The sequence below is a fragment of the Lithobates pipiens genome, unplaced genomic scaffold, assembly GCF_037356315.1.
Source record: "Lithobates pipiens isolate NorthernLeopardFrog02 unplaced genomic scaffold, aLitPip1_a1.2 Scaffold_30, whole genome shotgun sequence".
NCBI lineage: Eukaryota > Metazoa > Chordata > Amphibia > Anura > Ranidae > Lithobates > Lithobates pipiens.
Genome location: NW_027507791.1, coordinates 79,930,525 through 80,002,613, shown reverse-complemented (window position 1 = coordinate 80,002,613; position 72,089 = coordinate 79,930,525). Strand labels below are relative to the sequence as shown.

Here is a 72,089-nt window from a genome sequence, read left to right as displayed (position 1 = left end):
GCACCTGCAGAAGGCTCAGGAAGCCCAAAGAAGGGTGTATAACTGATCTGCGAAAGTCAGACAGTTTCAAGTAGGAGATCGGGTGGCTGTCCTAATACCCACAGTAGAGAGCAAGTTCTTGGCCAAGTGGCAAGGTCCGTTTGAGATAGTGGAAAAAGTGGGGGAGGTAAACTACAAGGTACACCAGCCAGGGAAAAGAAAACCATACCAGATCTATCACGTGAATTTGTTGAAACCCTGGAGAGACAGAGACCAGGTATCCGCGGTGGTAGCGGTAGTCAGGAGACCATGCAGGGATCGACCTGGTGCAGGTGGCTGCTACCTTAACTAGACCCCAAACCCAGCAAGCAAAAGAGTTCCTTCAAAGAAATAGGGACGTTTTCAGGGTTGCCGGGACTCGCCAATGTCATCGAGCATGACATTGTAACTGAACCCAATGTAAAAATTTGGTTAAAGCCTTACCGTATCCCAGAAGCTCATAGAGTGGCAGTGTCTGAAGAAGTCAAAAGAATGCTCGAGCTTGATGTCATTGAGGAGTCGCAGAGCGAATGGTCAAGTCCAATCGTGTTGGTACCCAAACCCAATGGCACTATTCGCTTCTGCAATGACTTCAGAAAACTTAATGAAATCTCCAAGTTTGATGCTTATCCCATGCCACGGGTAGATGAGCTAATTGAGAGGTTGGGTCCTGCCAGGTATATTACCACGCTGGACCTCACGAAAAGGTACTGGCAGATTCCCTTGATCAAGGAAGCTAGGGAGAAAATGGCCTTCTCTACCCCGGAAGGCCACTTCCAATACAAAAGAATGCCATTTGGTTTACACTCTGCCCCCCCCCCACGTTCCAAAGGGCCATGGACAAAATTTTGCGTCCACATCATCGGTACGCTTCGGTTTATTTGGATGACATAGTCATCTTCAGCCCTGATTGGGAGTCCCATCTTCCCCGAGTTCAGGCAGTCGTAGACTCCTTGAGAAGAGCAGGATTCACCATGAATCCAGAAAAATGTGCAGTTGCGGTGGAGGAAGCCAAGTACCTAGGGTACATTGTGGGTAGAGGGCTGGTAAAGCCCCAAATGAGTAAAGTAAAAGCTATTCAGGACTGGCCTCGTCCCCTAACCAAGAAGCAGGTCAGAGCGTTTTTGGGCATAGTTGGCTACTACCGGAGGTTTATCCCCAACTTTGCCACCATTGCTGCACCATTGACTGACCTGACCAAAGGCAGAAAGTCAGTGATGGTAAAGTGGAATGACGATGCCGAAAAAGCTTTTCAGAAGCTTAAGACGGCATTGTGCCAGGATCCGGTGCGCCGGACTTTACTAAGGATTTTGTAGTACAGACAGATGCTTCAAACGAAGTGTTAGAAGCAGTCCTGTCGCAAGTGATCAACGGGGAAGAGCACCCCGTAGTTTTTCTAAGTAGGAAGCAGATGGCAGCGGAGAAAAACTACGCGGTGGTGGAGCAGGAGTGTCTTGCCATTAAATGGGCTTTGGAATCTTTGCGGTATTTCCTCCTAGGCAGAAGGTTTCGCCTGGTATCTGACCATGCCCCACTTACCTGGATGAGGCAAAATAAGCACACTAATGCCAGGGTAACGAGGTGGTTCCTTTCTCTCCAGGAGTTCAATTTTGTGGTAGAGCACAGATCCGGGAGACTACATCAGAACGCTGATGCCCTCTCCTGGGTCCATTGTATGGGGTCAAGTGATGCACCTCTGCGTTGAGGCGGGGGGGGGGGATATGTACAGGATGCCAAGGTTGGGTCCTGAATGGGTGCTATGTAGCACCTATATTCGGGTTGTGGTCCCTTTAAGGGAATCCTGGTAGGCTTCAGGGGGTCACCCAAAAATGGCAGAGAAATTCCAGGGATAGTCTTTAGGAGAGGACTGACTCGCGGTCCTCTCTATATTGAGAGATAGTTGTGACTCGGAATTTTGGAGGCTCTGAAGTGACATTTGGGTGGGAAAGAGCCTCCCTCCCTGACCACAGGGATTCGGCACACAGGAGGAGGAGGGGGGGGGGGGTTAAAGGCCTCCAAGAAGACAGCTCATAAGACAGGAAGTAGTAGAGAGATGTGGTGAGGAGGAGTAGGAGATTAACACCTGTCTGAGGAGCTGTCTGTCTGTCTTGCTGTTTTGGAGGCTGCAAAAGATCTCTGTAAAGACTTTGGGGTGAAGACCCGACTACAGAACTGTAGGTGTTTTCTTTTCTTATTTTTGTGTGCTGAAGATAAGCGGACTTTAATTTACGTTTAATTTGTGTGCTGAAGAAAGCCTTATTTTTGATTTAATTATAGATAAAAGTTTGGTTTTACCTTTTACTGGTTTATGCACTTGGTCCCCAAACTTTACAACTGCTAAAAGATGAAGAAAGATTTTTAACACAATCTGCACTTTGGAAAGGCTGCAGAAAAGGGAAGACTCTGTGTATCACCTGGGGTTATTCACTTCACTGGGTATATGTGAGGGTTTACAACCCCTTTGAGGCCTTTACTGGCTAGCCACACAGTGGAGTACTTGGATCCATGCAATGGGAGCATTGTCCTGTATAAATATGGTCTACTTGAAAGATGCAGACTTTTTCCTGTACCACTGCTTGAAGAAATTGTCTTCTAAAAACTGGCAGTAAGTTTTGGAGTTGATTTTGAGTCCATCTTCAACCCAAAATGGTCAAACTAGCTCATCTTTAAAATACCAGCCCCTACCAGTACCCCACCTCCACCTTGCTGGTATCTGAGCGGAAGTGGAGCTCTGTGCCGATATTGAACCAGCTACAGGCCCATCTATCAGGTCCGTCAAGAGTCACTCTCATCTATCAGTTCATAAAACCTTTAGCGAATATGTCATCAGTTAATTCTTGACCCAGTCTTGACGTTTCAACTTACGTGTTTTGTTCAGTGGTGGTTGGGTTTCAGCCTACCTTACATCAGCTATGTCTCTGAGCACCTTGTACTTCTGGGCACTCCAGGTAAGTTGCAGTTATAGAATATGGCAGCACTGGAGAATAATGGGTTCCATGTAGCTTCAGGTTTAAGTCTTCTCAAATCTCTGGCAGTCAATGTGCATCTTGTTCCTTAACACGTTTCTTGCAACTCTGTTGACTATTTGCAACAAAACATTTGATGGTTCAGTGATCACACCCCAATAGCTTAGCAATTTCAAGAGTGTTGCATCCATCTGAAAGACTGTTTAAAACTTTTGACTTTTCAGAGTGTTAAACCTTTTTTGACCCATTTTGCTTCGAGGAAAAGAAGCTGCCTAATAATTATGCACACACACCACCTGATATGCTTAAATCCAATCAGCATTCAAGTTTATACAGCTTGGAGTTGAACAATATGCATAAAAGACTTAGTTAGACTTACCGGTGACGGTATTTCCAAGAGCCTTTCAGGACAACCCCGGAGAGAGCGTAGCTCCATCTTCTTCTCAGGAAACATGCCAGCTAATAAAAATTCCTCCCCTTCCACCATGGTTTCAGTTATTGTGAACTTCCGACAACTGGAAAACAAAGCACAGAAAACCACACAACCATGATAGATACTTAATACTACTACTAAGATTAACCTAGGGAGGGAAGTATCGGTTGTCCTGAAAGGCTCTTAGAAATACTGTCACTGGTAAGTCTAAGTCTAAGTCTTTCTCGAATCGCCTTTCAGGACAACCCCGGAGAGGATAACCGAGAAAACTTACCCTAGGGTGGGAGTACTGCCTGCAGTACCTTCCTGATGAAGGCTTGATCTGCAGCAGACAGTAAATCCAGACGGTAGTGCCGGAGAAACGTCAAATAAATGGACCAAGTGGCAGCCTTGCAAATCTGTTCAGGCGTCGCACCGGCCCTTTCAGCCCAGGAAACTGCCGTAGATCTGGTAGAATGAGCAGCAATACCCGAGGGAGGTATTTCTCCTTTTGCTTTATAGGCTTCTGCTATAGCCAGCTTAAGCCACCTACCCAGCGTACTTTTTGAAGTTTTCTCTCCCTTGCGTGGGCCTGAGAAGACCACAAAAAGGGCGTTTGACCTTCTAAACTCCTTGTCATCTTGAGAAATTGCAGCAAACATCTTCTCACCTCTAATGTGTGGAAAGCCCTGCATTAGCTGAAGTTGCAGAAAAGGTGGGCAACACTATTTCCTGCGACCTATGAAAGGCTGAAGATAATTTGGGTAGAAACGCGGGGTCTGTCTGAAGGACCACTCTGTCCGCAAATACCTTTAAGAAAGGTTCTGTAACCGCCAAAGCTTGTAGCTCACTAATTCTCCTCGCCGAGGTGATGGCCACCAGAAAAATAGTTTTGAGGACCACATTCTGTAGTGAAGCTTCTAGTGAGGGTTCAAACTGAGCTCCCGAGAGAATCTGCAAAATGGTAGGCAAATCCCAACTTGGAAAGTCTCTAAGGGCTACTTGCCTACTTTGAGCGAGAGCCCTAAAAAAAATCTAGAAATTAAAGTTTCTTTTGATGATGTCTTTTCAAAGAAAACTGATAAAGCCGCCACCTGAGTCTTCAGGGTGCTGGCTGCCAGACTCTTTTCCATTCCCTCATGGAGAAACTCCAGAACGGACACCACACTCTTGATTGGAGGTCTCTGGACGCACACCAGGAATTACATTTTTTACAGACCTTCATATAAATTGCCTGCGTGACTTCTTTCCTGCTAGACAGCAGGGTATTTACCACCTTGTCTGAAAGTCCCTTTGCTTTCAATAGGTCCTTCTCAGAAACCAGGCGCTTAACTGCAGAAACTCCACTTACGGATGGTTTACTGCCCCCTGAGATAGCAGATCCTTCCTGGACGGTAACTTCCATGGGGGTTCCGTGGCTAGATTTAGAAGCACCGCAAACCAAGGTCTTTTTGGCCAAAACTGAGTGATTCGAATCAGATCTGTCGTTTCCTCTGAATTTTCTTAAAACCAGCGGAATCAGAGAGAAGGGGGGAAAACGTAACACAGTTGGTAATGTCAAGGGTGAGCAAACGCATCCAAGCCTACCGCTTCGTCCCCTCGGTGAAAAGAATCGGCTTACTTTTGAATTTTGTTGACTGACAAATAGGTCTATTTGCGGAAGACCCCAAGACTTGGAAATCATCATAAAGACTTCCTGATTCAGACTCCACTCTGCTTCTATCAGCTTCCGTCTGCTTAGAATATCTGCCAACAGATTCTAAGAACCTTTCAGGTGAACTGCCGATAATGAAGCTATGTTCTGCTCTGCCCAGACCTTTGCTCCTGGTTCCCCCCTGCTTCATTATATAGGTTCCTGCAGTTGTGTTGTCTGACAACACCTGAACCTGATGACTCCTCAAAACCTGCTGAAAGGCCAACAGACCCAGAAAAACTGCCTTCAGCTCTCTCCAGTTGGAAGATCTTTGGGGCTCCGCCTTGGACCAGACCCGCTGAGAAGTCTAACTGTCCAGGTGGGCCCCCCGACCCCAGGCGCTTGCGTCTGTCGTTAGACGCTTTTACAGGGGAAAAGCCCAAGAAAGGCCCTTTGTTAGGTGTATTTGATCTATCCACCACCAGAGAGCCCTTTTTGTCTTTGTCTGCTTCTCTAGGGAATCTTGATAGGACCAATTGTGTAGAATGTTCATCTGAAGGGGTCTGGAGTGTAACCTGGCCCATTGGATGGCAGGGATTGCTGCCGTAAGCAGACCCAGCACTGCCATGGCCGACCTGACCGAAACTGGCTGGTTGCTCTGGATTTGTTTCACTGCGGACTGTATCTTTTCCCTCTTTTCCAGTGCAGAAAAACTTTCTGGAGTACTAAGTTTATGAAATAACCCAAAAACTTAATCTCCTGTGAGGGTACCAGATTTGACTTCTCCAAGTTCAGAAGCCACGCTAGAATTTTCAGGTGAGACTGGGATGCTTAGATATTCACTAAGACTTGCTCCTTGGAGTGCGCAAAAAAATAAAAGGTCGTCCAGATAAGGGACGACTGAAATCCCCTTCAACTACAGGGGTTCCAAGGCCTCCGCCATAATATTTGTAAAGATTCTGGGGGAGGATGAGAGTCTGAACAGCAGAGCCCTGAAGTGGAGGTGCCATACTGAACTCCTTAGATCCACTGCCAGGCGCAAAAAACTGCTGGGACGCCTTGTGTATGGGTACATGGAGATAAGCGTCCCTTAAATCCAGGGATGCCATGAAACAGCCCGCGGTTAGTAACTTTGTGATGGAAAAAATCGTATCCATCCTGAAATGTTTGTGCCGTATTGGCCTGTTCAGAATTTTTAGGTTCAAAATCAAAAAGGTACTTCCCTGAGGGTTTCCTCACTAGAAATATATGGGAGTAGAAGCCCCTGCCCTCCGGACTTTCTGGAACCTGGATCATGACTTCTTGTTGTATCAGTTCCTTTAATATGCACATCATCGCAGAAGCTTTCCCCCAGTCCCTTGGTAGGGCTGTTACGTAAAACCTGCTCGGGGGTGGCTCTGAAAACTCCAGCCTGTAACCCTGAGCAATAACGCTTTTCAAGAACAGACTTGGGGATATCGAGTCTCGAGGCTTTTTTTTGCGCATCGGATCCTTTAAGATTCCCATATCCTCAAATGCTAAATCCGTGCACCTAGAGACCTGAGAGAATGCCACATCAACTCGAGGCTTCTTGTTCCATACCTCAGAGTTCTTGTCCTCAAAAGGGGAATCTCCTCCTGAGGGACTTGGAGAAAAAAGGGGCTCTTTCTGGATCCTTCCACTCTTTTTTGACTGAATCCGAAAGGACCCTATGGAACGGAAAAACTGCGTTTTGTTTCGTCCATACCCTGGCACATCTTGTCGTGAATTGACAACTACCTTTTCCTCCTGAATTTCCAGGGTAGTGTAGATTGCTTTCAATATATCATCTACCTCCTCCAGTGATAGCTTGTACCGAGAGGTCCTGCTATCTTCTTCCTCCTCCTCCTCTGAATCCCTGAGGGAGACAAGAGTACTCCCCCCTTTATCGCCTGAGTCCTCGGTCTCTACTGGTTTAGATGAAGACGCCTTAGGACTAAGCGGTAGGTTCTGGGGTTCAACCTGCACTGATGGGCTTTGTATCAGGATGGACCTGATGGAACTTAACGAGTTTGTCAGTTCTTTAACGAGGAAAACATCCTTGTACTGCTGGGACATCTCCTCCTACACCAGCTCCTTAATACAAACTCTGCACATCGCCTTCTGCCACGAATCTCTAAGGGGGTTCTTGCAAGAAGGACATTTCTCTGGCTTGGTTTAGGCTTTCCTAGTGATTTTTCCTGAAACTACATAGCAGTTAGACGCTAGGCGAGTGTAAACTGTAACAAACCACCACCAAGCCAGTGCAGAGACCAAACCCAACCACAGGCACGAGACCCCTGAACCATGCTGCAGGGTCCGAGCAAAGTCACCTCTGACCCTGCAGCGACAGTCCCCCGACAGGGAGGTACCAACAAAAACCCCTACAGAAGCCCATAAGGTAAGAGTAAAAAAGGCACCACTGCACCCCACCTACCTGGGCTGGACCAGTGCTAGGGGCACCTGCCTCCACCGCGGTCTTGCCCTCGTCCATTCCGCTGAGTAGAACAGCTTTCTTTGAATGAATTCCACCATTCTTTTGAATTTCCCGGCCGGCGCATCATCAGCGCTGGCTGGAAGCGCCGGTCACCTGACCCTTGCGTTCCAGGCACTTGGAACCACAGTGCCACACCCCCTCAGAGCGCCATGCATCACTAGAAACGACACACTCGCTGGCCGGGACCTGGATCCGCAAACAGGGATATGCTGCTGACCTGCAGCGGCCCTCGCCAGCCAGAGGCCTCCCAGCACTAAACCACGGAACCCAGGCACAAGATGCTGGCCCTCTGAAGGACCTCACTCCCCCGAGACGGCGAGACCGGGAGCACCAGATCGCTCCCCCACCCCTGGGGGGGGGCTGCTGGCTGCCCACAAAACAACAATCACATGTAAGCCTGCTCCACCACCCCGGAGAGTGTGTAGCTTCCCTGGTTCCAGGCACATGCTTCAACCATGGAGGAAACACAATAACTGAAGCCATGGTGGAAGGGGAGGAGTTTTTATTAGCTGGCATGTGTTTCCTGAGAAGAAGGTGGAGCTAAACTCTCTCCAGAGTTGTCCTGAAAGGCGATTCGAGAAAATTATGATTTGGTCAAAATACTTGCCTAATAATTGTGCACACAGTGTCAATCTTCAGCTATGAAATATGAAGAAAGCATATCCCTCAATAGCGTGTACTTGTCTCAATTTACAGCAGATGGGTTCACACATCGCCTAGAGGCGATTCAGTTCGCATTGTGCGCTATACAAGTATTTCATTCATTCACACAAGTCTGGTGTGAATTGTATGTCCATTTACACTGGAAATAAAAAAGGCATTTGTTCAGCGGTTCAGGTGTGTTTTTGATGCGAATTTGCAAGGAGCAGGACCTGATTTTTGTCACATCTGCATTTTCAGTGCTGGCCAATACATAGTATTGTAAAGAGGAACTGCAGTCTACTCACAAAATTTGTAATAAAAACATCTTTGCCATTCTGAAGCTTACCTTCAACCACTTTGCATATTATTTTATATATACTGTAATTATGTACTTGCCAAAGATGCTGCAGAAATCTCTCTCCACGGAGTCTGGCTGCAGCCATTTTAACTGTGGGCACCTGAAGCTGCTACGTGTTCACTTCCTGGATTTACACAGAGGCACACCTCCAGCTCTGCAGCTTTCATTGGTCCTCTTATGAATCATCCCCTCTCCCCTCCTGGCAAACTCTCACAAGAGTGAGCTGTGCACAATGTCATAAGCCTAGGCCAGAGGTAGGCAACCACAATCAGGTAACAGTTTGAGGAATTACTGTTGAGCTTCTGGGAACTTTATTGAAATTATTCCTGAACCTTTGCGTCACTTACTACTGAACCCTCTGTGTCCCTTTAAGCCATAGCCAGTATTCAGTGCAATGAAAATCACACCCAACTTTTGCTGCGGCGCAGAAACCTTTTTTTTTTTTTTTTCCATCTGCCAGTGCATAACTTATGATCCTGCACACAGACCCACTGCTTTTCGAAAATGCCCCTGACCAGAGCTCATCATTCCAGATGCTTGTATGCGACAGACATCACATACAAGTACGTGGGCTGGATGCAAGAGGTGGATCAGCAGGATGAGTGTGCCAGGAGAGGTAGAGGTCTCTCATCTCTGCTTCCTTTCGTCACTCTGCTTATCACATGTAGCAAAGTCTTGAGCCTCTTTAGGCCTAATGGTTACCCCAAGAGTTAGGGAGACCTGACATCCTTTAGTGTAGAGTGGGTTACAAGGCATGGTGGGTGTAATGCAAGATGAACAGGTGGGCACCAGACACTTTTTTTTTTTTTTTTTAATGCAAAGAGTTTTATTGTCTCTTGAACAGAACTTTGGGAGAGAGGGTTAGGGCCAGGACACCCTTAGGTAGATGCAAAAATAATTTGTAGACTCCGAGATTTCTATATGTGGACATCACTTCTGTATAGGTAGGCCCGCTGTCTCCTATGACAACAATCTTGTAACAGTCACTAACGGTATTCAACTATTTGCAACACAAACAGTTCTCCTTACCCCACACACTCACTATGGATCTTCGTTTAAAGGAGCTCCCAGACTCTCTCTCACTAGACTTCAGGTCCACTAGCCACTGGGTTTCCCTGAGCGCTTCCACTTTAGCACTCAGCATCTTTCTCAAGCATCATCGCTGGCAAGAAGTCTGCTCTGATACTGGCCTCAGTTCACTCACAGTGGTCTCTGGTAGCAAGGTGGATGGACCTTATTGGCAACAGCTTCCCCTCTACCTCAGACCGCAACTGGTTCCCTGGCTGGCGGAACCATTACTTATGGTTGAACTACAAGCCCGCAGTCCCTATGGTGCTCTCCTGCTTCTGGATAGGCCCTCAGACAGATGTCCCCATGATAGGCTTATGGCTTAGTAGCCCGGGGAAACATAACACATGTCCACCCAGACAGCCGTCCAGTTGGCACAGAACCCGATCACTTGATTCCACCCAGCAGTGGGGCAGATGAGCGGGGGGGGTTCAATCAGTGTGGCAGATAAGGGAGTTCAGTGGAGGGGCAGAAAAGCAGTGGGTACATTAGTAAAGCAGATGAGAAAGCAAGTTACAGTGTTAGGGCAGATGAGAAGGTGATTCAGTAGCGAGACAAGAGCATGGGGATACGTGGCAGAGCAGATGTGCAGTGGTGGGGCAGATGAGAAAAGGGGTACATTGGAGTGGGGGGGGTTACAGTAGTGGGACAGAAGAGCAAGGGGGGGTACAGTGGTGCAGATGGTACAATGGCGGGAGGGATGAGAAGGGCGTTCAGCAGTGGGACAGAAAAGCAGGGGATACAGCGATAGGGCAGATGAGCGGGGGGGGGGGGGGGGGGGAGTTTGAGCAGGACAGAAGAAAAGCGGGCAGGGGGGGTGTAGAGCAGCGGGGCAGATGTGAAAGGTGGTGTATTGGTGGGACAGATGAGCAGGGGGTACTGAGGTGAACCAGATGTGCAGGGGGTACATTGGTAAAGCAGATTAGAAAGCGGGTTACAGTGGTGTGACAAACAAGTTCAGTGTTAGGACAGATGAGAAGGTGATTCAGTAGTGAGACAGAAGAGCATGGGAATACGGTAGTGGAGCACATGAGAAAAGGGGAACATTGATGGGGCAGATGAGCAAGGGGGGGTAGAGTGGTGGGAGGGATGATAAGTACGTTCAGCAGTGGGACAGAAAAGCAGGGGGTTAGTGCTGGGACAGATGAGCCGGGGGTTCAGTGGTGGGGGGTACATCGGTGGAACACATAAGCAGTGAGTTACAGTGATGGGGCAGAAGAGCAGGGGGGAACAGAGGAGCAGATAAGTTCAGTGTTAGGACAGATGAGAAAATGGTTTAGCAATGAGACAGAAGAGCATGAGGTTACAGCAGATGAGCAGGGGGCTACAGTGGTGGGGCAGATGTAAGGGGGTGGTATAGTGATCCGAGGTGTGAAGGTGTATTAATTGTGGCTGATCTGAAGCGTGGAGTTGCAAGAATTGGGGCTGATCCGAGACGTGAGTGCAGGATGTTAAATGTCTCACTACTCAGTTAGTTTACAGCATTTTTATAAAAAAATCCTTTTCACGATTCAGAATGTGAAGTTGACTTTTTTTGTTATGAAATCAGCACGCTCAATTTCTTTGAAAAAAATTTCAGCACACTGTGCTCAAAAGGTTGCCTACCCTTGGCCTAGGCTAATGACCAGACAAGAAGAGGGCTGTATAAAAAGGTATTTACCGGCCAAAAATATAAATAAATAATAATTTAAAAAAAAGAAGAGCTACGATCCAAAGTTAAAACAAGGGCAGAAGATTTAATAGATTGAAAGATGAAAATAAAATAATGAAAGTCTGCTTTAAGCCCTTTTACACAGAGCACGGCTTTGAAATCATGCAAGTTCATCTGAACACACATGATTTCAGAGCCACATTTTAGTCCAACTTCAGTTGCAACAACAACATCTCTGCTGGTTCATGCAGATGTCTATTGAAAAATCGCCCCCGAAGTCACCAAAAGTAGTGCCAGAACTACTTTTGGAAATCAGGATGGCGCCGCACCAACTGGGACGCTCCTATTGCCAGCAATAGGCTCCGATTTGATCAAATTGAGTCGATGTGAACAGGGGCCAAGCCCGATACGCCACATTCCTGTTCAAATCACATGCGATTCTGCAGCAATGCGGATTTGAGACACTTTTTTGTCAAAGCTTAATTAAACAAGCCAACATTAGAAGCTAATTGGCTACCATGCAGAGCTTCACCAGATTTTGCACCTTCCAGTTTTAGTAAATCTACCCCCATTGTGTTACCTTGGCCAAAGCAACATCTATATTGGGCCCCTTTACATACTGACTCACTACACCAGGAGCATAGAACAAAACTTAGCAGTTTGTTGGTTCCAAATAATGAGTTGGTGCTTACACAGGGATTAGGACTTTCTCCCCCCTCCTCAAATGACAGCACCAAGCCTGAGCAACATAACATCAACATCTTGTATTAATTGAACCCATAATTTGGGCATTTTGTCATAGTTAATAAAAAAGAGCATGTGCTGCTGTTATCTTGCTCAACAGGGTATCCTATCCGCCCGCTGATCCCCTGCAAAGAGGGATGGATGACAGGTCCATGCCTGCTCCGCTTATGCAAGTGGACCAATTGTTTTACACCCAATTGCCTTCCAGATGAAGAGGAACGAATCCCCAATTTTTTTTTAGTGAGGTTGGATCGGACCAAGAGGTACCAAATACTGATCAGGTATTGCCGAAAAACGGACCTCGTGTATGAAAGGAGCCTTTTGCAAAGTCATTTTTTGTAGGACATGCTTCAGTAGGATTAAAGCACAACTAAAGGCAAAACTTTTTTTGTTCATTTTGGATAGAGTTGTTAGGGAAATTAACTTCCATTTGTCCCATTATTATTGAAAGTGAAAGAATCCCAAATTTTGGGTTGTCCCCAAAAAATTAAGAGTGGAAAACTTCCAGTGGGGACACTAGTTCTGGTGATCCCCAAAGAATTCCCTCTCAATTCCTGCTTTAGCTATGAGACAGGAAGGGGGGGGGGGGGGGGGAAACGAACAGGGGTTATAATCCTCCCATTTTCTTTTCCAAATGGGGAGGAAAAAAAAAAAAAAAAAAAGTTAAACAGTTTGTCAACACACACACACACACACTTTAAATCTTGGGCACCCAAAATGTACTTTACAAATTTATATTTATTACAAAAACTATGTTATGCTTAAATATACATCAGAACTACTTAAAATTAAAAAAAATAAAAATAATAAAAACACTCAAAATGAACATACATTACAAGCAATATTTATACAAAACAAATGTATTAAGGACAAGTGCATGGATGAGCAGAGACCTGCAATATGTAAAGAACACCAGAACTGCAAGATCTACAGTGATAGAAGAATGTAATCGCTTCCAAACTACAGAACTTCAGCTGCAGGGCCCCAAGTCCTGGAATGCTTCTGCTCCCTTCAGCCAGCTGTTAGGAAAATCCCCATAGACATCTGTGAGGCCGACAACCTATTCTTCCTAAAGTTCCAAACTTTGCAGCTGAACATCTAAGATTGGGGCATGCAGGTAAATGTAATGCACATCAGTGACACTTGCCACTCCCTGATCCAGAGATCTTTAAGTCCTGAAGTTCTTTAAATATATAAAGAAAGTAGCACTGATGATATTTTGTTGTAATGTAACAAAGGAAGACATTAAAAAGGCACATTGATAACAGTTCCCAGCAAAATGAGTTTGTGGATCATAAAAACAGCAAGCCAGGATTTGTTGGCTTTATGTTACAAAACAAAAAAGGGGAAGGAAGAACAGTGCCATGTTCACGCTTTTCAACTGAGGAAAAAACAAGGCATTAGGCAAGTAAGCAAGCACAGTGTACAGTCCTCCATCCAAAACAGTGTCTCCATTAACTAGAAGATAGAGAAATGTCGGGGAGGAGAGCAGTATGCTCTGCTTTTCTCTTTGCTTTGCAACAGCCATTGTGTCGGGCTAAGTGGAAGATTCTAGGTTTCTGCCTAGAAAAACAACCATACATGCATACAATGGTCTTTAAAGTGGAGATCCGCCCACCGCTGCAAAAAATTAAAAGCCAGCAGCTGCACATACTGCAGCTACAGACCTTTAATAATTGGGACACTAACCTGTCCTGGAGTCCAGCGATGTCGGCACTGCAGCTGTTGCCTCCATTTGCAAGTAAAGGAAACAGCCAGTGTAGCCTTACGGCTCCATCCCCGGGAACCCTACTGCGCATGCGCAAGGCTCCACTCCTCTCCTACTAGCCTTGTGGCCAGAGAAGGGGGAGCCCGAGAGGTGATGCAAATATCCAATGGCTGAGGGGTGGGAGTACAAATGAGCAGATGTTCCACTTTTGGGTGGAACTCGCTTTAACCATTTTACCCATCTTTACATAATAAAAAATGCTTATAAAAAAAATAAAAAAAAAAAAAAATGTACCCCCCCCCCCCCCCCCAAATTATACAGAACTCAAAAGTGCAAAACTTACTATGAGCCACTGGAAGACTTTTGCTTTTCAGGCCTCATGCACACTGTAAAGTTGCATTTTGCATGGGCATTAGTGCAGGTTCTTGCATCTGACATTTTTTCATTGGCCAGAATTCTGGCCATTAGAATGCATTGATGCAAGAACGTGCGTTAAAGCGGAGCTCCAAACAAAAGGGGGAAGTTCCGCTTTAACCTCTTGCCAACCGGCTCACACTGATATATGTCTGCAAAGTGGCACGGGTGCACAAGATGACATACCCAGCGTTAGTCATCGACAGCTAGCTGGCATGTGCACCCACAGTCACCATGTCCGCCGGTGGCCCGTAATCGTGGCACGGAGAGACTGAACGGGGAGATGCCTATGTAAACAAGGCATTTCCCTGTTCTGCCTAGTGACATGACGGGGATCTACTGCTCCCAGTGAGCGGTCATGTTCTAGTGAGCCCACCTTCCCCCACAGTTAGAACACACTTAAGCCCTTGATCGCCCCCTAGTGTTTAAACCCTTCCTTGCCAGTGACATTTACACAGTAATCTGTGCATTTTTATAGCATTGATCGCTGTAGTATAAATGCTAATGGTCCCAAAATAGTGTCAAAAGTGTCTGGTCTGCCGCAATCACAATATTTAAAAAGCGCCATAATCCATCCCCTATTTTGTATACGTGATACCTTTTGCACAAACCAGACAAAATATTGTTTTTTGTTTATAGAACAAAAAAATAAATAAAAAATTTAAAAATGAAGAGGTGATTAAATACCACCAAAAGAAAGCTATATCTATGGAGGGTTCTGCAAATTGGATTTGGTGTAAGCCCGGCTGTTCATATTTTACTGAGGAGCCAAGACCCAGAGCTTCTGTGCTCTGCCACATCCACAGATCAGCAGATTTCTAGGGCTATAACTGAATGAGGAGGACTTTGAGAGGTACAGACAAGCTTAGACACTACCAGTAAGTGTCAAATCTTGGTCCCATTAGAACGCCCCTGCATTTATGCAAAGGAGAGGGGCAAATTAAATCTACTGCTGGTATGTGCAGACATCTCAGTGTTCGTCCTTACTTGCCAACACCTTTTTATGTTCAGTCACTTCAGTTGAAAGGCCATTAGTACTGCCCGTCAGGTAACTCATTAAAATTCTGTAATAATGGACATACCAGATATAAAACAATGCTAATGACTAAATCTGAACATTAGGAAGATGTCAGGACACAAATGAATGCAATGCTAAACATAATATATAATAAAATGTATTTTTCAAATGCAAGCCGTGTAATACCTAAAATTTGTATCTGCCACTCTGCTGTTTTCCCCTGAGTTGCTTCTCCCTTCAGTCCAGTCATAAACCGGGGTCCAGAAATACCTGGGCTCAGAGGTTTGATGTATAGAGAAAAAAAAAAAAAAAAAAAAAAAAAAGAAAAGAAGAGAAACTGTGGGGCAAATCCCTGGATTTAAGTTCTCAGCTAAACATGTAATTGTTTGTTTTCTTGTTTTAATGGGTTATTCTTATTGGTCTAATTATTTTTGGCTGGAGTTCTGTCCTTAAGCCAACAAATTGGCAATCTTACGAATACATCCCGAGATAACACTGGCAACAGTGCATTTCAATGGCACAGCAAATAACGGATACAAAAACACTGTACATGTAATTTCACAAACATATGAAATCTTTAGTTACTAAGCGTAAAAAAACACTCTAGAACGAATGTAAAAATATATATAGATTTCTTCTATATATAAAAAAAAAAGGGTAAATAAAGGGGCAACCAGTCAACATGAAAAATAAATAAAAGGGCATGGCTAGTCTGCTATTTGCACATTATAGCTGCATGGGAAAGTGCTGTCATTGTGCTTATTCCAAAGGCATAGATGACAGATATTAGTTCCAAAAATATGGGATGCACTGGGCCTCAAATATTTCAAATGTGGACAGTTCGCAGCAACTATTCAGCAAATTCTGATTATCCAAATTTGAGTCAGGCAATTCTTTTCCTTTATAAATGAGGCCCAGTACAGTTGAACAATGTTCCTATAGCTTTAAAATTGATCAGCAATCTCTACTGCCAAACTGTTAGCCTGGGTTCACACTGCCTCTACTTTGAATCCAACATCCCAGCGCAACTTCATCACAACTTGCATACAACTTTTTTCACAGAAGAAAAATGCAAGTCATATTGAAGTCGCAACAAACAGTGCAGGAACCGTTTTCTAAGTCGGAGCATCATGAGTTGCACCAATTAGAATGGTTCCATTGCTGTTAACAGGGTGCGACTTTAAACTGCAAGTCACAGCAGTGTGAACCAAACCCATCGATTTTACGGTAAAAAAAAAAAAAAAAAAAAAAGAAGAAGAAGAAGAAGAAGAAGAAGAACACAACAAGTTACATTCTCCCAACATGCTGAAAATGCTGTCACATTTGTATGTTCTCAGCCAAACTGTCAAATCAAATGATTGGTGTCATAACTGATCACATGTGCAGCATCATGTCAAACAGACGCCAAGATGGCAGCTTCCTTGGCTGAAAAGGATGAGGGTTTACTTACGCTTTAAATGCATTTTCTCCCCTTGACTAGAACCTGTCATGATAATTATTTTAGGCTTACAGTAATGATAATGTATACATCAACAAGGAAAATATCAAAACTTTTGGTGTTAATCATCCAGTGCAAAGAGTAACAGTCTACAGTAAACTCCACAAAAATTATCTTTCAATAGTTTCCTATAACTTACTGAAAGCCAATGTCTGCGTAGATGCTATGTTACAGCAAACTCTTTGCATTATTACATATTCCCATAATCACACCACAACAATTAAAAGCTCTTCCACAGTCAAAGAATGCTGGAGGTGTTGGGGGGGGGGGGGGGGGCGCCCTGCAGTTGGGAGTCTAGAAGGTTGATGTAATCATGCAATGCAAATAGGATCTGCACAATGGAGTAACTCCATCAACCACATACAAATCGGTGAAAAAGGTGAAGCCTCAGTGGTTGCTGCGAGTTACTGTGCCCTTACTGAATAAGCTCATTGAGTACTTTGGACAGGATTATAAAAAAAGTGGAATATGATCGTTTTTAAGTAAATGTATCTGAATAATACACTTGTACTATAAAATTGTACAGTTTCTGTATAAAAATAAATACTGCAGATTAGTATAGTACTAAATTACTTTACATCAAAACGATATGCATGATGCATTTTCCCTTTCTAAGAATGGAAGTAATACTTGTTACAAAGTATGGCTTGGTTTGAACAAATGCATAAAATCGGAAAAAAATAAGATAAAATAAATCTAATTATTGCTTTTCAACAAGTTGTAAATCCTTTACTGAGGCATTGTATCGGATTCACTTGATGCACCGTATGCATGCATATATCCTGAGTGTGATAAATTTACCATATATAACACAAAAAAAAAAAAAAAAAGGGGGGGGGGGGGGGGGGGGTCATGCCAACTGTGTGTGATGATATGGACCAAGTTGCACAACATATTGCCAATTACCATATGTTAAAAAATAAATTCATACCATGGTAGATGTTTTTCTATAAAAGTTTGCTCAGTTTCAAACAGATGACACATTTTTACCATTATAAAATATTTTAGGAGCCCCATCAAATAAACAAAATATTGATGTCATGTAACATGCTAATTGGGGACTAGGTTAGGTTGGATAAGTTTATAGCTAAAAAGAGGACAAACTCAGGATTCCACCAAAATCTCCACAATATGGTCTATCTCATTCATCTCTGCTTTGCAGTGACTGTGTGGAGCTGCCTGAGGGGACAAGCCATCTAACATGTCACAATGACCCAATTTAGAATTTCCCATCATTCCTGTTAGGACAGTATCAAGATCGTAGTATGAAGTGTCAACTTCTGAAAATAATTCCTCCATGGCGCTTGGGTTTCTGTTCTCCAAAGATTCAAAAATATGGTCTATAGACTTCTGCAAGTGTGCCTTATTTTCCTGGGGGCTCTCAACCTCCCAGAATGTAGGGGAGTTCTGCAAAACCTTTACTGAAGGCACAGTTGATAGTTCAGAGATCTCCTCAGTCTCTTGGACCTCAAATTCTTCACTGTATGTGATGTAGCCATCTTCAATGTGTTTTGATTCATCTTGTTCTTTGGAAGACCGGCAGAGAACATCTGTGGAAACTAGGCGCTCTAAAGGAGCTGGTTGATCTGGTTCGTGGTCATGAAACACTGGCCAGCTGCCATCTTGCGTCATTTCCTCTTGTATTTGCCGCACTGTGTTGGCAATGAGCACCGAACGACACAGATTTGGTTCAACCAGCATGTGGCAAAGCTGGAGTTTCACAAGAGACATATCTAAGAGTGACTGGCGCTCAAGGGTGTAAGATGGAACGGTTTTCAATTCAACCAAAGACCCGTCAATTTCTTCTGGGTCAAGGCACTTTCTCTTGATTCCTCGAGTAAACATTGTAATCTGTAAAAAGGTGTAAAGGACAAAAAAGTATAAACACAGCGCAAATATTTAAATTAAGTACCGTGTAACAGAATAAAAAATAAAAATAAAATAAAAAGTAAAAAATAAATAAGGGATGGGGGGGGGGGGGGGTGGGGGGTGGTTGCAGAACTAGGAAAATAAATAAAGGGGAGGAGTTGCAGGACTAGAAAAATAATAAAAAAATAAATAAAAATAAAAATAAAACCCACACACAGGCTGTTAAATGTGATCACAACCACTTAATTTTTAATATATCAAACGTATACCTCTTGAGAAGGCAATTACAATTTTTTCTCCGGGTGTGTAATGCACCAGTAATGAAAAGTGGCATAAAACTTTGGCACAGTCCATTTCTAGGCCAATGACAGCTACAGCCTGCACTGGAGAATGCATGATGCTTTAGACATTCTGGATCCACTGCACAGTTAAGCACTATGGATGATCCTCAATTGAGAAGTTTTTAAATGACAAGGCATCAGGAAACACCCGAGTCTTAACTCTGCACTGCACAAAAAATGAAAATAAAGCAGTTAGTTAATATACAGAGAAACTTTGCCTGAAAAAACAAACAGAATAACCAAGTTAAAGCAGAAATGTTTAGGGCTCCGCCATAGATGAGATTTTGCAATCATGTAGCTGTGTAACAGACAACTGCAGCTACTCTCTTGCAGCCGACAGCATGCACTGCAAAAAGCAAAAAATCTCAGACTGGCAAATAACACTCCAATGAACCTTTGTTCTAAATGGCAAACCTATTGCATATCTTTGCAAGTCACTACTGCAGGTATAAATAAGCAGTGCACACAAAAACAAGCAAATCTTTTCCAGAGTGCTCATTCATATACACAAAATGCGCTGTTTTTAGCATGCAGTTTTTGCTTGCAGTGCACTGCAGTGAGGGAGTGGTGTGATGTGCGTTTCAACACATCTCACGGTTTACCGTATATACTCGAGTATAGGCCGACCCGAATATAAGCCGAGGCCCCCAATTTACCCCCAAAAAAACTGGCAAACTTATTGACTCGTGTATAAGCCGAGGGTGAGACATGCCTGTCCATCCCTGTGTGTCCGTCCATCCCTGTGTGTGTCCGTCCATCCCTGTGTGTGTGTGTCCATCCATCCATCCATCCCTGTGTGTGTGTGTGTCCATCCATCCCTGTGTGTGTGTGTCTCCATCCATCCATCCCTGTGTGTGTGTGTCTCCATCCATCCATCCCTGTGTGTGTGTGTGTGTGTGTGTGTGTCCAGCCTACCTTTGTCCCGAGCCTCCGTCCCGTGCCTTGCCTCCTTGCCTCCGTCCCGTGCCGTGCCTTGCCTCCTTGCATCCGTCCCGTGTCGTGCCTTGCCTTGCCCCCGTCCCGTCCCATGCCGTGCCTTGCCTCCGTCCCGTGCCCTCTTCGTCGGCGGCCATTGTAAAATTCAAAAGCTGCGCCGCCGCCTTCGCCTGTGATAGGCGGAACACTGAATTTCCCAGCAGCCTGTGTTCCGCCTATCACAGACGTCGTATCATCCTCGTCCGTAGTACGAGGATGATACGATGTCCGTGATAGGCGGAACACAGGCTGCTGGGAAATTCAGTGTTCCGCCTATCACAGGCGAAGGCGGAGCCGGAGGCGCGGCTTTTGAATAGAATGGCCGCTGTCTGTCTGCTCGACACGCTGATCGAGCGGGCAGACAGCGATGACTCGAGTATAAGCCGAGGGGGGCACTTTCAGCCTCAAAAAAGAGGCTGAAAATCTCGGCTTATACTCGAGTATATACGGTACTTTTTTTAAACTGTCTTTGAAGTATCACTTTATTCATGTCTGCACACAGCAGCATGGTGTGCAATGCCTTTTCTGCATTTTACCACAGCCCACCGCACTTGCCAGCTATGTAGCAGTATTATTGGGACACATAGGAAACAGTTTAGGTGCCCTGGCAGTGAACCAACAAGGAAAAACAGTCACACAAGTCCTAAATGGAAACAGCACGATTTGGTCTAGAAGCCCTCCATATCTGGATTGATCTACTAAAAACAGCGTGCACAAAATCTGGTATAGCGGTGCATAGAAACCAGTTTCCGCCTAAGTTCAAACTAAATACAGGTTTGAAATTAATCAAGTTTTCAAAGTGGAATTTTCATCGGACTTGGGGGGCGATTTGAGGGACATGCACAGATATCTTTTCAAATCACTGCTGAAGTTTACCAAAAGTAGTTCAGGAAGTGCTTTTGGAAATCACTGCGGCACTGCATCAGATTGGGACGCTCCTATTCGATCAAAATCGCATCAATGTGAATGGGGGGCCAAGTCCAGTACTCACTGATGCGGGAAACAAATGCGATTTGGACAGGAATCGCACCACATAGCAGCTGAAGACTGCTTCGGTCATTTAGTGCAAGACCCCTTTCACACTGGGGCGTTTTTCCAGGCACTTTTGGGCTAGACATAGCACCTGAAAAACACCTCCCCTGCACCCCCAGTGCCAGAGTCTGAGTGCTTTTATGCTGGGGCAGTACGCTTGCAGGACGTTCGAAAAAGACCTGCAAGCAGCATCTTTGTTGTGGTGTGGAAGCGGTGAATACAACTTTCCTTCACCACCTCTGCCATTGGAATCAACAGTTTCTGCTGCCAAAGCAATTCGACTGCGACGCTATAACAGCGTTAGAGCGCCACTAAAATTAGCAGCGCTTTACTGCCAATGCCCCAGTGTGAAAAGTAGCACAAGAGTTCATTACAAATATTCCTTAAAAGTGAACCTGTGCCCAGACTATGCACATATGTGGTCATTTTCTGAAGAGGTACTTTGATTGGCTGAGCAGAGCAAGAGAAGGGCATCCAGGCACTATTGGGTACATCCAATTGCCTCTCAGAGATATTATAAAGGGCCCTTTCATGCCCTGTATCATATTTTATGCACCTACCCTTTTGAATTTGATGTAAGCCATCTTTAAAGTGGTTGTAAACCCTTACAAACCACTTTGACCTACAGGTAAGCCTAGATTAAGGCTTACCTGTAGGTCCAAGCAATATCTCCTAAACCTATATGGTTTAGGAGATATTTGCCCGAAAATGGGCACCGCTGTCTACGGTGCATGCGCCGTAGACAGCGGCGTGCAGGCGCACTGAGCGCGGCATTCTTAGCGACGGAGCTGCCGCGCGTGTCGGCTCCCATGCGCGGGAGTGACGTCATCGCGGCTTCGCCGAATGACAGCGGCGGAGCTGCGAGACCCCACCAACAAGATGGATGCGGCGGACTACAGGGGACAGCGGCGACTTCGCTGGCTCCTGTGTCAAGTAAGTGACACATAATGGGCTACTATGCGATGCATAGTAGTCCATTATGCTTTGCAGGGAATGAAAGAGGAAGTAAACTCATCAGGGTTTACTTCCTCTTTAAGCAGCAAAAACAGGAAGTGCATAGAAGGAAGGATGTGACTGCAGGACACTAGACTCCATTACAGAGCATTGTAGACCATTACATTCCTCCTGCAAGATTTTTCTAAAATTCATTTTAACGCACCAAAACCGCAATGCAAAAGCCTGCCAGTGCATTTGCAGAGCATTACCATAGACTTGAATGGGAGGTGTTGAAAGGATTCAGATTCCTCTAGATTCAACCTGAGGCTTCAATGTTAAAGCAAAGTGATGCCAACACTTCATGTTTTAATAATTTGAACAGCACTATGTGCTGTCCATAGTATTATTTACATTAAAAATGCCTCTCAAATGCCTGCCTTAAATGTCAGTGTGAACCTAGCCTTAGTGTGTGCTGTAAATTGCCTCCAGCATGGTTCCCGTTTCTTCTTGCCAGACGCTGCCACTTTGCTGAAGCCCAAAGCCCCTGAACAGCAGTAACTCTTTAGACTGTCAGCAGACTGGACTCCACAAGTTCGGCACAGTGCCTAAAAATAGAGAACTGAGCATGTGCAGAGAAGAGCAAGACAGCATATTACTGGATCTTAAACAGTATAGGGATTCATTTTTAATGCTTTACATAGCTATACCTGCAAAAGGGGCCAGCCTAAAGTTATCTAGCAAGACTTACATTTTCTGACTAAAGTTCTACTTTAAGATAGGGTTTTTGGTCCCCCCCCCCCTCTTCTATGTAAAAAATCTGCTGTCTATTATCTGTGCACTTTAAATGTAACTCACTCCCTTCAAAATTAAAGTTGTTGGGTTTTTTTTTTTTTTTTTTTAACAAAAAAAAATGTTACTTACCTGCTCTGTGCAGGGATTTTACACAGAACAGCCCAGATCCACTTTTTCTCGGGTCCCTCGCTGGCCCCCTTCCCGCCGAGTGCCCCCACAGCCGCGGATATCCGCTTGCTAAGCAGGCAGAGGACAAGTCCGTCTCTGCACACTGCGCAGTCACAGACCTGTCACAGCGCCACTGTCCCCTATGGGATAACGGGTGATGAGGGACCCTAGAGTCTGTCGTCACCCAATCTGATGAAGGATGGAAAAATAGGTTTTTCCTCCGTCACACTTTTTTGGATTGGATGTCAGCGTGTCACCGCTGACATCCGACGCTCCATAGACCTCTATGGAGCATCCATTCGGGTCCGCCTGAAAAACTGACAGGCGGACCTGAACGGATCGGCCGTGTGAAAGAGGCCTTAGGAGCGTATTATATTCACTTGGAGTTTTTGTATTTGACTTTTTAGTGCTTGTTGCATTTCACTATACTTTATACTTATTTTATATAAAAATTTTCTGATATTCTAGTGCAGTGTTAGCCCACCGTGGGTTATTTGAAAATTATTAGGGGGGCTGCTGCACACAGGTTTTTTTTATAAGCTTAGTGCATAGAATACATTAAAGTGGTTGTATACTTTTTTTTTACTTTTACCTACAGGAAAGCCTATAATAAGGCTTACCTGTAGGTAAAAAAACAAAAAATATATATACATCTCCTAAACCTGTACGGTTTAGGAGATATTCCCCTCAGTATGCGCTGCTGACTGAAGCGGCGCATGCGCACAGGGGATTCTTGGCTGAAAATCCGGCAGTGGCCGACCGGCCAGAATGAAATCTCCCGCGCGCACGCGCGGGAGTGACGATATCGCGGGTCCGGCCACTCACAGCGCCGGAGCCGCGATACCCGGAAGAAACGCAGAGGGAGCATGTCAGCTCCCTCGGCGTGGATCGGGCCAGATGTCTGGGCCTTGTTCTAAGGTAAGTATTTCATAATGAGCTAGTATGCGTTGCATTAGCGGGTTTACTAAGGGGAAAAAAAAAAAAAAAAAAAAAAAAAAAACCCCCACACCCTTCTGCCTTTAGAACCACTTTAAAGAGGAAGCAAACCCTGATGGATTTACTTCCTCTTTGTTTCCCTGCAAAGGCAAAGCATAATGGGCTACTATGCATTCCATAGTAGCCCATTATCTGTCACTTACCTGACACAGGAGCCAGCGATGTCCGATTTCCTCGCCGGCTGGAAGCGTCCATCTTCCTTCCGGGGTCATGGACTCAAACTTTGTGACTAGCCGGAGTCGCATGACGTCGCTTGCGTGCGGGCATGTTTAATGAAAATGGCACGCCATGACCCTTCTAAAGTGCGCATGCGCCAAGTATACTGGCGCATATGCAGAAGGAATCCTCGTACGGGGGAATTTTAAATATCTCCTAAACCATGTAGGTTTAGGAGATATTTACAGCACCTACAGGTAAGCCTTAATCGAGGCTTACCTGTAGGTGAAAGTGTGTTGTAAGGGTTTACAACCACTTTAAGTGATACCAACCAATCCAGCACCCAAAAACGTCCCAATCTGCGATGCTTATAACACACAGCAATGATAAGTTAGAATAATGAGCTGACAAAATTACCACCACAGGACACAAAATTAGCACATTTATGTGGAAGAGTTTCAAAAGTTCACCATATAAACAGCTGTTGTAAATGCAGGTAGTAGGTCGTAGAGTCAGCATAGCAGGTTTGGCAAATCAAAGTATTCAGAAACTTACAATACCAAAACATGTTAAAATATGGTTCATTTTATATTAAGCAATTTAATGACTTAATATTTTTTGTATGAGAGGTTTAGATTTTTAAAGGGTAAACATGTTTACTTGCCAGTTCCCTCCATTGTGGTGAAGTTGTACTCAAAGCCTGAAGCAGCAGCTCAGAACAGAAGTGCACTGTTCTTGCTTTTCCATCCTTCCAACAAGCCAGCCAAGGAATCGGATTACATGTGACGCAGAGCCTACAGTTCTTCCTAGAAAAGCTACACGAGAAACTGTCTAATGTTTCACTAAATTATATGAAACATATTTTGAAACATTTTGGTCAAAAATAGCGCCTGCAAATCACCCCGAAACCCTTTCTTGGCCACTGGGGGGGGGGGGGGAGAGATGTAAAGCCATCCCGTTAGCGGCCGGATAGCGCCGCAAATCCGAATGTAAAGCGCGCTTTACCGCAGACGCACCTCCCGCCCCAATGTAAAAGGGGCCTTAAACAAAGGAACACAAGGACAATATTCCACACTAACAAAACTGTAACCACACTGGCACCTGGTTGGTATAGATGAGGAAAATAAACGGTGTAAAAATGCTGTGAATTTTTATATTATATAATTGTATTTTAAACTTCAGTTTTACCAACTCCTTCCACAGATGATATCCTATAGGTGACAGGTCCACTTACATCCCTTTACAATAAAGATCTGATAAATCCATCTCCCTTTGCCTGCTACCTAAAGAATTGTGTTCATTCCTTGCTCTGGTGGCTTCACTTTGAAAGCTGCCAACTGGTGTTCTACAGAGCGGCTCTTTGTGCACCAGGGATTTTTAAAAAATGTTTTTTTTTTTAATACCTGTCTGAAAGCATAAGAGATAAGTGAAAACATCAGGCTCCACTGGCGGCCTGTAAAATGTAGGACATGCAACGGAAAATGGTATCCAAGTATGCAGGACAATCAGGTTTCAGTATCACATGATCTGCTTTTCTGACTACTAAATCCACCCCCCCCCCCCCCTTTAATGAACAGGCCTCTGAAGTAAAAAAGTTAGACTTTTGGTGGGTTTAACATATTTTGATAATTTTTTTTTCCTATTGGATGAAATTGGTAATTTATCTAGTCAACAACTCATTTGATCAATATGCCACACACAGGGAAGTGGATTTCAATTGATTGTTTACATCCACTTGAACTGTCACCTATACCCAGATAGGAGACAAATCTCTCTACATACATTTTACATTTATATCTGCTGTTAGCTTTCTATATTCTTTAGAGTTTGAAAATTGTGCTAGATTTTATTTTTTTATTTCCTCATTCAGCAGTGGGAGTGGAATCTTGGCATACACTGTGTGACAGCCGATTGGAGGAAAGGCACAACACCCCTTAACTCCACATAGGCAGAAGAATGAAGATACTGTCACAGCTGTGCTGTGAAAAGACAAGCTCTTTGCTAGTCTATTTATAGCACACAGCCCAACACACATTTTCAGCCGTTTTCATCTCCCATCTTACAGAACCTGTCAGAAGTTATACTGATAACAGAGGAAGCAGGACTCTGTACTTTGGGGAGATAGGTAAACACCGCAGATATGTGCCTAGGTAAAATGTTATGAATCTGGTTTACATCCACTTTAAAGCGGTTGTATACCCGCTGATTTTATTTATTTTACTCGCCTGCAAAGGAAAAGGCATAATGAGCTAGTATGCACCACATGCTAGCACATTATGAAATACTTACCTTAGAACGAGGCCCCGACATTTGGCCCGATCCACGCCGAGGGAGCCAACATGTTCCCTCTGCGTTTCTTCCGGGTATCGTGGCGCCGGCCACTCACAGCGCCGGAGCCGCAAAGCGCGCGGGAGTTTTCCTCCCGGCAGGGTCCGGCGACTGCCGGACTTGCAGCCGAGAATCCCCTGTGCGCATGCGCCGCTGCAGTCAGCGGAGCATTGCGAGGGGAATATCTCCTAAACCGTACAGGTTTAGGAGATTTTTTTTTTAGCCTACAGGTAAGCTTTATTATAGGCTTTCCTGTAGATAAAAGTCCCAAAAATGACTATACAACCACTTTAAGATATGATCATTAGAATATGATAGTAACTTGATTAATCACATCTGTTTACACCATGTAATCTCATAACTTGACTGATCAAAATATGATCAAATTCATTAAGTAGTATCTGTTAGGAGTGCACCGAATGGGTTTTTGGTGCCGAAACCAAAAATGAAAAATACACCAGGCCGACCGATATAGGAAAATTACTTTTTAAAAAACATTTTTATACAGATGGTCAGAGACTAGGGACATGGTACAGGAGATGGCCAGAGACTGGAGTTCCTATGGACGTTAGTAGATAAGGGCCAACCGGCCCTCTCACCTGTCCCAGTGATAAAACCCCCCCCTCCCAGGACAAACCCCCCAGCCCCCCTCCATTAGTACAGACCCCTCCAGGACTAACCCCCCCCTTGCCCATTAGTACAGACCTCCTTCACAACAGATGCTGCCCCCCCCCCCTTACAGTACATAAAAACAAATGGGAGAAGAGATCACAGCAGGGGAGAGGAAGGAGGACACATGTCACTGCAGGCACGGACTGCTCTTTCAGCGACGTCACTGCACGGCTAGTCTCTCTCCACACAGACAGCCGCTCTGATCTCCGGCTGCTTTGCTCTCCTCCTCTGACAGGAGGAGGGATGGGTTTGAGAAACAGCGGTGGCGGCAACCGGTGGGGAGAGCCACCTCTCAACATGTACAGGGGAGGGGAGCACTCTGGCGCTTCAGCATCCCCACCTCTGTGGCGCCTAGGATCAGCCCAGACGACACCCCCAAAGACAGGCAGCACCAGGGGCGGGCCCCATTATCGGCATCATTTCTCTTTCAGCAAATTGCCGAAAAAGCTATTTTCGGCCGATATGTTATACACCAACCATTAGTGGTGCAACGGATATTAAAAAAAAAAAAAAAAAAAAAAAAACTCACGGATCGGATCATCAAATAATTGAATTTGCAAAAACCTGTGAAAATTCCACCACCATATAGTCCCCACTGTAATATCCACAATCTCCCCACTTTAATATTGGCTGAGCATGGATGAGTATTGGCAGGGTATCGCCGGGTATGGCAGAGTGTTGGCAGGGTACTGGCAGAGTATTGAGGGATGGCTGTGACTGCAATTGTCACACAGCAGCGCTGTGGGCACTACAGATGACGGAGCGATCACATTGTAAACGCCAACGGGTGCACCAAGATGGCTGCCGCTCCGGAATTAGTACGAAGCCTTTCCCAAGGCCGAGACTGCGGATCGTGGCATGTGCCGATCCGAGTGGGGTCAACCATTTGGATCACGGATCGGCACCAATCCGTTGCACCCCTACCAACCATGGCGACTGAAAATGTATTCACACCTAACATTTAAATCTCAGCAATTACAGAACTGCAATGCCATTATTTCTTAATGCCACCCCAAATGCAGTGTCATTTTGCCATGATTGTTGAGTGACAAAACACGCTAAAAATCATGGAAAAACAAAACACTGACCAAAAATACGGTGCAGCAGCAGTCACTGCGCTAAGCTCAGGTGTGAATGGAGCCTTACCATTCATGAGACTTAAAACTGAATAAAGGGAAAGCTATATATTATATTGTTACATCATAATGCTAGGTGTTCCACAGGACATATTATTTATATTCAAAGAGCAGAAATAGGTTTTAGAGCAGGGATATGCAATTAGCAGACCTCCGGCTGTTGCAGAACTAAAAGTCCCACGAGGCCTAGCAAGACTGAGCCACAAGCATGACAGAGGCAGAGGCATGATGGGACTTGTAGTCTTGCAACAGCGGGAGGTCCGCTAATGGCATATCCCTGTTTTAGAGGATGGAAATCCATACTGATGTATGCATAACTTCAACGCATTCCTGTTTGAGTCACATGCGATTCAGTGCAGTATAACTGAAAACTCATTCATTCTGAGTCTTAAATCGCATGCACTCCTTTTGTACCATGCAACCCGGCGAAAGGCAAACGCACTGCATATGTGACCTGCGTTTGGAGCATCATTAACACCCACTGCAGATCACAACAGCAGCGTATTTTGAATGCAGCTCAGAAGACGTTCAGGTTTCCCGCACCGGGTTCTAGTGTGAATCAATCCTACGTGTTGATGGGTTAAACATCTGGCAATTTCTCTTTACAGATTTTATAACCTATTTTGAAAAAAAAAAAAAAAAAAAGGCAATTTCTCAGATCTCCTAGGACACTATTTGCCCTTCTAGGTGTGATCAACTAAGGCTTCATGCACACGAGACGCAGATGCAAACGCTGCTGGACACATGTTAAAACCGGCGTTTAGAAACGCGCGTTTTGCCGCGATTTAGCGGCGTTTGCGTCTAGAAGCGTTTAGTTAAGCTAACATCATAGACCCTCCCCAGCTCAAAAATTAACTATTTCAGCAATTTTGTGAGACCAGAGTGAGTAGCAGCAGCTGTGAGAGCTGCAGTGTACTTGTATTTAACGTGTCACTTGCCACGGCACCTGCCACAAGTTGTGGATTGTCCACTTGCCACATCACCTGCCACGTCACTTGCCATGTCATCTGCCACAAGTTGTGGATTGTCCACTTGCCACGTGACTTGCCACATCACCTGTCACGTCACTTGCCACGTCACCTGCCACAAGTTTTGGATTGTCCACTTGCCACGTCACTTGCCACAAGTTGGGGATTGTCCACTTGCCACATCACCTGCCACGTCACCTGTCACAAGTTGTGGATTGTCCACTTGCCACATCACTTGCCACCTGCCATGTCACTTGCCACAAGCTGTGGATTGTCCACTTGCCACGTCACTTGCCACGTCACCTGCCACAAGTTTTGGATTGTCCACTTGCTACGTCACTTGCCACAAGATGTGGATTGTCCACTTGTCACATCACCTGCCACAAGTTGTGGATTGTCCACTTGCCACATCACCTGCCACGTCACTTGCCACGAGATGTGGATTGTCCACTTGCCACGTCACTTGTCACGTCACCTGCCACAAGTTTTGGATTGTCCACTTGCCACGTCACTTGCCACGTCAGCTGCCACGTCACTTGCCACAAGATGTGGATTGTCCACTTGTCACATCACCTGCCACATCACTTGCCACATCACCTGCCACGTCACCTGCCACAAGTTGTGGATTGTCCACTTGCCACATCACCTGCCACGAGATGTGGATTGTCCACTTGCCACGTCACCTGCCACAAGTTTTGGATTGTCCACTTGCCACGTCACTTGCCACGTCAGCTGCCATGTCACTTGCCACAAGATGTGGATTGTCCACTTGTCACATCACCTGCCACATCACCTGCCACGTCACCTGCCACGTCACTTGCCACAAGATGTGGATTGTCCACTTTCCACATCACCTGCCACGTCACCTGCCACAAGTTGTGGATTGTCCACTTGCCACATCACCTGCCACGAGATGTGGATTGTCCACTTGCCACATCACCTGCCACAAGTTTTGGATTGTCCACTTGCCACGTCACTTGCCACATCACCTGCCACGTCACTTGCCACAAGATGTGGATTGTCCACTTTCCACGTCACCTGCCATGCCACCTGCCACAAGTTGTGGATTGTCCACTTGCCACGTCACCAGCCACATCACCTGCCACAAGTTGTGGATTGTCCACTTGCCACACCACTTTCCACGTCACCTGCCACAAGATGTGGATTGTCCACTTGCCACGTCACCGGCCACAAGTTTTGGATTGTCCACTTGCCACGTCAGCTGCCACGTCACTTGCCACAAGATGTGGATTGTCCACTTGTCACATCACCTGCCACATCACTTGCCACATCACCTGCCACGTCACCTGCCACAAGTTGTGGATTGTCCACTTGCCACATCACCTGCCACGAGATGTGGATTGTCCACTTGCCACGTCACCTGCCACAAGTTTTGGATTGTCCACTTGCCACGTCACTTGCCACGTCAGCTGCCATGTCACTTGCCACAAGATGTGGATTGTCCACTTGTCACATCACCTGCCACATCACCTGCCACATCACCTGCCACATCACCTGCCACATCACCTGCCACGTCACTTGCCACAAGATGTGGATTGTCCACTTTCCACATCACCTGCCACGTCACCTGCCACAAGTTGTGGATTGTCCACTTGCCACATCACCTGCCACGAGATGTGGATTGTCCACTTGCCACGTCACCTGCCACAAGTTTTGGATTGTCCACTTGCCACGTCACTTGCCACATCACCTGCCACGTCACTTGCCACAAGATGTGGATTGTCCACTTTCCACGTCACCTGCCATGCCACCTGCCACAAGTTGTGGATTGTCCACTTGCCACGTCACCAGCCACATCACCTGCCACAAGTTGTGGATTGTCCACTTGCCACGTCACCAGCCACATCACCTGCCACAAGTTGTGGATTGTCCACTTGCCACACCACTTTCCACGTCACCTGCCACAAGATGTGGATTGTCCACTTGCCACGTCACCGGCCACATCACCTGCCACAAGTTGTGGATTGTCCACTTGCCACACCACTTTCCACGTCACCTGCCACAAGATGTGGATTGTCCACTTGCCACGTCACCGGCCACATCACCTGCCACAAGTTGTGGATTGTCCACTTGCCACATCACTTTCCACGTCACCTGCCACAAGTTGTGGACCACGTCCCCTGCCACGTCACCTGCCACAAGTGGATTGTCCACTTGCCACATCACTTGCCACATCACCTGCCACAAGTGGATTGTCCACTTGCCACGTCACTTGCCACGTCCACTGCCACAAGTGGATTGTCCACTTGCCACATCACATGCCAGTCACCTGCCACAAGTTGTTGATTTTCCACTTGCCGCGTCACCTGCCAGGTCACTTGCCGCGTCACCTGCCAGGTCACTTGCTGCGTCACCTGCCAGGTCACTTGCCGCGTCACCTGCAACAAGTTGTGGATTGTCCACTTTCCACGTCACTTGCCACCTGCCATGTCACTTGCCACAAGTTGTGGATTGTCCACTTGCAATTGCAATTGTTTAAAATATTTTTCTAATGGTTTTTCATCATTTGCAATCATTTTTGAGATTTTTAATGTAAAAAAAAGGTCACCTTTAAAAACGCATATAAACGCAAACGCGGCTAAACGCGGTAGCGGCGTTTTGCGTCTGAAACGTGGAAATTTTTGCTTCTGAACGCATTTTTTTGCTTCTGGAAAAACGAGATTAAACGCAACTGCATAAAAACGGAAAAAAACGAGACTGTGTGCATGGACACATAGGATAACATTGAATGAGTTCAGGGGCAGTTGAAAAAACTGTCCAACTGCATCTGAACGCGCGTTTAACTGCGTCTCGTGTGCATGAGGCCTAAAGGGATTGCACGCTCTGTGCTAAAGTGTTCAAATGTATCTAACGAAAAAGAAAATAAATACAATTTTGTTTTGATTGGAGAAGGGTTAGGCTCGGTTCACACAGGGGCAACACGACTTTTGGAGGCAACTTGCCGTGGCCAATCAGAGAATGAGCTCTCGGGGGGGGGGGGGGGGGGAACTCCTTTTGAGAGCTGATAATTCTCTGAGAGTCGCCTCTGTATAGAGAGAGATCCGACTTGGAGGTGACCTCCATTGAAATCAATGGGTACCAGTCGCCTACAAGTCGGATTGAAGTAGTATAGGAACCTTTTCTGAAGTCGGAGCGACTTCAGTAGCGTGCATTAAGACGGCTCTCATTCACTTACATTGATTTATACATGTTGTGCGACCTGAGGTGACTTGGGGCGACTTGAAGTCGGATCTAAGTCGCCCCTATGTGAACCGGCACTAGAATCCTTGTCAGGTTATTATAGCTCATTTGTTTGTAAAGGTGATAAACTCCATTTATCCAGCTAGATATAGCATGAAGGATTGGAACCCCCGCTCAGATTTTATTGCTAGCTGTGTTCCTGCTGAAGAGATGCACCTCTTCAGTTCGCCTTGTGACCATTATTCAGATACAGAAAGTGATGGGAAATCCAATATTTTAGTTATTAGAGCAAGAAATGAGGGGAAATCCTTCAACGAGGACATTTGTTCTGGTGAAAAAAAACCTGTCCAAATTAGGAATTATGTTCATGAAGTTAAGCCGCATCTAAATGCACAACTTTTAAAATTTTGGATAGACTGGGGAGTCAGGTTTTACTACTATCCAGGGCAAATAATAAAAACGTCCTACTTTCTATTCAGGGGAAAACATGAAGATATATTTTCAATCGAGCGTCCAAATCGTCCGATGGCAGCAAAACATCCCCACTCTAACCAAAAGTATGAACTTCATGGGAAATCTCACCAGTGAGAGACAGCAAAAAAGTAATCATTCCATACAATAGCAAAAACTATATAAAAAAGGTTTTGGAATTGCATACACACAAAGTGAAGGAGCATCTACAATTTTGGACTGCCACGAAGCAGGAATAGTCTTTTTTGCTGATTTCTCCACATTAGAAAGATTTCCTCTCATTTTCTTTATGTATACAGAACAGGAAATGAAGGGGGAAAAAAGCCTCAAAAGTATAACTGGAGGCAAAACAGTAGCCTTTCCTGAAAGCATGGCTTGAAGACCATGCCGCAATCGGATTTCTTCCCACAGTGTCTGCACTCTGCTCCGGATGTGGTCATTGACCTTGAGGAGTGAGCTCTGCAGGTGGTAACTGACCAGAACTGATGAATGGTGAAAAAGTAGTATCCTCTAATCCAGTGGTCATCAACCCTGTCCTCAGGGCCCACTAACAGGCCAGGTTTTATGCATTACCCTGGGGAGATGCAGACTAGAATACTGCAATCACTGAGCAGCAAATGATATCACATGTGATGTATTTCAGTTATCTTGCAAACCTGGCCTGTTAGTGGGCCCTGAGGACAGGGTTGATGACCACTGGTCTAATCCATTAGGCCACGGTAATCTAGGAGGCATTAAGCCCTATAGGGGGGATTACTATATATAGACTAGAAGCTAGATAGATGTTTGTCAAGCTAATTTCCAGAAATCCCAAAAGGGCCACCACCTGCACTTTAAGAGTACTGGACTACTGTCCTTTTAAACTCCTACCTGGAGTAAATTCAGAACTGTAGCAACTGAATATGAATGCATGCCAGTCCTTTTTTGTATTTACTTTACAGCTAAAGAGAAAGGTGTTAATCCATCTTTCCCAACATTCTCTTTTATTGAGAATCCTCCTCTCAGCCTCCAGGCAGAAAGCCGAGAATTCAGATGAAATACGGGTCGCTCTGAAAAGAAATCAGGACACCTCTGTAGAATCCAGGGAGAAGAGATTACCAGACACGTCAGAGCTGAGCCTAGCTCCTTATTAGACCAAATGGACTTATGCTTGGTCCTGGAGGATATCCCTGATCACCAGGGGTAGCAAAGATATTGGGGAAAGCATGCCATAACCTCTACCTTTCACCTGTCTAAGATGTACAATAACCTTGCAGATTCACGGTCTCTTGTAGGTCTGTACAGTCTATAGTAAAATAGATATTCACATTCCAGTATCAGAGGTTTCTGTTTGAATTATAAGGCATGCTGCATGGCACTGCACAGGTTAATGCATTACATGTCTGTAGGCTAAAGACTGACACCTCCTGTGAAGAAATGGCATATCCCACAGACCCTGGGACTTCTAGTCTAGTGCAGGGGAAAGCTAAAAGGCAATTAATTCGATGAGCTTAGATTTGGTGTAGGTGAAAGCATTTTACAGAGCTTACCATGTATGAAGAGAGGTTTGTTTCATAAAACATTTGTGATGCACAGAGAAAAAAAATGGCATGACATGCCTGTGACCCAAACAAATTTGCTTGTCCCTATGATGAAATAGGGACAGGGCAGGTGGATTGATGGATGGACATAGGGGAATCAGCCATGACACTACAAACTATAGCAACCACATGTGAATCCACCATTACATGGTAAGGCAAACATGGCAACTGAAAGCGTATGATCCTAGCATCAGTTTGATCAAGCAATCGCCCACACATGGGCATATATTAAAAAAAAAACTCTGTATACACACGTCAGAATTTAATCCTGGTGCAAGAGGGCCGGTGGATTAGTAACATGTTACACCCAGAATATAGGTGTAACATGTTCCAAAAGGTGAACTTATCCTTTAAAAAAAAAAAAATAAAGCAGCCTTGCTAAAAGCCCAGTAACCTAAAGGAATAATCACAAGCTTCTTGGCATACCCTTACGTTAGGAAGTACAGCTCTGTAGCTCCATTTTTCCATGATGGCTCCCCACCTTCTCCGTAGAAAGTGGAATTGCTTAGGAGGTTCTCTCGGCCCCCTGCACCCACCTTAGTCCTCCACTCCTGCAGCCTGTAACATTCACTGACCCAGTGCTGCCCTAATGTCTGCTCTTTTCAGCAATCGGAGCTTGGAATAGAATGGTGCCAAATTGTGGACGCCCATACTCTAAGTGGCCGGGTGGAAGTCTACATCCCGCACACTAGAAGTGTCTCATGTGGTGCAAGAAGAGGGCTGGCACCATCTTGGTCCTCCTCTACCTAATATACAGGGGACCTGCTTAAAAAGGTGCTATACTACTGAAAAAATGTGTGAAGAACCCCCCAGGGGGACTGAGGACCACCAATGCATTACCACATCAGAAGGAACAGGCTAAAAAAAAAAAAAAGCATTGAGCTGCCGGAGTTGCCTGTCATCAGTTGAGTGGCAAGTTCAAGCACGTCTTTGAGGGAAAAAAGTCAGGTAAGCAACTTGACCAGGAACAGCGGCACACCAGGACCTAGTCACCTGAGGGGGACCCGACAACCACAACTATCAGAGCCAAGGGAAACAAAAACATGGAGGTAGTGTACTACTGGACAGCTGGAAACATAAAACTAGTGAGAATGAGGGAGAGGGAAGTGCTTTTTAAATCTTTTTTGTTTGTTTCCCCTTTTGAATGTGAAGCCCATCACGTTTAGGGAAAACCCTCTATTACTCTATCCAAATGAAATTACAGTAGGCTGACTTTAGTTTTACTTTACAGAGGAACTTCATTCCCCTTACCAGTTATCCAGGTTGGTGAATTAACATACTCACCTATCCAGCTGATCCAGTATTGTCTTGCTGTGATCTGCTGTGCTGCTGCCACAAACTTCGTCCCGTATCACAATCTTTGTGCCCGACATCATCGGGTGGCTCTTCCTGGATCAAGCAGCCTTAACCCTATCTGATACACACCAGACCCACCCTCTTCTAGCTGCTGTAAATGGCAAGCAAAGCACCGCGGGATATGTGATGTGCATATCTCAAGAGGCTTCAGACTGGTGAAGACCTCATTCTAGGCAAAAAATGCATCTGGGGTGAGTGGGGGATGGATGGATAGAGGAGTAAAAGCCAGCTTTAACCTCTCCAATACCATTCAGAATGAAAACCAAAATAAAAGTAACCCTTTCGCCTGGGCCCATTTCTGACATTTGTTGCTTACAAGCTAAAATCCATATTTTTTGCTAGAAACGTACTTAGAACCCACACCAAAAATGGTGATTGTTGCAAATTTTTAAGCTCACACGGTATTAGTGCAGCAGTCTTTCAAATCGCAATGGGGGGGGGGGGGGACAGTAAAGTTAGCCCATTTTTTTTCTGTATAATATTAAAGATGATGTTACGCTGAGTAAATAGATACCCAACGTGTCAGGTTTTGAGATTTTGCACACTCGTGGAATGGCTGCAAACTACAGTAATTAAAAATCTCCATAGGCGACGTTTTAAAACAATTTAAAGGTTACCAGGTTAGAGTTATAGAGGAGGTCCTTTGCACTTAAAAGTATTCAGATCGCCAAAATCTGCAATTCTGAATTGCTGCAGGCATCACCCCTTCAAGCCATGAACGCATATTTGCATATGGTCTGTATGAAGGGGGTTAAAGTAGAGTTCCTACATAAATCTAATTAGCCTTAAAGCTGATCTCCGGGTTGTCTGACTTTAAATAGTATGTTTGGACCAAGCTGATCCAAACAAACTATTTCCTTCACTAAGTGCTGAACTGTCTCTAAGCACTGTTTGTACTGCATATGGCTTCAGCTATGTACAGTACACAGCGCTGGGGTCCAGCTGTGAGAGACTTTCCGCCTCACACCCAGAGAGCAAAAATCATATCAGTCTGAGCAGTGCTTAGCCTGTCACAGGTAGCTTTGTTTTCTGTGAATACAAAGCTTCCCCTGGATTGGCTGAGCCGGCGAATATGAGGTCATCAGCCCTTCCCTCTGCCTTAGCCAAGCAGAAGGAGCTTTGTATTTACAGAATACAAAGCTGGCTATGAATGGCTGAGCACTGCTCAGACCAACTGTTTTGCGATATGTACGAGAAGGGAAGGCTCGGTCTCACAGCTGGAATCCAGCACTGTACTATATATAGCTGAAGCTACATACAGTGCCTAAAGCCAGTGCAGCACTTAATGAAGGAAATAGTTTGAACCAGCTTGGGCCATAAAAATTTAGAAATGGGGAGTTTTAAGGCCTCACACACAAAGAGAAAAAAAAAAACTATTGTAGATGAGTTTGGCTCCCTCCCCCAGCCTATGTACATATAGGTGTTTACAGATGAGGATTGTTTACAGGCTGCGAAAAAACAAACAAAAAAAAATGCTTAACTAACTTAAATGCGTCTACACGCACCTAAAACGCTAGATTTTTTTTAGTTCTTGATTGTTCATTCATGCAAATTGCCAGAATAAATTTATTAGGCAGGAATTTCCTGCCAGGAGTAAGGGTGCACGCACACTGGGCTTAAAAAAAAAGTTGCTTCCACAGGAGTTTTGTGATTTGCCTGTAGAAGCAACTCAATGTTATCCTATGTGTCCATGCACGTCAGGAGACTTAGAGGCATATTTTAAATAAGTTCACCAATAAAAAAAACAAAAAAAAAAATAAAAAAATAAAAACACCTTGATCATGGGTGCCATGCAAGACTCCTGCAGACTTCTTAGTCTATCGGTCTGCTCATACAGGCAAGCACATATACATTGATAGGAAGATTTAATAGACTACCAGAGAGCTCAACAGCACCATGGTAGTTCATTGAATCTACAAGCTGACAGAAGCTAAAGCTGTTGGGACTTGTAGCTTCCCATTCACAGAGGACTGTTTTTCAAACAGTCCGACGAAGATACCTGCCCATTGTCATGCTTTAAAAAGATTGTACACGCCCGTCTAACTGTGGCAAATGACACATTTTACTATCCATAGGCAATGCTTTAAAAGCCTTTACAGCTTTCCACTTTAGACTTACAGAGGAGGTCTGGTGCTAGAATTATTTCCCATGATCTGACATTTGCGGTGATACCTCACGTGTGGGTCGATCACTGTTTGCACATGTGTGGGACTGACTCGCACGTTTGCCTTTGCACACCAGCGCTTAAAAAAAAAAAAAAAAAAAGAAATATGCAAGCGCTGGTGTGCAATTTTTACTGTTAAAGTGGTTGTAAACCCTTACAAACCACTTTGACCTACAGGTAAGTCTAGATTAAGGCTTACCTGTAGGTCCAAGCAATATCTCCTAAACCTATATGGTTTAGGAGATATTTGCCCGAAAACAGGCACCGCTGTCTATGGCGCATGCGCCGTAGACAGCGGCGCGCAGGCGCACTGAGCGCGGCATTCTCAGCGACGGAGCTGCCGCGCGTGTCGGCTCCCGTGCGCATGCATGGGAGTGACGTCATCGCGGCTTCGCCAAATGACAGCGGCGGAGCTGCGAGACCCCACCAACAAGATGGATGCGGCGGACTACAGGGGACAGCGGCGACTTCGCTGGCTCCTGTGTCAGGTAAGTGACACATAATGGGCTACTATGCGATGCATAGTAGTCCATTATGCTTTGCCTTTGCAGGGAATGAAAGAGGAAGTAAACTCATCAGGGTTTACTTCCTCTTTAAAGCGGTTCTGCACTCATAATAAAACATTTGCCCATTCTGTTGCCTCTAGACCATATATTTGATAATGCCACCTGTTTTTTTTTTTTTTGATTCATCTACCTTTTGTAATCCGTAGTAGTTTATTTTCATCCCCTGCGGCGATGGGCGGTCTCTTGCGGGGATCAGCATCATTTCCTGCTGAAGCCCGCACTGTCTCCTGGGATCTCGTTCAAGTAATCCCAGGAGACATTGCGGCTAATGCACCCGACATCTCGCGTGATTTCGGCTATTACAGTACTGTACGGGCTTCAGCAGGAAATGATGCTGATCCCCGCAAGAGACCGCCCATCGCCGCAGGGGATGAAAATAAACTACTACGGATTACAAAAGGTAGATGAATCAAAAAAAAAAAAAAAAAAAAACAGGTGGCATTATCAAATATATGGTCTAGAGGCAACAGAATGGGCAAATGTTTTATTATGAGTGCAGAACCGCTTTAAGCAACAGTAAAAATAAATTGCACACCAGCGCTTACATATTATTTCTTTCAAAAATTGGCGCGATCAAATGCTTTCGACTTACAATATTGCGCCGTTTACATCATCGTTTGGAGGTTACTATATCATAGAGCCCAACAAAGCTGATGCGGACTTTGCTGGACTATGATCAGCTGGCAGAAGCTCTGGCTGGTCGATCGAGACTCCTGGCGAAAGGAGCAATCCAAGACCTCCGCAGAAGGGATGCTCCCCCGCCGCTGCTTGTAAAAGCAATCCAGCACTAGTTAGCCGCTAGGATTGCTTTTAGAAGAGGGACAATTGCTGGCTCTAAAAGAATGCAGGCATCAACCCAGTATAACCAATTAGAGTCTAGCAATGACAGGTATGTCACTGATTGGCAAGTGGTTAAAGCTCAGTGTGCATGGACCCTAAAAAGCATTCACAGGAAAAAAAAAAAAAAACGCTGAGTAGTGTCCACAGGGCCTAAAAATGCCCCACATAACACCTATGTTGACTAACCTGGGTAATAAAGATGTATATGCTTCCCTATTTTCAGCCTGCTCCAGTCACACAATCTCCCATATCAGCAGGCCTATGCTTCACAAATGCTGATAAAGCTTGGAGCAGATCCCATAGCCCAGGGATCCCTAACCCCCAGGCCGGTGCCGGTTTGCAGCCTGTTGATGACCGCTCAGCAAGGGAAGAGCAGTGACCGCGGTCCACATAGGCCTATCACAAACCATGGTAGCTACTCTCCTCCTGCTGTGCGGCCATGCCCGTTTGGTGGGTGAAGGAGCCGAGAGAGGAGAATGTTATCCTATCAGGAGGGCAGGGAGGAGCTGCAGATTGGAATGGAGAGCTCTTCCTGCCCTGCGGATAGGATGACATCATCGGGTGGGGGGAGCCGGGAGACTGCAGGGGCACTATGGTGGAGGAGACTGTGATTGTTTGGGGCAATGCAATATAAAGAGAACTGCACTGTAGTTACAGTCCAGTCCCTTTTACATCACAGGGCACCCTTTACATGTAAAGGGGAACTGATATAAAGGGGAGGGGGGCTGTGCTGTAAAGGGGGGTAGAGGAAAGACTTGGTGAGTAGTCCCTCCTCCCATCCCTGGGAAAATTGGCTGCTGTGAAAAACATCCCAAAAAAGTTGGACCACTGCCATAGCCCATCTATTATTGGCACCCCCTCCTCTCTCCTGCAGCCACCACTGACTGGCACAGGGAAATGGGATCACATGACCAGAGCAGCCTGAAGTACATACATTATTCTTACACAAGTTAGGAGGTGGGGGAGGGGAAAGGGGACATTTTTAAGGCTAGTTCGGTGCAGCAGGCTGGAATTCTACTTTAAATAACAGAGAATGTGATGGTGGGAAAAACAAAGATGAAGGTTGGCTTGTCTGGTTGAGATGCCTCACTGATGGAGCCCACAGGACAAAGAAGAGAGCAGCGGATGACTCAGGGCAGCCCCCCCTGTGACTCCCCCTCCTGGGGTATGACCCCCACACTCAGCCCTGACACCCACTATTGGTTTATTCGGTTCATTAACAATACAAATCCATACTGTATTGATAGAAGACACTAAATCTTCCTGGTCACGTGGGTGGTTTCCCTCCTCCAGGCAGATGAATGGAACATCCGGGCCTCCGCCGGTGACGTCACCGCATAGCTGCCCGATGACTAGAGAGAGGGGGGGCGCCATTTTGGATTCGTCCATTGTGATTTTTCTCCCTTTACGCTCAGCCTATACGGACCTGAGCCATCCGTGTAACGCTTCTACTACAGAGATAAAAAGCAGAGCGGTCTATCGCCAGAGAGCAGGCCGCAGCCAGCCCCGGGTACCCGGAGCGGCTCTCCTCACACAGCTCGGCCCTCCTTCCAATCACACTCACCGTGCTATGTCAGCCCGGGTCACCGGAGGACGGCATACACTCGGAGGGGGATGGGGAGTCCCGGAGGGTGAAGATGGTATCCTGTGGCGGCGGACGGAAAAGCCGGAGGACGGTCTTCTCCCGCTCTCGGCTCCGGGAAGGGAAGAGGCAGCGCTCGGCTCCGCCCTCATTGGACAATGGGTTGCCTAGGAGCTGTGGAGCCCGCCCCGCTCTGTGATTGGCTGGCGATCAGGGGCACGGGGTTTGAATCTCAGCAGGGAAGCCGTGCGGGTTAGTTCTCAGCACTGATTGTCCGATCTGTACACCTCTCTACTATACAGCCTTCTGTCCGTGTGGGAAAAGGCAACTCCTGAGCTTTATCTCTCTGCTACTTCCTGAGACACAACAGGAAGTGGGAGGAAATTTCTCTAAAATTAGGAAAAATCGCCTCTCTCTCTCTCTCTCTCTCTCACAACCGGTGTCCCCATTGGAGGATTTTCTGTTTCTATGACAGCGTCTAGAGACAGTGGATTCCTTTTTTTTTTATATAAAAAAAAAAACATCTAAAGCCAGAATAATTGTTTTTTGGATGAGGGTTAAAACTCCTAAGGTTCTTCTCTGTCTTCTGTGTCCCGTTAGGGAGACTTCCCACCATTTTCTGTCTTAAAGAGATAACAGGTGGGAGGAAACTTCTCCAAAGTGAGGAAAATCCCCTCTCACAACGGGTGTCCCCATTGGAGGATTTCCCCTTCTTCCTGTTTCTGTGGCAACTCCGAAATGGTGGCTTTTCCTATCACAATATTCTTAATGGCCAGCAGGATAAATAGGGGCTGCAGATCTATTTCCCCATGTGTGTTTTTATTATTAAAGCGGAGTTCCACCCAAAGGTGGAACTTCCACTCATTTGTCTCCTCTCCCCCTCCGATGCCACAATTGGCACCTTTCTGGGGGGAGGGGGGACAGGATACCTTGCAGGAGTCCGGGCCACGGCCCGTGAGATCACTGCGGGGCTCCCCCCTTCTCCCACGGTAGGAGAGAGGAGCGGGGCCTCGCGCATGTGCAGTAGGGTTCCCAGTGTGAAGCCGAAAGGCTACACTGCCCGGTTCCCTTACTCGCAATGGTGGCTGCAGCACCCAACAGACATCAGCTGCGGTGCCGACATCGCCGGACTCCAGGACAGGTAAGTGGCCTATTGTTAAAAGCCAGCAGCTGCAGTATGTTTAGCTGCTGGCTTTTAATTTTTTTTGTTGGGCAGAACAATGCTTTAACAGCTTGGAGTCAGGGCTACCGTATAGCCGAATGACGCCCACAGTGCGGACCTGAATTTCCGAGAGGCCGTCATATGATGGCCTCCCCGTGCGCACCCTGCAGGGTCACCGAGACTCGGTAAGAAGTTGGTCCCGGACCCTTACTGCGTGATCAGAGAGAGAGAGGGCGAGAAATAGCAATAGAGAGCAACGGAGAGAGCGCGTGAGAGAGACGGAGAGTGTGTGCAAGAGAGACAGAGAGAGCACCAGATGGAGAGAGCGCGCACGCGTGAGAGTGAGAGAGTCCGCAAGAGAGAGACAGAGAGCATGCGAGAGACAGAGAGAGAGAGACGGAGAGAGCGCGCACGAGAGAGACGGAGAGAGCGTGAGACAGAGAGAGCGCAAGAGCGAGAGACGGAAAGAGAGACAGAGAGAGCGCGCAAGAGAGAGACAGAGAGCGCGCGCGAGACTCTCTCGCGCTCTCACTCTCTCTCGTGCTCTCTTTCTCATGCTCTCTCTCTCTCTCTCGTGCTCTCTCTCTCTCTCGTGCTCTCTTTCTCATGCTCTCTCTCTCGCCTGCTCTCATGCTCTCTCTCTCATTCTCTCTCTCTCTCGCGTGCTCTCTCTCATTCTCTCTCTCTCGTGCTCTCTCTCTCTCGCATGCTCTTTCTCATGCTCTCTCTCTCTCTCTCTCTCTCTCTCATGCTCTCTCTCATGCTCTCTCTCTCGTGCTCGCTTTCTCATGCTCTCTCTCTCTCGCACTCTCTCTCTCATGCTCTCTCTCTCTCGCACTCTCTCTCTCTCGTGCTCGCTTTCTCATGCTCTCTCTCGCACTCTCTCTCTCTCTCTCTCGCACTCTCTCTCTCTCTCTCTCTCATGCTCTCTCTCTCTCTCATGCTCTCTCTCTCTCGTGCTCGCTTTCTCATGCTCTCTCTCTCTCGCACTCTCTCTCTCTCTCTCTCTCTCTCTCTCTCTCATGCTCTCTCTCTCTCTCTCGCACTCTCTCTCTCTCTCTCTCTCTCTCTCTCTCTCTCATGCTCTCTCTCTCTCTCTCATGCTTTCTCTCTCTCATGCTCTCTCTCTCTCTCATGCTTTCTCTCTCTCATGCTTTCTCTCTCTCATGCTCTCTCTCTCACATGCTCTCTCTCGCACGCTCTCTCTCGCTTCTCTTATGATGTCCTCCCAAAAAAGTGCAGCTTGAAAGGCCACACAGCAGTGCGATCTGTCACCGGACACAGCCAATGACTGATCAGCATACTGGCTCGCTGCCGCTACCATGCAACTGCTGTGGCCAATCATAGCAGATCACATTATTATCATACAGGATTTATATAGCGCCAACAGGTTAAACAGCGCTTTCAATATAAACGGGAGACAATACAGTTACAATAAAATACAAGAGGATTAAGAGAGCCCTGCTCAGAAGAGCTTACAATCTAATAAGGTGAGACAAGTAGTACAAAAGGTTGTAACTGTGTTGTAAGCTGATAGAAGTGGTAAAAGAGTAGTTGGAGGCGTGAAAGGCTTTCCTGAAGAGATGAGTTTTCAGGGATTGCCTAAAGGCAGCCAGAGAGGAGATAGCCAGAGGTAGAGCGTTCCAGAGGATGGGAGAGGCTCTGGAGAAGTCCTGGAGACGAGTATGGGAGGAGGAGACAAGGGAGCTTGAGGGCAGGTCCTCTTGAGAGGAGCAGATAGGACAGTTTGGGTGATATTTGGAGACAAGATTGGTGATGTAGCTCGGGGCAGAGTTGTGAATGGCTTTGTATGTTGTTGATATTTTGAATCTAATTCACTGGGTGATCGGAAGCCAGTGTAGGAATTGCCAGAGGAGTGGGCAGACACTGAACAATTGGTAAGCCAGATGAGTCTGGCAGCAGTATTCATGATGGAATGAAGAGGGGATAGCCTATGGAAAGGTAGGGCCTAGGAGAAGGGGGTTTGCAATAGTCAGGGCGAGAGATAACAAGGGAGTGAATGAGTAGCTTGGTGTTATGAGTTAAAAAGGGGTGTATTTTACCGCTGTGAAGTCTATAAGCTTTTTCACAATGATTGGATTACACCTAGTACCTGGCATGAGGGGAGGGATTGATGGTTGCATTATTGATTTTTGATGGAAAAGTCATGGAGGGGGGCACAAGCATTTCGTTTAAGGCAGCGGTGCAACACCCATGCTGATACTGTATGTCAGGTTAGTAATGCGAGAGGGAGATGAAGGGGTGAGGAGAGGAGTAGAGAGATTTGGGTATCATTTGGCATAGAGAAAGGTATTGGAAGCCGTGGGAGGTTATCAAGTGGCCAAGGAGGAAGTGTAGATAGAGAAGGGGTCCAAGAACAGAGACTTGGGGTACTCCTACAGAAAGAGGAAATGGAGAGGAGAGAGACACATTTGTAGTAACACTGAAAGTTGGTTGTAAACCTGTTTAAAAAAAAAAAAAACCTGCAAGACAAAGGCATAATGAGCTAGTATGCATAGCATACTAGCTCATTATGAATTGCTTACCTGAGATCAAAGCCCCGCATCGGTCCTCGTTCAACGCTCTGACGGCCGACATCTCCCCGGGGGATTACTTCCGGGTATCTTGAGCTGCAATGATGTCACTCTCGCACATGCGCGCGGGATCCACCAGTAACGGCACAGTACAACTGAAGCAACGGCATGTACGTGCCCTTGCTTCAGTTTGCTTAAGTGTGCAGTTAAGGAGATATCCAATGTAGCTACAGGTAAGCCTAATTATAGGCTTGCCTGTAGTATAAAGTGGTTGTAAAGGGTTTACAACCACTTGAAGGAGCGCTGTGATAGGTAGGAGGAGAACCAGGATATAGCAGACTCTCGGACGCCAAGGGAACGAAGTTTATTGTGTAACGTGGAAAATCCGCGCTACCCCCAGTGAGTGTTAATGAAAATAATATATATATAAAAATATAGTAAATACTAGGTGATATATAGGTGTATATATACTAGGTATATATATATATATATATATATATATATATATATATATATATATATGTATATATATATATGTGTGTATATATATATATATATATATATATATATATATATATATATATATCTATAATGGTACTGCAATCTAAAGAAAAACTGGAATATTCAGCTTTGGAAATATGTGTAAATTGGAAATAGATGCGCAACCAAAAATAAAAATGGTACCAATATGTGCAAACCCAAACAAATACATATACAACTCCTATGCTAAATAAAACATACAGTTGTGTTCAAAGGAGAACAAAAGGCAACAAAGTGATATTCATCAGCATACACAAATTATGAACTTGTGCTGACCAAACACCGTGCTAGAAAAAAAAAATCAATAAGGTGTTCAAAATAGTCCAAAAAGTAGATCCTTAAACATGAGACCCAAACCCGGTTTTCTGCTCAGCATTATCCCACTCGGTAGCCATGGAATAATAAAATGCCAGATGGCCGCTTATCAGAACCGTAGGATCTCTATTACGGAGATCAAATAGGCACAGACAGGAGGGATAACTCAGGCAGGGGTGGCAATTTCAAACATCCATCCATCCAGATCCTCTTGTCCGCTGGTAAGTCTAAGCTTTAAACTGCTCGAAGTTTATTGAGAAGGAGTGGGTGGTCAACGGTATCAAAGGCCGCAGAGAGGTCAAGTAGTAGCAGTATGGAGTAGTGGCCATTGGTTTTAGTAGTTAGTAAATCGTTACTGAGTTTTAGTAAGGCAGTTTCTGTGGCGTGCTGCGAGCGAAGAACAGACTGTAGGGGGTAAAGAAGGTAATTTTCAATTTTTCAACTGTCTTAGCTCCTACCTTAATGAGGTAGGTGCTAAGACTGTTGTAGACTAAAGCCTCGTACACACGATCGGATTTTCGTCTGGGAGTTGTGGGATAACAGACTGTTTGCCTAAAATCCGACCGTTAGTATGCTCCATCAGACAATTGTTGGCCAAGTTTTTGCCAACAATAGTTGGATGGCAGGCTAGTAAATTTTCGGTGAACAACAGTCTGTTGTCAAATTTTCCTATCATGTGTACACAAGTCCGTCACCCAAGTCCAAAGTACAAACACGCATGCTCTGAATCAGTGCTCACCAAACACAACATTAGCAGAAGGTGCCCAAAGGGTGGCGCTGAAATTCCACATATTACGTCACTGCATTCGTATTTGTTGGCCTACAATTGTGTCCGTTTGTATGCCAGCCAAGGCACACGCCCTTTGGACAAAAGTCTGGCACTTTGTCTGCAGAAAATCCGATCATGTGTACACAGCTTAAGCATTCTAGAAGTTTAGAAGTGAATAGGAGCAATGAGATGGCTCTTAAGTTCAGGTTGGTGGGGTCCAGTTTGGGCTTTTTAACCCCTTCCCATCCAGGCCTATTCTGACACTCCTCTCCTACATGTAAAAATCCTTCTTTGCTAGAAAATTACTCAGAACCCCCAAACGTTATATGTTGTGTTTTGTTTTTTTGCTGATACCCTAGGGAATAAAATGGCAGTCGTTGCAACTTTTTATGTCGCACTGTATTTGCGCAACAATTTTTAATTTTTTTTAATTTTTTTGGGAAAGAAAACAGTGTAATGAATTAAAAAAAATAACACACCAGTTAGTACAATTTTTGGTATAATGTGAAAGATGATGTTACGCCGAGTAAATAGATACCCAACATGTCATGCTTTAAAATTGCGCACACTCATGGAATGGCGCAAAACTTCGGTACTTAAAAATCTCCGTAGGCGATGCTTTAAATTTCTTTACAGTTTAGAGTTACAGAGGAGGTCTAGTGCTAGAATTGTTGCTCTTGCTTTAACACACATGGCAATACCTCACATATGTGGTTTGAACAGCGCTTACATATGTGGGCGGGACTTCCGTGTGCGTTCACTTCTGGGCGCTTTAAAAAAAAATATTTGATCACTTTTATTTCTATTACAAGGAATGTAAACATGCATTGTAATAGGAATAATGTGTGACAGGTCTGCTTTATAGAGAGATGTGGAGTATCTCTCCTCCAGGCTGGAAAGCATGAGGTGGTGTTTTTTTTGTTTTTTAAGTGATCCCATGCTTTTCAGCCGCGATCGTGGCTTTGTTTACGACTGTGGCCTGGACGTGACGTCATAACGTCACGCCCGGACCTCCGACGGTCATAGAGATGACTGGTGACCATCCATCCAGCGGCGGCGGATTCTTTCTCCGATGGCAAAGGAGAACCCAGAGAAGCACCGGAGGGAGGGGGGGATGAGGATGTCCCCTCCCATTGTCTGTAAGAACGATCAAGCTGCGGAACTGCCACTATGATTGTTCTTACGGTGCACAGAATCACCGGCTCTAAAAGATGATATCTGAATGATGCCTGTAGCTGCAGGCATCATTCAGATATGAAATAAAAATGAGTGCAGCGCTAGACAGAATGTGATTAGATGTGTGAAGACAAGATCTAGAACTTACCCAAAAAGATAAGATAAAATATAAATCCACTATGTCTCATGAATGATACTATATCTCAATACAAGGACCAATGGAATGTGTAACATAAAAACACAATATAACACGTAAATGGTATATTCAAAAAAGGAAAATCACAAATCTAAGTCAATAGTGTTGTTCAAACACTGTGACAAAATTATATAAAAAAAAATACGCATAAGGCCTCTTTCACACGGGATGGATTCGTGATGATCCGCCAGTTGAGCAGGAAGATGACAGGTCTGTCTCTGCACACTGTGCAGGGATGGACCTGTCAGAGCGCCGCTCTCCCCTATAGGAGATCGGATGATGACGGACCGCAGAGTCCGTCGTCATCTGATGACGGATGGAAAAGTAGGGTTTTTCCTCCGTCACACTTTTTTGGGTTGGATGTCAGCAGACATGTCACCGCTGACAACCGACACTCCATAGACCTCTATGGAGCATGCGTTCAGGTCCACCTAAAAAAGTGACAGGCGGACCTGAATGGATCGGTCATGTGAAAGAGGCCCAAGTGTCCAAACAAACAAGTGCAGGGAAGGGGAGCAGCCTCCTGATGAAATCTGAGACATAAAATCCAGATAAATCGATTGGATGCCAAAAAACACTTGAAGGTGGTATAAATGCGAGGTTGGGTACTCTTACCAGATGTGGTGGACACACATACTATATGGCAGTGGGTCAAACAAGCTCATAACACCTCAATTCCTGGTGTTGAATGCAGAAATCCTGCGACTCCAACCATGCGTTTTCTATACCATACGCCAGGACGGCAATGAGACCGACAGCCTGATGTTCACACTGGATGTAGTTGTTCCGTGTCTCCAACTGTACGTCTCCAGACCGTAGGACAGAAAAGCAGTGCAACCAGCAACCCTCTCACCCGGGAAACTTCCTGCCTGTACATTTTTTATGTTACACATTCCATTGGTACTTGTGTTGTAAAATAGTATCATTCATTCATGAGACATAGTGGATTTGTATTTGATCTTATCTTTTTGGGTAAGTTCTAGATGTCTTCACACATCTAGTCACATTCTGTCTAGCTCTACACCAGTGATTCTCAACCAGGGTTCCGCCAGAGGTTGCTAGGGGTTCCTTCAGCATTGGGAATTTTTGCCTCTCAGATAAGTTCCCACTGACACCATTGATCTTTTTAGCTATCTGTAAGGAGGTAATTCTTCCCAATGACCACAAGTGGAAGGACCATTCTTCCCACTGACCATCACACTAATGTATCATGAGTTGTAGATTTCAAATTTTTAGCAAGGGTTCCCCAGAGACCAGAAAACTATTTCAAGGGTTCCTCCATGTTGAAAAAGTTGAGAAAGACTGCTCTACAATGTTTATTTCATTTCTGTAGCCTTTGTATGTGTGAGTGCTAGCAGCTTATACTTGTAGGTTACCATTTTTTGGTTTAGCGCCGTTTTTTCTCTTTTTTTCTTTTTGCACATCATTCAGATATCCCCACTGAAAGTCAAGGATTTCATATAATGTACCTTGGTCTGTGCATGCTTTAGAGTGGGAGGGGAAGGTGCCACTAGAGAAGGAGAAATTAAAGATGTGAGTGAGGGAGCATAGGATAGAATAGGAGGGTGACCGTAGTAGTTGCAAAGGGACAGAATCCAGGGGACAATTGGTTAGGTGGGCATCTGAGAAACATTTTGTAACATCTTCATAGTTGCCAACATTGTAAAAAAAATGTAGGGACACTTTTTTTGGGCTGTAGGCGGAGTCTTATAATTAGGGGGTGGGGCATGCGTTTGTAGGCCTGACATAGCAAAAACGCGCGTGCCATGCCGAAAAATGGTTGTGGTTTACTGGAATAGTGGGCGCGGCTTATATAGGCGTGGTTCAAATGGGGGTGTGGTTAGAGTCTGAGATGAATGAGCGATGGAGAAAGAAAGGGGAAAAGAGGGAGGGAGGGAGAGAGAAAGAAGGGAAGGAGAGAGAAGGAAGGAAAGAGGGATGGAGGGACAGCAGTCCAGATCCTACACCAGAATAGAAATGTCTATTCCAGAGTTTAACAAATCAGTAGATAAAGATCCAAACACCTTCAATCATCCCAACACTATGGTTGTGGTGTCAGGATGATTGAAGCGCATTATTACTATTATTACATTGTAATATAGAATAAAATCATTTAACTCACCATAATGCAGAATCAGTGGTACCCCTGAGCATGCCACCTGCCACGTCGCCTGCCATCAGGTGCCCCCAGCAGAGTCCATCTTGCATCAGGTGTCCCTGGCAGAGTCCGTCCTTGCATCAGGTGGCCTCAGCAGAGTCCGACCTTGCATCAGATGCCCCCAGCAGAGTCCGTCTTTGCATCAGGTGCCCCCTGGCAGAGTCTGTCCTTGCATCAGGTGCCCCAGGTAGAGTCCGTCCTTGCATCAGGTGCCCCCCGGCAGAGTCCGTCCTTGCATCAGGTGCCCCCCGGCAGCAGAGGCCCCTCCTTGCATCAGGTGCCCCCCCAGCAGCAGAGGCCCCTCCTTGCATCAGGTGGCCCCCCAGCAGCAGAGGCCCCTCCTAGCATCAGGTGCCTCCCCGGCAGCAGAGGCCCCTCCTTGCATCAGGTACCCCTCCTTGCATCAGGTGCCCCCCGGCAGCAGAGGCCCCACCTTGCATCAGATGCCCCCCAGCAGCAGAGGCCCCTCTTTACTTCAGTGTCCCCAGCAGCTGGCAGCAGCGGAGCCCTCCTTACAGAGCGATCTGTGTCCCCAAGCAACAGAGTTCTCCTTACAGAGTGATCTGTGTCCCTCCCAGCAGCGCGGCAGCTACAGTTCCCGGCTTTGTCGTGTGTGTGTGTGTTCCGTGGAGAGGGGAGAAGCTGATTGGCTGCCCCTCCCCTCTCCACTGAACACAAGGGGAAAAAAAATCCTAGTGGTGGTGGTGGCCATTTTTTTGTAGCCCGCCAGACGTTTTTTCCCTAAAACATTCCTGATTTTTCCCGGGACAAAGGCAAAATCCCGGGAAATTGATTGGGATGAGTTTCGATTTGGACAAGGGTCCCAAAATCAGGATTGTCCTGGAAAAATTGGGACTGTTGGCAAGTATGCCTCTTCAGTAGTAGCCAGTTCAAAAGAAAAGAGTGACTGTGCTATTAGACAAGGCTGAGTGGGGAAGATGTATGTACAGTGGCGGTGTCCTCACGTATTACATCAATCTTGTCTTTGAAGGGACTGGCACATGACAGCTGTAAACCATGTATGGCTTCCATTGGATGCATCCATTGTGTACAATTATGTTGCTAGCTGTGATTGGTCGATGTGATCACATGGTAGAGACAGGGTCACTCACAGTCGATCTGTACCCTGTGATTAGCTCTTGCCAATCACAGCTAATCACAACAAAACCAACTGAATGAACCAATTTCATTCAGTAAAATGCTTGCTAATAGCAATGTAATTCACTGCTATAATCTTAATTTGTTAAAAAAATAAAATAAATTCCTGATCACTTTCTCAGAGTAGTACTATGGTAACATTATATTGCCCTGGTCACAATGTGTTTAACCACTTGACCACTGGACCCTCAAACCCCCTTCCTAACTCTCACATTTTGAATGACAATTACTCAGTCATGCAACACTGTACCTATATGAAATGTGTGTCCTTTTTTTCACACAAACAGAGCTTTCTTTTGGTGGTATTTAATCACCGCTGGGTTTTTTATTTTTTGCGCTATAAAAGAAAAAAGACAGAAAATTCTGTAAAAAATGAATTTCTTTGTTTCTGTTATAAAATTTAGCAAATTAGTCATTTTTCTTCATAAATTTTGGGCAAAATTTATTCTGTTAGCCCTTGTACACACGGTCGGAGATTCCAACAACCAAATCCGTCTGAGTAATTCAGACGGATTAATTCCGGAAGAGGTCCGGAAGTGATGTTGCATACACACGGTCGGACTAAGTTGTCGGAAAATCCGATTGTACATAACGTGATGACGTTATTTCGTTACGACGGGACTACGTTCAGGCTAGTAGCCAATAGCTTTGGTCTAGGAATTTGATCTGAGCATGCGTGGCACTTTGTCCGTCGGAGTAGGCTACACATGATCAGAGTATGTCCGATAGAAGCATTTTGTCGGAAAATTTTACCGGCAAGTTGGAAAACCTGGTCCGTCGGACATTCCTATCTTTATTCTTCTTTAACCCATATATATTGCCGCACCTCTTTTCTTGGATGTCCCTTTAACGCGATCTGCACGGGCGCATGGGGGCAACTCTGCTAAACAAAGCCTATTAATCAATGAGGCTGTTGCAGGTTGTCCCCTTGGAGATCTATCCGCCCGTATGTATAGCCCTGCCCGGTTTCCCTCTAGCTATTGTAGGTATGGAGGAGTTAATGGCGGTTTGGATTTAGTTTCTCCGCCCTTTCTCCTCTTCTGTTTGGCCCCTCTCTCTGGCCGTTCTGTAGGCAGGGTAGATGTCATTATCCAAGATGCCCGCTGCGCACGGCTGACGTAAGCTACGTCACCCGCGCATGCGCAGTACCTGGTTTGGGCTCTGCGCCAGGCGGGATCTCCTACCTGCACGCCCGCAGCTCGGCAGTGACGTCAGACGCCGCCGAGCTGGAGGCATTGATTTAAAAACCCAGTTAATGTCATTGCCTTGTTGGCAATTGACTGTGGAGGACCTGCTGTTAGTTGGATCCCGGGTTTTAATAGCGTTTCAGCCTTATAGGCTCTGGCATTACTATCACAAGGTACAGTGTTTACTTATTAGGTCTCATTAAGTGGGCTTTGTATGTGTTACTTTACTTGATTGACTTGGTCTTGCTGACCATAATATCATACTCATATTTGTCCCTATTATTTAGTTGTGGATTCACACAGGCAGACGGTCTAAAAGGATTCCGTCAAAAGGCAGTCTGACAGCACCTTAATATTTAAAGGCACATCGCCCTAGCTAATCTTCATTGATTCTTTTACACCCTACTGTTATTACTTTCAGGTATGTTTTCATACTTGTATCTGAGTAGCCAGTCATTAGTATCATACTTAATAAATATTTTCCGCTTACTACTACAATTATATGCCTCTGTAGATCGCTGTTGGCACTTCTGTTCTTTATCTGCGGCTCTTTGTTTTTTCCCCTCCCCTTTTTTGGGTGTGACCAATGTCAGATATTGAACATACATAATCCATGAGCTATGACCCACATGGTAAGACGGACACTTTATTATTTTTAGTAATATTCATTATTCTCTGTATATGCACCTATTCATGGCTATTGATTTTGATCTACCGTTTATGCTTACATTTGTCTTTAATTAATTTGTTACAAATGTTTTTCATCCGTATGAAAGCATTGATACCAATATGAATATATCTCTGCCTAATATATTGGCAATTTACTTTTCAATTTTATTTTCAGTTTTTAACGCAAGCTGCATTATCCTGAGGAAGCTCAAGCGAGCAAATCATGTTGAAATTTGCAGCATCTTTACGTGTATAGATTGGTAATATGTGTGGTCAATTTTGATCCTGTACCCGCTCTGTACACAACTAATTGATATTTGTACCAATATTGTTTATATTGTTGTTTTTAATATTTGTCTGTTCTTTGAATATAATTATTTATTTTGATATGGGCATGTTATTGATCTGCCTCTACTAGGGTACCGTATAAAAGTCCTGGGGGTTGGTTACCCTCCAGCCCTTTTATTTTCCCCTTTCTCTTCTTAGTATTCGAATTTTGGGATGTGGTACCTCTTTATAGGAAGATTTTTGTCTTGACCACTTCATCTCTATATATCTTTTGCTATACCTAACATGTGTGGTTTGAACACCGTTTTCATATGTGGGTGTGACTTACATATGCGTTTGCTTCTGCATGCAAGCACGTGGGGACAAAGGCGATTTAAAAAAATATTTTAAACATTGTTCATTTTACTTTATTTTAGTTTGACCCTTTTTCCCCAAAAATTAATTTCTTGATCACTTTTATTCCTATTACAAGGAATGTAAACATCCCTTGTAATAGGAATATGGCATGACAGGTCCTCTTTACAGTGAGATACGGGGTCAATAAGACCCCACATCTCACCTCTAGGCTGGGAGGCCTGAAATAAAAAAAAAACAAAAAAAACTATCCTGGCTTCGATTGTATTAGCGGTAGAAGCACCGGAGAGCGGCGGGAGGGGGGACGTCCCCTCTCGCCTCCCGTAAGAATGATCAAACAGCAGAACAGCCACTATGATCATTCTTATGGTGTAGGGAATCGCCGGCTGAAAAATCTGATATCTGAATGATAAAATAATAAAAATAGTGTAGCGCTTCAATGATAAGTGTAATCAATACAAATTCTGTAAAGATAATAATAGCAAAACAGAAATCACACCGAATGCTCAGAAATCAAAGTCCAACATGAAACAATCATTCAACTGTGTTGGTGGCGTAGGAATGACCAAACCGTCACATGGAAGGAAAATGATGTACTGGACGAAAGTGTTCATGCAGGTAAGCTTGATTGTGAACATCAAAATAAAAAGTGGGTAAATACTTCTTACCGGAACGGTTGGACTCACACAGTCATATGACGGTTGAGTCTAGAAGGCTTGGGGTCACACTCTGGGACCAAAGACTGTAAGGAGAGAGGTCAGTTGGGCTGGTGGAGGAGCTCCAGACGGTTGTAGGCTCAAAGATGGATCCTTTCAGATGAAACATCAAAGGTCAAGATGATCAAGCCCAGACGCAGCCAGTAGTACCAATAATCCTGCCTCCCCCGAATGGGGAGGGGGGTGTTTGTAAAATATTACACCAAAGAAATGGAGAGGAGAAAAAAGAGAAAAAGGCTCCACATGGTGCGGGTCAAACAATGTAAAAAAGTTGATTTATTAAAGTCAAAAAGGTAATAAATGACTTAGTGATCACATAAAAAATAAAATGAACTAAAAGCAATGTGGGGTGCCAACAGCTTGCCCGACGCGTTTCGACATATGTGTCTTCAACTGGGGCATGTTGGAACCCACCACATTGCTAACAAATATATAGAGAATGAGGAAGAGGTCACGCCTAACAAGAGGCGGGACATCCAATCTCAGACAGTCTCTTAAAGCTACAGTGTACAATTTGATTAAAACAAAGTCTATCAATTCAGACACTATAAACAAATATAAATAACATCCAAAAATGTCATTCATGCAGACTGTTAGATAGATATTAATGGCAATAAAATCTAGAAAAATGAGAAAGTACATAAACAGTGAGTAGCCATACTTACTCCTGAATAACACTAAATAAACTACATTGTTCACAGCCTAATCAGATGTATAGATACAGCATGATTCAACTCATTTGTAAAACATATGTAGAGAACACATCAAGTGCTAATATATAAAAATCAGACATGCATTGTTCATTTTACATGAATTATATTAGCCCTTCGCCAAAAACTATCAGTACACATTTAAGTTGTTCACAGCCTCATCAGACTTGTGAGTAGCAATCCCAATATACACACAAAACACCTACGAAGATCTCATCAAATTCAAACACATATTATCAGACATGCACTATCAATAATACATAGACTGCACTATACTGTCACAAGGGCAGACTCATTTGTTTATATTATAACAAAAATAAAGCTGTAACATTCTCAGTGATACTGTTTAATAGAGATCTGTCACAATATGATTTGGGTGTCTCTTACTTGTTATGCCAACAATGCCTGGCCTGGAGATGTGCATGAGTGCTCATGGTGATACTTCATATATGATGATCAGTTTAATGAAGTTCAGATCGAATAAACTGAAATATCATGGCATGTAATGACACAGAAACAGCTAAACTAAACACTCAATGTGTGTGTCATGTGACTAAGTATGGGAGTGGTTAGAAAAGACTCAAGTCTAAGAGGTAGAGGCGTGTATATTTAAATGTCATTCAACAAAACTATGAGAAGGAGGTGTCCTGCAAAACATAGCGCCAATATACTCGTTGTTATGCGTTCCACTTTGCGGGCCGTATCAAGCATCGTAAACGCTTATAGGTACACAGCGACGAGATGGGGCGTGTGTATGAAAACGTCACAAGTTGGACGTTCATACAACAAACCAAAAATAAGAAAGGGGCGTGTAAGCGTCACCCTGCGTATGTCTGCACGGCGGTGTAGGGAAGAGGGAGGTATTTAGATCTGGCGCCAAATTGCACGTGGAAAACGTCACACGCCGATGGGCGTGGATGATAGCAACAGGGCCAATCCGAAAGTCTAACACTCCGCACATGCGCAATGACTAATGACGTAATTACGTCATGTCTTGCGCAGTAATGGATCAATGGTAGATGTCACTAGACAATCGCAGGGAATACAGAAGACGTGTCATTGTCACGTCACGTCCAATAATACAGCCCGGCGTAACCATGGTAACCACAGACGCATCGTCGCATCTGAGGGTATCGCAAGTGAAAGATGCAGATAGAGAAACAAAAGAAAAAAACAAAATATCGCTACATCATCAGAATGTGCATCTTACCCTGGGCATTCTTACCAAAAATAGCCAAAGGTTATGTAAAATAAAAAAATAGAAAATAATCACATAGGTCAGATGTAATGCTTGCAATTTGCACGCATATTAGCCTAAACAGTATATATGTATTTTGAGGTACCTGAAACCACAAAAATAGCATTAATATATGATAAATACGACATATTTTCAACTCGTGTCCAAAGTAGGGCTAAACTAAAAAAATGAGAATGAGAGAGGGAATCCATCCCAGACTCAACATGATCTGAAAAAAATGCATAATGGATGCATATATCCAGAGTGTAAAAAAATGTGAGAGGAAACCTATCACACATGGTCTAGAAAAAAGCATAATAAATGCATATATCCCGAATGTGAGAGGAAGTCCGTCCCAGACTCCACATAGTCTGGAAAAATGCACAATAAATGCATATATCCAGATTCTAGTAGTAGTCTGGGAGGGAAATATGTGAAAGTGAAAAATGTGAAGAAAACGCATAATATATACGGTGCATAGGGCGATGTGTCACCAAGAGCACAGATTAAGGGGTAAAATGAAAAAATGAAGGGTAGAGTGCCCCGTAGATAGATAATAAGTATATTGGTATATAAAGCCAAGAAAAAGAATCTAAGAAAAAAATAAATAATGAAAATAAAATACCAGTGATTCTTAATGAGATAGATTAAGCCTGATTAATAAAGCTGTTGATGTCCCAATCTGTGTTCATGCCGAAAGGGGTGTAGCACCTCAACTCATAAATCCAAAATGTTTCAAGACGCGAGACCCCCCTCAAGCATGAATCTCCTCTCCAGTTTGGGACAAATTTGTCAATAATTTGAAATCGAGTGCCCGTAGGGTCTCTATTGTGTTTTTCAAGATAGTGTCTCGGAACGGGGTGTTTATCGCACCCTTTTTTGATTTTACTAAGATGTTCGTTGACTCTAATGGAGAAGTTACGAATAGTGCGGCCAACATATTGTTGGTTGCAAGGACAGGTAATCAAGTAAACAATATACCTCGTGACGCAAGTGGTGAAGTGTTTCATAAGGTATCTGCGTGCAGTAGATGAAGAAGTTGCTCTTGGTGACACATCGCCCTATGCACCGTATATATTATGCGTTTTCTTCACATTTTTCACTTTCACATATTTCCCTCCCAGACTACTACTAGAATCTGGATATATGCATTTATTGTGCATTTTTCCAGACTATGTGGAGTCTGGGACGGACTTCCTCTCACATTCGGGATATATGCATTTATTATGCTTTTTTCTAGACCATGTGTGATAGGTTTCCTCTCACATTTTTTTACACTCTGGATATATGCATCCATTATGCATTTTTTTCAGATCATGTTGAGTCTGGGATGGATTCCCTCTCTCATTCTCATTTTTTTAGTTTAGCCCTACTTTGGACACGAGTTGAAAATATGTCGTATTTATCATATATTAATGCTATTTTTGTGGTTTCAGGTACCTCAAAATACATATATACTGTTTAGGCTAATATGCGTGCAAATTGCAAGCATTACATCTGACCTATGTGATTATTTTCTATTTTTTTATTTTACATAACCTTTGGCTATTTTTGGTAAGAATGCCCAGGGTAAGATGCACATTCTGATGATGTAGCGATATTTTGTTTTTTTCTTTTGTTTCTCTATCTGCATCTTTCACTTGCGATACCCTCAGATGCGACGATGCGTCTGTGGTTACCATGGTTACGCCGGGCTGTATTATTGGACGTGACGTGACAATGACACGTCTTCTGTATTCCCTGCGATTGTCTAGTGACATCTACCATTGATCCATTACTGCGCAAGACATGACGTAATTACGTCATTAGTCATTGCGCATGTGCGGAGTGTTAGACTTTCGGATTGGCCCTGTTGCTATCATCCACGCCCATCGGCGTGTGACGTTTTCCACGTGCAATTTGGCGCCAGATCTAAATACCTCCCTCTTCCCTACACCGCCGTGCAGACATACGCAGGGTGACGCTTACACGCCCCTTTCTTATTTTTGGTTTGTTGTATGAACGTCCAACTTGTGACGTTTTCATACACACGCCCCATCTCGTCGCTGTGTACCTATAAGCGTTTACGATGCTTGATACGGCCCGCAAAGTGGAACGCATAACAACGAGTATATTGGCGCTATGTTTTGCAGGACACCTCCTTCTCATAGTTTTGTTGAATGACATTTAAATATACACGCCTCTACCTCTTAGACTTGAGTCTTTTCTAACCACTCCCATACTTAGTCACATGACACACACATTGAGTGTTTAGTTTAGCTGTTTCTGTGTCATTACATGCCATGATATTTCAGTTTATTCGATCTGAACTTCATTAAACTGATCATCATATATGAAGTATCACCATGAGCACTCATGCACATCTCCAGGCCAGGCATTGTTGGCATAACAAGTAAGAGACACCCAAATCATATTGTGACAGATCTCTATTAAACAGTATCACTGAGAATGTTACAGCTTTATTTTTGTTATAATATAAACAAATGAGTCTGCCCTTGTGACAGTATAGTGCAGTCTATGTATTATTGATAGTGCATGTCTGATAATATGTGTTTGAATTTGATGAGATCTTCGTAGGTGTTTTGTGTGTATATTGGGATTGCTACTCACAAGTCTGATGAGGCTGTGAACAACTTAAATGTGTACTGATAGTTTTTGGCGAAGGGCTAATATAATTCATGTAAAATGAACAATGCATGTCTGATTTTTATATATTAGCACTTGATGTGTTCTCTACATATGTTTTACAAATGAGTTGAATCATGCTGTATCTATACATCTGATTAGGCTGTGAACAATGTAGTTTATTTAGTGTTATTCAGGAGTAAGTATGGCTACTCACTGTTTATGTACTTTCTCATTTTTCTAGATTTTATTGCCATTAATATCTATCTAACAGTCTGCATGAATGACATTTTTGGATGTTATTTATATTTGTTTATAGTGTCTGAATTGATAGACTTTGTTTTAATCAAATTGTACACTGTAGCTTTAAGAGACTGTCTGAGATTGGATGTCCCGCCTCTTGTTAGGCGTGACCTCTTCCTCATTCTCTATATATTTGTTAGCAATGTGGTGGGTTCCAACATGCCCCAGTTGAAGACACATATGTCGAAACGCGTCGGGCAAGCTGTTGGCACCCCACATTGCTTTTAGTTCATTTTATTTTTTATGTGATCACTAAGTCATTTATTACCTTTTTGACTTTAATAAATCAACTTTTTTACATTGTTTGACCCGCACCATGTGGAGCCTTTTTCTCTTTTTTCTCCTCTCCATTTCTTTGGTGTAATATTTTACAAACACCCCCCTCCCCATTCGGGGGAGGCAGGATTATTGGTACTACTGGCTGCGTCTGGGCTTGATCATCTTGACCTTTGATGTTTCATCTGAAAGGATCCATCTTTGAGCCTACAACCGTCTGGAGCTCCTCCACCAGCCCAACTGACCTCTCTCCTTACAGTCTTTGGTCCCAGAGTGTGACCCCAAGCCTTCTAGACTCAACCGTCATATGACTGTGTGAGTCCAACCGTTCCGGTAAGAAGTATTTACCCACTTTTTATTTTGATGTTCACAATCAAGCTTACCTGCATGAACACTTTCGTCCAGTACATCATTTTCCTTCCATGTGACGGTTTGGTCATTCCTACGCCACCAACACAGTTGAATGATTGTTTCATGTTGGACTTTGATTTCTGAGCATTCGGTGTGATTTCTGTTTTGCTATTATTATCTTTACAGAATTTGTATTGATTACACTTATCATTGAAGCGCTACACTATTTTTATTATTTTATCTATTGAACTTTGTTTGTTTTTGGTGTTGGCTGCTGTTGTGGCCATTGTGGCCATTTTTTCACAAACTATAGCGCAGTGTTTTCCCTTTTTTTTGATATCTGAATGATGCCTGTAGCTGCAGGCATCATTCAAATATCCCCGCACAAAGTCAAGGACGCCATATGGAAGTGGTTAAAATGCATTTTTTTTTTTAACACAAAGTTGTCCATTTATACAATATTTCTAACACATAGCATGTACATACCAAAATAGATTCTCCTACTCCTCCTGAGTACAGCGATACCACATGTGTGAGACTTCCACAGCCTGGCCACATACTGGGTATGGCTGGGTACGGTGGTGTATCGCTGAGTATGGCTGTGTATTACTGAGTATGGCTGTGTATTACCGAGTATGGCTGGGTATCACCGAGTATTGCAGAGTATGGCTGGGTATCACTTGGTATTGCAGAGTATGGCTGGGTATGGCAGAGTATGACTGGGTATCACCGAGTATTGCAGAGTATGGCTGGGTATCACTGAGTATTGCAGAGTATTGCAGAGTATTGCAGAGTATGGCTGGGTATGGCTGGGTATGGCAGAGTACGGCTGAGTATTGCAGAGTATGGCTGGGTATTGCAGGGTACGGCAGAGTATTGGCAGGGTATTGCATGGTATGGCAGAGTATTGGTAGGGTATGGCAGAGTATTGGCAGGATATTGCAGGGTATTGTCAGAGTATTGCAGAGTATCGCAAGGCATTGTATGTTATTGCAGAGTATTGGCAGGGTATTGCATGGTATTGCAGGGTATTGGCAGGGTATTTCAGAGTATTGTCAGGGTATTGCAGAGTATCGCAGGGTATTGCATGGTATTGCAAAGTATTGGCAGGGTATTGCAGAGTATTGCAGGGTATGGGGGGATGGCTGAGCATGGATGTATTATACTTCCGTCCATCAGACTGATTCCTCTACCTCATGGTGTCTCCGAGTGAAAACAGCTGCTGCAGTTTAAATTGTCTTCGAATTGCACAATATAGGCACTTTTTCTGCATCTGTGCATATCCACAATATTTATCTAAAAGTATCCAAGCCAAACGCCATCACTGCTGTGTGCAGAGAGCTTCAACTCAAGCAGCGTGTGGTCCCACTGTAGCGTGCTGACGTCACCACTGACGCATTTCACCAACCAATTGCCGTTGGTTTCTTCAGAGCCAGGAGGAGATAGCATTGACTAGTATAAATAGGCCTTCGATATTGCAATTGCTAGCCCCGTCTGTATGTTTTTAATACAGTTGACAACGTTGTCAATGTTTTTAAATGAGTTTGTGTGTACCACTAACCCCTGTAGGAGCTGTTGGTTATTTTCGGGCTTACCGTTACCTTCCATTCTCCTTGTAGCACGTCTAGTGGTAGATGGCCCAGTAGCTTGAGACTGACAATAGATCCACTTGAATGGATTTTATTTGCAAAACTCAGGCAATTGAACAGGTTTTCAACTTGGGATCAGAGGGTTGAAAAGAGGGTTCAGGTACTCTTACACACGATCAAATTATCAACAATCCACCTGTGTGTGGGCTCCGGCGGACTTTTTTCCCCCAAAAGTCCGGCGGACTTAGAAAGTAGTTTTGACTCAAAAATGTGTGCCGTGTGTGTGCTAGTCCGCCGGACTTTTGAAATGAACGGACTTTCCCGCACACGGAGAAAAGTTTGTTCATTTTGAACGTGGCTCCAGGTAGACGGGACTAGCGCAGGAGGTTAATGTCGCGCCTTCGGCAGCGAGATTTACACATCGCTGGCCCCGTCACCTGGTATGGACTTAAAGGGGAAGCCTTACGCCGAAAAAACGACGTGGGGGTCCCCCCCCAAGGTCCATATAAGACCCTTATCCGAGCACGCATCCCGGCCGGTCAAGAAAGGGGGCGGGGACGAGCGAGTGGTCCCCCTCCTGAGCCGTACCAGGCCGCGTGCCTTCAACATGGGGGGGTGCTTTGGGGAAGGGGGGCCGTGCGCCCGGGGGTCTTCTTCCGACTTTGGGGGTCTTGTCCCCCTCTTCGGTCTTCTTGCCGGGCCTCTGCTCCTTCTTCCAGCTCTTTTACTGGCGGTGGTCCAGTCTTCTGTCGCCGCTGTCGCCGATTTCTCTTCTTCTCTTCTTCTTCCTTGATATGTTGACTCGACGCTGTCTCTGGCCGTAATTACAGAGACGTGTGGAGTGGTGACTTATATAGGGAAGAGCTGGAAGAAGAAAGCGGAGGCCCAGCAAGAAGAACCGAAGAGGGGGACAAGACCCCCGAAGAGGGGGAAAAGACCCCCGAAGTCGGAAGAAGACCCCCAGGCGGCGGCGAAGAAGAAAGCCAGGCTCCTCCTCTAGTAAAAGAGCAGAAGATAGCGGAGGAGTCCGGCGAGAAGACCCCCCAAGACGGAAGAAAACCCCTGGAGCTGTGCAATAAATTATTTTAAACCCTTGTGTTGTGTTTTCTTTTAAATTTTTTTCACCAGGTGAATGGGTAGGCCTACATTGTACCCCATACTCATTCACATAGGGTGGGGGGCCGGTATCTGGGGGCCCCCTTATTAAAGGGGGCTACCGGATTCCGATAAGCCCCCCGCCCGCAAACCCCATGTTGAGGGCATGCGGCCTGGTACGGCTCAGGAGTGGGGGGGCGCTCGCTCGTCCCCACCCCCTTTCCTGATCGTCCGGGCTGCATGCTCGGATATGGGTCTTATATGGATTTTGGGGGAGACCCCACGCCGTTTTTTCGGCTTAGGGCATCCCCTTTAAGTCCATATCAGGTGACGCGGTTAGCGACGTGTTAATCTTGCAGCCAAAGGCAGCAACATTGACCTCCCTTGCTAGTCCCGGCTACCTGGAGCCGCGTTCAAATTAAACGGACTTTCCTCCGTGTGTGGGCAAGTCCGTTCATTTTCAAAAGTCCGGCGGACCTAGTCCGGTTGTGTGTGGGCAGGTCCGCTCGTTTGGAAAGTTTGGTGGACCTCCGCTTCAAAGTCCGGCGGTTTGTCCGCCGGGCTAAGTCCGCCGGACAGTCTGATCGTGTCTACGCGGCATAAGTGTCAAAGTCAGAAAAATGTTGAAGAACTTGCTTACTTTGACTGCATTCAGAGAATAGCCATTTGCAACTGGATGATCACTCAGGTTGGACAGTCCTTCTCTCACAAGGCCTAGCAGCCAACTTGGTGCTTACTCAGGAACAAGTCTCTGCCACAAACGTTGTTGTAGAAACGTACAAAATAATGTCTCTGCCACAGACGATATTGTAGAACCTGTAGGAAAACTAAGCTTGAGAACACTTGTGGGATACCTGGATACCTGGATATCCACAAAACCGGATTCTCTCGGTTACTTCAGCCCTTCCAGGCTCTTGCTAAGAAAACCAACCAGTATGTGGTGTTCTTCTGAAGAGTCCTCCCCTGGAATGCTGGAACACTGGGTCTCTCCTGAATCGGAGACGGTACCCAACCACCTCAGAATCCTTCCTTAGTTTCCTTGCCTCAGGCTAGCCAGTCCCGAGACATTAAAGTCGAGTGGATCCCCACCCCAGGCCATAGTCTTCCTGGGGGCTGTTCAGGAGGACCAGGACCATGAAGTCAGCACATCATTCTGGAACCCCCGAACCACATGACCTCCGCATCTTAAATACCCTCTCCCAGAAAGCACAGCGAGAGCGCCACTCCCACTGGGCGGGCTCCCAGAAACAGTAACTTAAGCACCTGACCAGACCATAGTTCCATGCCTGCCAGAAGAGACAGTGCCCCCTGTGGCCAGGCTGAACATCTCACAGTCCAGTCAGACTGATGCTGAGGGCCAATTTAGATAATTGAACCCAAACCAAACTGCAGTTTAGGCAACTTTAACGTTAGAAAAATGCATAGTGCATGCTCTTCATGAGCCGCCGCTACATGTGATATTTGTAAAACCTTTTTTTCATACGGTGTTGTAATAATTAAAATTGTGGGTTTTTGTAATAAAATTGATTTTGCACTAATCCCAGTGTTCGTTAGTGACCTACTTTTGGAGATATTATTTTTTCTCCAATTTTGTTGTTTATGCGTTTTGGTTCACACGAACTGCATTCACAAATGAATGTGAATGAGAGAATGTGCATTATCTAAACACTTTATACTTAATTTTGTGGTAGATTATGGCATCCCTTATTATTCTTATGCCTTTTAAGGGGGGCATGGGGTTAAGCAGGTGGTGATGGGCCTTTCCTCCATGTTTCCCGTTAACTCGTTGGGCACCAAATTCTGGGTCACATGAAAACACTACTGATCCTCTCCCCGGGTGGGTTCTTTGAGCTATGCTAGGCGGTGTCCAGGCTTACTTATCTTAGCACAGGGGTAACACCTCCCCCAAAGGCATGCTCACCAATGCCCGAGACCAGATGGGCCATAGTTATGTGCAGACTCAAACATTAAGGCAGTCCCCCAACTCAGACATAAGCCACTGATATGCAGGCCTGACACTGGCTCAGCCAGGCCTAAACGGAATGCCCTTTGAAAGCAGCGACCATGGGCCCCTTTGGTGTGGCAAAAATTTTGAAAGTCCCAGTGCTAGCTGTCCTGGTGGCTACTGCTCCCAGTACCAACTCTTCAGGCACTGCCAGCTCCCCTGGCTGCAGCTGCCCCTCTCCACTACCCCTGCCACCACAGTCAACTGCACTGGCTCTGCACCCATCGCAGACTGCAGTCTCCCAGTTTTCTCAGACATGCCTCCCCAGTCCTCTCCTGCCTGTGTCACTCGCCAGTCCTCTTGGCTGCGACTGGTTGTTCCTCGTCTGGAGACTTTGCCTGGCAGTGCTCTCTCCTGTCTTCTCTTGCTCCCGTGCCACCTGTCTAGTACACCACCGTGACATGAGAAGAGTCCTGTCCGAAGCTCCAGGCCCAAGGTCACCCTCCCTCCCCACTAAGGGAAGCTCCCTCAAGGGCCATGACAGCCTAACACTCCATCTCCATTTTCCACCCGGACAACTTCTCCCCAGGGCTGGCCCTGGATATTTAAGAAAGCCTGCCCCCTGCCAATCAAGTTGGTGATTGGTCAGGGCTCCTCAGAATACCCCAAACTGCTCCACCTTTTCTCTCCTCCTTCCTTTCCAGAAGATACTAGAATATTCAGGAAATAAGTGGGAGGTTTTGGTGATGCTGCCTGTAAGTCACCAGCTCTGCTCTGAGCCACTCCCAACTCAGATCAAAACACACCCAGGCTTGGCTGCCAGCTTTCTAAGACTTTTAAGGCTTTGTACTGAAGATAGGGCAACACAATTCAACAAAATGTTTTTATTTATTTTACAAGCCCATTAAAGGATAGTATGGTGGTTTTGGAAAACCCCACTATCTAAGGTTACTGTCAATATGCACAACATAATAAAAACATCTTAAGTGGGTAGGTGACAAAATAGATGCTGATATATCCCGCTGGTCTGTTCCGACACGTTTCATAGTCAACCTGTCCTGACGAAAAAAGATATTCTAGGCTTCTGCAGAGGCTGGTTCATGTGACCAATATAGGCAGTTCAGATAAAGGAGCATTTAAACAGAGATGCTGATTGGCTGGCCTTAAGATTTCCTAAATCCTTTCAGCTGACATCATGTGATTGACTGACTGCTAGGATTAATCTGGTATTTGAGAGAGCCTGGAATATGGTATTTTTGTAGTATTACAACATTTCTGAACATTTCTGAATGCAAACTCAGGCTGGGGGTAACATTTACTGGGGTCAAATCCACCTTCATTTTTGGCTGATACTTCAGGTGACATGTGAGTAACACTGGAGAATAGCAATATGGGTAGGTGAAAATGACAGGAAGGCACTGACATCCCTGTACATAAATGTGGAAAAGGGGTCATTTTGGCGGGACTTTATGGGTGCCAGAGAGAAAAAAGTAAAAAAATAAATAAATAAACAATTTCAATTCATAATGGGTATAAAAGATTACAAAGTTTTTTATTATTACATATAAGACATGATAGAAAGTTTAGTAAAGGTTATGTGCACATGTACAAAGATACATCTAAAATTGAAAACAGATGACAAAATATTATCACTCGAAAAGAACAGTAGAGTGATTGTCCCGACATGACATGTTTCGCCACTCTGGGCTCATCAGGGGATATTTTAAAGACTATTAGATGTAACACTGCATAGAACCAAAACAAAACAAATTAAAACCATTGCATGGACTGAAAGTACAATGCAGAAAATAAAGTTAGAGTGGTAATGATACAATGATACGAGTGATTATATTTTGTCATCTGCTTTCAATTTTAGATGTATCTTTGTACATGTGCACATAACCTTTATCTTTCTATCATGTCTTATATGTAATAATAAAAAAACTTTGTAATCTTTTATACCCATTAGTGATGGACGAACTTCCAACGGGATGTTTCGCGGACGCGAAACGCGAACGCGGCCGATAGTTCGCGAACCGTAACGTTCGCGGTGGGCCCCATTGACTTCAATGGGAGGCGAACTTTACATACCTACAGGTCAAATTTGCAGCCACAAAATAATTACTAGCTGTGCACACATAGTCTCACCACATGGCCAATGGCATAACACATGTATGAGGTGAATCTGAGATCGACAACTACAAGCATTCTTTTTTTATATGTGAAATTGTGACAATTCAGGACTGTGGAGCACATGAAGGCAATGGAGGTGAGGGAAGGTCAGGGTAGGCAAAGAAGAGGGTGCAGGAGATGATCACCAGCAGCGTGACATAGAGCAATGACACCTGCACGTGATAGAGTGATCTGACACCAGCTCCGTGATATAGAGCACTGACACCTGCACCGTGATAGAGTGATCTGACACCAGCACCGTGATAGAAAGAACTGACATCAGCAGCGTGACATACAGCAATGACACCTGCACCGTGATAGAGTGATCTAACACCAGCACCGTGATAGAGAGCACTGACATCAGCAGCGTGACATAAAGCACTGACACCAGCACCCTGATATACAGCACTGACACCTGCACCGTAAGCATCCCCAGGAGTAAGTCAGCATAGCACAGGGATGGTGGGAGCCCCTCATAATGAGCATAGCACAGGGATGGTGGGAGCCCCTCATAATATGCACAGCAGAGGTACAGCCCCAGGAGTAAGTCAGCATAGAACAGGGATGGTGGGAGCCCCTCATAATAAGCAGCCCCAGGAGGAAGTCAGCATAGCACAGGGATGGTGGGAGCCCCTCATAATGAGCATAGCACAGGGATGGTGGGAGCCCCTCATAATATGCACAGCAGAGGTACAGCCCCAGGAGGAAGTCAGCACAGCACAGGGATGGTGGGAGCCCCTCATAATAAGCAGCCCCAGGAGGAAGTCAAGTATGTGCAAGTATTTTATACGTGTATTACACAACTATATACTGCACACCAAATAGTACACCTATACCAGTCCTTAAGGACCTTTGTGGAACTAGTAGGTTGTGATTAGCAGACTGTACCTCACTCAACCCTATATACTGTAGTACACTATACCTTACCAGTCCTTATAAGGACCTTTGTGGAACTAGTAGGTTGTGATTAGCAGACTGTACCTCAGTCCCTATACTGATAAAGGACTGCTGCAGAATAGGGCAGCAGTCAGCAGTAGTGCACCTCAACCCTATATATTGTGGACCTATACCAGTCCTTAAGGATTAGCAGACTGTACCTCACTCAACCCTATATACTCTCGTACGCTATACCTTACCAGTCCTTAGAAGGACCTTTGTGGAAATAGTAGGCTGTGATTAGCAGACTGTACCTCAGTCCCTATACTCATAAAGGACTACTGCAGCAGAAGGGCAGCATTCAGCAGTAGTGCACCTCAACCCTATATATTGTGGACCTATACCAGTCCTTTAGGATTAGCAGACTGTACCTCACTCAACCCTATATACTGTAGTACACTATACCTTACCAGTCCTTAGAAGGACCTTTGTGGAACTAGTAGGTTGTGATTAGCAGACTGTACCTCAGTCCCTATACTCATAAAGGACTACTGCAGCAGAAGGGCAGCAGTCAGCAGTAGTGCACCTCAACCCTATATATTGTGGACCTATACCAGTCCTTAAGGATTAGCAGACTGTACCTCACTCAACCCTATATACTGTAGTACGCTATACCTTACCAGTCCTTAGAAGGACCTGACGGGGAAATAGTGGCGACAGCAAGTGTGTGTGTGTGTGTGTGTGTTTTAACACCCTGAGAGCAACAGACCACCACAGCAGGCTGAGGAAAGTAGAAAGCATCGAATCTGCAATGCATTCTTTGTCTCCAAAAAGGTAGTTACTCAGTATCACCCAGGGCCGCCATCAGGGGGGTACAGCCGTTACAACTTTAAGGGCCCCTTAGGGGCCAAGGTGCCTGCCCGGGCCATAAGAAGTCAGGACGGGTGAAGGGGAGCACAGAAACGATCTCACAGCGTGTGCTCTGTGGCATTGAGCTCAGACATTGAGCTCTTTACTGCCTACTATGTGCATGTGCACTCCTCGTATACTGGCCTTTTCCTGTGTCAGCAACATCTGGCAGATGGCAGGTTTATTTGCAGGAGGTTTGCAAAATAAAAACAAACAGTAAATTAAATCCTTGCCGTCCGGCGCTAACTAAACAAATAGTCACGCGAGAGAGGGCATCTGCGTTATTTTGGAAATTTCCCGGCCTGTGCTCCACCTTAAACCCGAAAGGGCTGTAAAGCCAGGAACCACCTTGTCACATGGCCATTTTTCTCCCTGTTGTCACACATCCACTTTAGGGGAGCATGGTCGGTGACCAGTTTAAATGACCTCCCCAGTAAGTAATACCTTTTGGAGTCTAAGGCCCATTTAATGATGAGATACTCCTTTTCTACGATGGCATAGTTTTTTTCTTGCTTGTTCAGCTTCCGGCTCAAGTATACAACTGGGTGCTCCTCACCATCCCTGTTCTGTGACAGTACAGCCACTAGGCCCACCTCAGAAGCATCTGTCTGTACGACAAACTCCTTGCTGAAGTCCGGGGCCACTAGTACGGGTAACCCACAAAGGGCCTGCTTTAAATTCTGAAATGCCTCTTTGGCTTCGGGATTCCACTTGACCATGACTAACCCTCTACCCTTCGTCAGGTCGGTCAGAGGAGTGGCCATAGTGGCAAAGTTGGGTATGAACCATCTATAATAGCCTGTAATGCCTAGGAAGGCCCTAACTTGTTTTTTTATTGATCGGTTGGGGCCATTTTTGGATTGCCTCAACCTTATTGGTCTGCGGTTTGACCACTCCCCGGCAAATAATGTACCCAAGGTATTTGGTCTCCTCCAGACCTATGGCACACTTTTTTGGGTTAGCCGTAAGACCCGCTTCCCTAAGGGAATCTATCACCACTTGTACACGGAGCAGGTGCAAATTCCCAATCTGGGCTGTGGATGACTACATCGTCCAAATATGCAGCTGCATACAGGTGATGAGGTCTCAAGGCTTTGTCCATCATTCGCTGGAATGAAGTAGGGGCTCCGTGCAGACCAAAGGGCATTTGCTTTTACTGAAACAAGCTCCCAGGAGTGGAAAAGGCGGTCTTCTCCTTGGCCGATTCAATTAGCAGTATTTGCCAATAGCCTTTCATTAGGTCGAGGTTCGTTATGTAGCGAGCCTGTCCTAACCTGTCCATGAGTTTGTCGACCTGGGGCATCGGGTACACATCAAACTTGGACACACTGTTGAGTTTCCTGAAGTCATTACAAAACCTGATAGTACCATCAGGTTTTGGGCCCAGCACTATGGGGCTCGACCTCTCACTGTGGGAATCTTCTATTACGTCCAACTCTAACATATTTTTTATTTCCTTTGTGACTGCCTCTCGTCTGGCCTCTGGGATTGTATGTGGTTTTACATTTGGTTCCGTCACTGTCATGTTTGATCATGTTGGTCAGCCTGGGTAAGGAGGAGAGTCTCTTTTTTTATGCACAAATGCCCTAACGTCACTTTGTTGTGCCATGGACAAGGTATCTGTTATGGGGCCGTCAGGTGTCACTGAAACCCAGTCTGTTAGAGGCATGGACATGGCCAGTAAAGTCTCCCTGTCCTTCCAGGGCTTTAAGAGATTCACATGGTAATCGAGGAGACATGCTCTATGATGCTTCTATATGGGGTGGTATCCCCTTCCCACATTTCTTTGGTGACATCTAGCAGCCCCCTGGGATGTCTACCACACAAAAGCTCAAAGGGGGAATAGCCTGTGGATGCCTGCGGAACCAAATGACAAACATGAGATATGGTAGCAAAAAATCACAGTTTCTCCCATCTTTGTTGTCTACCTTTTTCAGCATACTTTTCAAAGTTTTATTAAATCTTTCAACCAGACCATCCGTTTGGGGGTGGTAGACAGAGGTACAGAGATGGGAGATTTTGTATAGTCTACACAGTTCATTGGTAACTCTAGACATAAATGAGGTGCCCTGATCTGTTAAGATCTCTTTTGGGATCCCTATTTGACAATACAACTGAACCAATTACTTGGCGATAGCCTTAGCAGAGGTGTTGCACAAGAGTAGGGCCTCAGGATTGCTCTTTGCATAGTCTAGGATCACCAGAATATGATGGTGACCCCGGGCAGATTTCACAACCAGGTCCATGGCAATCCTCTCAAAGGCGACCTTGATTATTGGTAGAGGGACAAGAGGGCTGCGAAAATGGGGCAACGGTGCGGATATTTGACACGATTCGCAGTACTCCTTCACATCTGCATGCAACCCGGGCCAGAAAAACCTCTGGGTGATTCTCTCCCTGTTCTTTTTTCAATACCGAGATATCCTCCCATTACATGACCATGGGCAAAGTCTAGCACCACCCTACGGAAGGGTTTGGGAACCAATAGCTGTTCTACCTCGTCCTCTCCATGTTTTATCACTCGATACAATAAATTATTTTTAACGGCCATGTAGGGGAAAGACACCACCCAATCAGTATCCACTGGTTCCCCGTCCAACATCTTAACATTTTCCCTAGCTCTCATGAGGGTGGTCTCTCGCAGTTGCTCAGTACAGAATTCCTCTCTCTTGATCTCTAAGTTGAGTATGACATTTTGGTTACTCTCAATGTAAGGGTCAGAGGGGGTCTCCTGTTTGTTGCCCTCAGGCTGAGAGCTAGCTTCTAGGTCCTCTGGCTCCCCAGCCATGACAGGGAAAGGAAAAGGATCTCCGGCTTCCTCAATCCCACCAACACTATTCCCTTCCCTTTGGCAAAAAGGGTCTGGTGAGAGTTCCCGTGCTTCCCCAGCAGGGGGAGCTCTATCTACCAACCTCCCCTTGCTCTCCCATGAATTCCAAAAATGGGGAAAATCTCTCCCCACTAAAGCTTCATGAAGCAGTGAAGGTACCCCCACTGAGTGTGTTACACTGCCCCAAGGAGTATCAACCTCAATCACCATTGTCTGTTAGTCCCCAGTGTCCCCATGGATGAAAATTGCCCCAATAGTACTGGTATGTAGTTTTTTGAGGTTCACACAATCATTCCTGACTAGAGTCACCACACTACCAGAGTTTGAATACAGAGGGTTCACCACAAGATGTAAACCATTGGTGAGCCTCAAAAACAGGAAGTCCAGATTAGAGTTTGCCAAACAACATCTAAAAAAGCCTTCACAGTTCTGGAACAACATCCTATGCTCATGATCCAAAGCATACCAACTCATCAGTCAAGCATGGTGGTGGCAGTGTCATGGTGTGAGCATGTATGGCTGCCAATGGAACTGGTTCTCTTGTATTTATTGATGATGTGACTGCTGACAAAAGCAGCAGGATGAATTCTGAAGTGTTTCTGGCAATATTATCTGCTCATATTCAGCAAAATGCTTCAGAACTCATTGGACGGCGCTTCACAGTGCAAATGGACAATGACCCAAAGCATACTGAAAAAGCAACCAAAGAGTTTTTTAAAGGAAAGAAGTGGAATGTTATGCAATGGCCAAGTCAATCACCTGACCTGAAACCAATTTAGCGTGCATTTCACTTGCTGAAGAGAAAACTGAAGGGAAAATGCCCCAAGAACAAGCAGCAACTGAAGACAGTTGCAGTAGAGGCCTGGCAAAGCATCATCAGGGATAAAACCCAGCGTCTGGTGATGTCTTTGCAATCCATAATTGTAATTGACTGCAAAGGTGTTAGAAAAGTTTTAAATGTTTATTGTGTGACTATTAGAAAAACAATAGTCCTGAGACTGATTTGTTAAAAAGCTTACTTCTGAGCACATTATTGTATTAACTCATTGTATTGTTTTGTCCTAATTAACTCCATAGTAAGTAGGATGATTAGATTTAACTAAATATGATAGCCTAAGAATGTACAGGAAACATAGCTAAAAGAATAAAGGTACCAGTTCGTACCATGACAACTTAATTTATGTTTCCTCAGCCAA

The 72,089-nt window shown here is 45.1% G+C and overlaps 1 protein-coding gene across 2 annotated transcripts; it reads right to left on the bottom strand.

Annotated features, from left to right (window-relative positions):
* Positions 1-17,463: 17,463 nt before the first annotated feature.
* Positions 17,464-41,022, bottom strand: CDCA4 (cell division cycle associated 4). 2 transcript variants are annotated; one of them, XM_077464490.1, is made up of 3 exons: positions 40,736-41,022; positions 18,763-18,995; positions 17,464-18,475 (listed from the first exon to the last, which is right to left on the bottom strand). In XM_077464490.1, exon 3 carries the CDS (start codon positions 18,467-18,469, stop codon positions 17,729-17,731), a length of 741 nt encoding a protein of 246 aa, XP_077320616.1. In that variant the 5' UTR covers positions 18,470-18,475; positions 18,763-18,995; positions 40,736-41,022; the 3' UTR covers positions 17,464-17,728. The 2 variants fall into 2 exon arrangements, with proteins under 2 accessions (XP_077320616.1, XP_077320615.1); XM_077464489.1 differs by lacking the exon at positions 18,763-18,995 and having other exon boundaries at positions 40,736-41,019.
* Between the last annotated feature and the right edge of the window lie 31,067 nt (positions 41,023-72,089).

Coding starts and splice junctions, on each gene's coding strand:
- CDCA4 (XM_077464490.1), bottom strand. CDS start 18,469: ATGTTTACTCGAGGAATCAAGAGAAAGTGCCTTGACCCAGAAGAAATT.